At 30.8% G+C, this 60,948-nt stretch overlaps 1 protein-coding gene across 1 annotated transcript; it reads right to left on the reverse strand.

Annotated features, from left to right (window-relative positions):
* Nucleotides 1–15,935: 15,935 nt before the first annotated feature.
* On the reverse strand, nucleotides 15,936–48,629 carry LOC111704689 (glutamate receptor ionotropic, kainate 1). The gene is made up of 12 exons (XM_023477002.1): nucleotides 48,549–48,629; nucleotides 47,789–47,840; nucleotides 46,728–46,783; nucleotides 45,729–45,789; nucleotides 41,410–41,457; nucleotides 41,237–41,279; nucleotides 21,851–21,902; nucleotides 21,474–21,510; nucleotides 19,321–19,381; nucleotides 18,504–18,571; nucleotides 17,295–17,373; nucleotides 15,936–15,994 (listed from the first exon to the last, which is right to left on the reverse strand). Exons 1-12 carry the CDS (start codon nucleotides 48,590–48,592, stop codon nucleotides 15,942–15,944), a joined length of 654 nt encoding a protein of 217 aa, XP_023332770.1. The 5' UTR covers nucleotides 48,593–48,629; the 3' UTR covers nucleotides 15,936–15,941.
* Between the last annotated feature and the right edge of the window lie 12,319 nt (nucleotides 48,630–60,948).

Here is a 60,948-nt window from a genome sequence, read left to right on the forward strand (position 1 = left end):
AATATGTAACTTATTTATATGAAATCCCGAACTACCACAGCAAATTTCCATGGAAATACAAATCATATGCTAACTTTAAATAGTATATACACAACTTGTAAATTTTTTAGTTTTGGAGGGTGTACCACATGTAATGAAAGAATGCTATCCTATCAAAGGATGCATGGTTTTCTTATTTTGGCATTCTTTGTTTCTTGAAAATTAAAAAGAAAATATCTAGATCTGAATCTGGGGTTTTATAATCAAGTCCGATCTTGCTAAGAAACTGATTCTTGAATTCACTTGGTACTACTGGGAAAAATCTGCGAATGGCAAACTCTAAAATTAACAAAAAATTTACAAAAAAACTTGATATAAAACTTTTTTTTAGTTGATCATTGCTAACAATTTTTAAGATTCTATAATCAAAGATCATTGTTGTCCAAAATTTATAGTTAGCTTAGCAGTAATTACTGCAGTCAAGCTTCTCAAAAGTTAAGATTAGAATTCACTTTACCTATTGGTCTTAGCTACAACTTTTCTTTATAGTATCATGGGCTTTAAAAGTTTGGGTTTGCTAAAGATTATTATTCTTTAAGCTTTGAACTAAATTGCTTGAAATATTTTTTTTAAATTGGTCAATTTCCATTAAAATGAAAAGTGATTAGATTTCAATAGTTTTTCTTGGAACTTCTTTAAACCGATTTGGTTCATAGAAAATTACATATAAATTGCTAATAACTTTATTTCTGACAAGTCTGAAAGAAAAAGACGCATACTGGTTATAAAGACTTTTAAATTTTGTTAATTATTCCTGATTGAGATGCATAATTATTTGCATTGAGTCTGATTCACATAGCAATATCTTTGACATACAGTATTCATGAAACAAAATATAATTGTTTCAATGTATTATTTTGCTAGCTTTTCTTAAACGCAAAATCTCAAACTAATTTTCTCATTTTTTGTGTGTGCTATTTTGAGGTGATTTCCTAACTCTTAAGAAAAAAATTGAGATTTGTTTGAGTTTTCAAATTGTGCAAATTAGCGAATTCTTACTTGCATTTTCAAATTTTGTTTTAAGCTTTTATTTTCATAGCTGAATATTTTATGTGATGTGGAATTGTGATTTGCTTGTAAATAGAAATTTAGCTTTTTGTTTTATTTTCAAATTTTAATCATTGATTAATTAAAATAACAGATAGGACAGTAGATGTCGTCTTTTCAAGATTTCTGTGGGTTTCATTCACAATAACCCTGAGGCAGAAGCCCAGAGGAGTTACTTGTAGTCTGCGTAGAACAGGCTCACTCTCTTTCTATTGACCCTCTTTTTAAAGAGTGAGATGTTTTTTACTCAAAGGATGACAGTGATATAACTATTTGTATTGCTTATAATTTAATACCCTCCATTTTAGGAGCCTATGTGACGCTATTCCCATGTACAGTGGCACATGACTGTACACCAGAGTTTCAAGTTTTAGAAGTTAGACAAAAAATGACCCCCCCCCCCCCCGACAATCTCCAATTAACAATATCTTGTTCAAAAATTAAAAAAATTGCAAAATAAATTTAGACAAGTTCTGTTCCAAATGCCTGGTGGGATTAGGGCTGAGAACGTTTACACTTGTTGAAGCTTTTATTAACGGTTAGTTGAAATAGCAGAATTTACCAGCTTTTCAGGTAGTCTTATGTTCTTTGCAAGAATTAAACGTTCAGTTTGTTTTTCTCCATTCTTACTAAAAGTTGTAAGTTAGCTAATGATCTCAATTTTATTAAGCACGTTAACAATAGACATTTTTTGTTATTGAATTTAAAATTAACAGGTGTTGCCTGTTGTTAATGGAATCGTTCGTAATTTTCAAAATCAACAGGTGTTGCCTGTTGTTAACGGAACCGTTCGTAATTTTCAAAATTAACAGGTGTTGCCTGTTGATAACGGAATCGATCGTAATTTTCAAAAACTTGACTTTCGTTAATATAACGTCGCCCAGCCCTGGCTAGGATCCAATTATTGGTGGAAAACCCCGGTGTCAATTAATCAGTCAGTCACGGTATAAATCAGCAGGTTATGCAACCACTATGTTTATATAAGTAAACATAACGGTAGTCCTGAAAGCAATGGAACCTATCTTTCAATATGGATTTTGATCCTTATTACTTTTCTACATAGCGTTTGTCAGTGACAAAAGCAGTAAATTGTTTAATGATGGAGATATCCTTGTTTTCTAATATCATAGTTGATTGTTTTACACTGCGGAATAGAGGTAGAGAACGGAGAGGGAAATTAAAAGAATTTAAATATTTTAAAAAAAGAAAAACAATGATGTCTTTTTGTTCCGTTGAATGAGACATGAAACGCTTTTTGATTAAGCTTAAAAGTACCGTAAGCGTAATTTCAATTGACCCTCTCTGCAAAGATTGGCAATGTTCGATTTACAACGGTGCCCTTAAAAGCTTTGTCTGACCAATTAGTAATTAGATTTCCACAGTTTTGTTTATTTAAACTGTAATAAACACTTTTTGAGTTAGAAAACGACTGAATCACCACATTTTTGATCAGATTAAAGTTTCATGATTCGTTGTGAATTGGGCATTGCTATCTTTTCATGGAGAGTCGCTTAAAATTACGAAAACAGTCCCTTTAATCTTAAAGGGCTACCAACCTCAAATCTAACTTGATTATACATTAATATGGTATATATTGTTCTAGCTTTCCACACTATGTTTCTTAAAAAAGTGCTGCAAAATAATTCAAAATATTAGCATTTGTATGTACTAGAGATGTCAACGATAGTGTAACGTAACGTACAATGTACGTTTTTGAACGTTACGTTACAATAATGTGTAACGTTTGGATATATTCTATATAACGTGAACGTTAACGTTATAAGAGCTCATACCTAACGTTAACATTAGAGGAATATATCCCCAACGTTAGCGTTTTGTGGAAATGTAACGTTATTTTTCTAATATCTACAACTTTTTTGACCATAACGTAAAGAAATGTTTTGTTTCCAAGGGGAGCTTGAAAGTCTAACGTTTGAAAAATGAATTGTGATTTGATTGAATATCGTAACGAAAGGATTTCTATTTCAAAGTTCAACTTATAAAAAGTGTAACGTTGTATAACTGAAAAATGCATTACTGTTTATGAAAACGTTTTGAAACGTTTTCCCTTATNCTATGTACTGTAGTATGTATACTATGTACTGTAGTATGTATACTATGTACTGTAGTATGTATACTATGTACTGTAGTATGTATACTATGTACTGTAGTATGTATACTATGTACTGTAGTATGTATACTATGTACTGTAGTATGTATACTATGTACTGTAGTATGTATACTATGTACTGTAGTATGTATACTATGTACTGTAGTATGTATACTATGTACTGTAGTATGTATACTATGTACTGTAGTATGTATACTATGTACTGTAGTATGTATACTATGTACTGTAGTATGTATACTATGTACTGTAGTATGTATACTATGTACTGTAGTATGTATACTATGTACTGTAGTATGTATACTATGTACTGTAGTATGTATACTATGTACTGTAGTATGTATACTATGTACTGTAGTATGTATACTATGTACTGTAGTATGTATACTATGTACTGTAGTATGTATACTATGTACTGTAGTATGTATACTATGTACTGTAGTATGTATACTATGTACTGTAGTATGTATACTATGTACTGTAGTATGTATACTATGTACTGTAGTATGTATACTATGTACTGTAGTATGTATACTATGTACTGTAGTATGTATACTATGTACTGTAGTATGTATACTATGTACTGTAGTATGTATACTATGTACTGTAGTATGTATACTATGTACTGTAGTATGTATACTATGTACTGTAGTATGTATACTATGTACTGTAGTATGTATACTATGTACTGTAGTATGTATACTATGTACTGTAGTATGTATACTATGTACTGTAGTATGTATACTATGTACTGTAGTATGTATACTATGTACTGTAGTATGTATACTATGTACCGAAATTAAGGAGAACAAATTCAGTGTATGTTCCGCTTGTTGATTTCGTTGAATTTTACAATTATGAATTATAAATAAACCATGCAAATTTATCACCAGTATCTATCCGACAATCAAGCATTAACATTCAAAATCTTCATCAATAATTTTAGTGAAAGAGTTAAATTAAAGTTTTGTTGGGGTAATGTTTAAAAATGATTAATTACAAGAGGATGATTATAACAGTGATAATGATGATAATTCGTCTAATCCATGGAAGCTTGGATTTAGGTAATCCTTTTTTTTCTCTTCATATACAGGGTGTCCCAAAAAACATTAAGTTAGTTGCAAATTGAAGTTTTGTACAGTGATAATCAGAAATCTCTGGAATAGGAAGTCAACTTTAAGACTCAAGAGTTATAACTTCAAATAGTCAAGTGAACTCGAGGCACTTAAAAATTGTGCAATGTAAACAGACCCATTTAACTTAATAAGTGATTTAATAAGTTACTAGTAAAACTAGATATATGCTTTGTAACGCACTCTCACATTGTTTTAATGTCGTCTTACTATTCTACAAGTTTCTGGTTACCACTGTATATTGATAGACTCTAATAAAACTGCAATCCGTGAATTTGTCTATTTTGTTTATCAATTCCAGAACTATTACAGACTCATCATTTTTACCGTTTCAGGGGTGTATATTATCTCGAAAAGTTTTTCTCCCCCCCGGCCCTTTAAAATGATTTTTATCCCCTAGAAGTTATTAATGCTTCTTCGCGTATTTTTCCTTGAATGGTGGAAAATATATGGTTTTAAGGGGAAGGAAGAATGAAAAAAGCTGGTTCTTTATCCAATTTTCATTTTTTCCCCCAAATCATCATAAACCATTCCTTGCTAAACCGTTTTTGTGAAGAAAACAACTTTTTCACGTTTTAACATTAGTTATGATAGTTATGACATTGATAGCTAACCGAGACGATCTCGAATTCTTTACTTAGTTCCCATGGTTACTGAGACACCCTGTAACACATCAAATATCTATATATGATAAGAACTAATTCCTAAAAAGAAATTGAGTTTTTGCCACAAACTCAAATTTGCAATCAAAAGGTGTAAACCATGGAAATTTCAAACTTGGACAATTTCATCAACATAATAGTTTTAAATATCTATAAGTCTACAACATGCGAGGGGAATGCAAAGAAAATTAGGATTTGTGGCAAAAACTCAACCTTTACATTAAATTTTCTTTAATTCGAAAATAATGATTTAAAATGTAGAAAGTGCTTGTGGATTCAGAACCAGACCTAGATGTCCAGATCTTACCAGGTAAATTGGTTTGGTTTGGTTTGGTTTGGTTTGGTTCGGTTTGGAACGGTTTAGTTCGGTTTAGTTCGGTATGTTTGGTTCTGTTTGGTTCTGTTTGGTTCTGTTTGGTTTGGTTTGGTTAGATTTGGTTCGGTTTGGTTTGGTTTGGTTTGGTTCGGTTTGGTTCGGTTTGGTTCGGTTTGGTTCAATCTGGTTCAGTTTTGTTCGGTTTGGTTCGGTTTGGTTTGGTTTGGTTTGGTTCGGTTCGGTTTGGAACGGTTTAGTTCGGTATGTTTGGTTCTTTTTGGTTTGGTTTGGTTTTTTAATGATTCTAAAGCAAGAAATGTGCAAGTTACTTATGAAGAGAAACTTCAAATGTAAATGATCAGTTTCAAAAAACAAACGAAGGATATTCCATTCCTACTTGATAAAACAAAACTATCAAGAGTACTGTTGTACATGAGACATGTCATTCTTTAAATAAAGGGTCACTTGAAGTTACTTTTGCAGTCTTTTCAAAGATGTTTTCGGGAGGCAGAAAATTCAATGTGAAATATTCATTAAAAAATTGGGGTTTTAGAGAATTTTGCGCATTTTTTCGAAACATTTCAAATTTTGGAATAATGCAGAATAAATGTGTAGTAAATACATTTAATTGTGGAACAAAATAATACTTGCAATAATCCAAACAATAAGAAATTCAGCAGTTTTGCGGTTGATATAGACACATCTAAAAAATAACCTGGTCTTTTATTGCTAAAACTAATTTCTTTATAACATCATCAACTATGATTGCTAAAATATCATCTTCCTATTCCACAGTTTTATGGTTTCCGCTGTATATATACCGTTCTTACCCTTTAAAGATCACTAGCTGAAGGGCCCGGCGTTGCCCGGGTGAAAAAAAATTTGAAAAAAGAAAATAAAAAAAACGGGAGTTTTAATTTTTTAAAGCCAATACACCCCCCCAGTCACCCATGAGTGTCTAAAAAAAATTTCAGCCCAATCGGACCAGCCGTTTGGCCGGCTATAGCCAACATATATACATTTATACGAATGTCTTGTTTTATTATATAGATACGCTGCTGAAAAGAGTTATTCCAATCCACTTGGAAAACTGTAATCCAAAGGAAAATTATCCAGCTGTATTAAGATTATTAGATAATTTATACTATTGTAATGATTTCAATAAAAATAATTTCTATTGATTCTAAAAAAACAATTTATGATGATTTCTGAAAAAGATATTTTTCACGCTCAGATTCTTTCAACATTCCAAAGATAAGAGTTATTGGCGAAACTAATTATTCTCATCGGATAGATAGATAGCTTCCGTAACTAAATATTCTCATCGGATAGATAGATAGCTTCCGTAACTAAATATTCTCATCGGATAGATAGATAGCTTCCGTAACTAAATATTCAACTTGTATTTACAATTTACATTTTCACGCTGTAAGAAAACCGCGGAACATTTTTGGTATATCTAGCTGTATGCTCTGTGCTATTCTAGAAAGTAATCCTAGATATTCTAGATATATAGTTGGTGGTATATCTAGCTGTATTCTAGATATATAGTTGGTGGTATATCTAGCTGTATTCTATATATATAGTTGGTGGTATATCTAGCTGTATTCTAGATATAGTTGGTGGTATATCTAGCTGTATTCTAGATATATAGTTGGTGGTATATCTAGTTGTGCTGAATTAGCTCCTTGGAATGCTCTTCTAGAATATAAACTTAATAAAAGGTAAAAAATTCAAACCATATCTGAGCAACAATTAGGATTTTTTTTTTAGGAGTCTTGAATTCTGTTTAGCTCCTTCTTTTTCTATTTTTAGGAAACCTCTGGAAAACATTTCACTGACCCAGTGGGGGGCTCCTTTTATAAACTGTCTCATCAATTTTTAAGACAGGGTCCACTTTGAAGTGTCGCAACGCCACTCTAACTCATTTATGCTTTTCTGTAGCCCTTTACATGTACATTTAAGCTTTGGTTTAAAAGAAGTAATTGGCAAATTCTCATCAATTTTTGCGTGAGAGCGTGATTTTTTGAAATTAATTTGACGAGAGCCAATGAAATTCGTCTACAATCCCTTTAATGATTCTGTTTTTTCTTCAGGCGAGAATCTGAAATAACCGTAACTTGTGGTGGAACTTTAGGAAAATAAAATTTATTTTAAAAAACTGAGTTTAACTGAAAAGTGTTTTTTTTTCTTCTAAAATGTCATTATTTCTTGCCAATTTATCACTTTCAAGTTTGTTACGACAACTTTGATGTATGAATACCAGGGCCCAAAACTTAAGACAGAGTATCGTTATAAAAACCAGTTTTAGAACCCTGGTTTCACGAAAGGGGTTAGGCAGTTTTGTGGATATAGAATTTTGTAATGAAATTTTATTATATTTAGTTTCTTTATATTCTCCAATTTTTTCGAATCTTTTAAATGAAAATCTACACAAATGTTATAAGACCCCAAAAAGGAAACTCGGAAGTTTCGTTCAACGATACTCTTTTATATTTCGGGCTCTGTGGCCTAAAACTCAAATTTACAGTTAAACGGGATGTCTATAACCAAAGAGAATAGAAAATATATTAGAGGGGAATTTAGAGAATCTCTCAGTATGATTTTTTTTCAGTCCCTTTCAGCCTGAAAGGGAGTTCAAAGTGTACAAATCATGTAAATGTTCACAAATTATATGCGTAGAGTACATTAATAGAGTATGTTCCCTTGACTATCCATTTAAATTTCGAATTTTTTAAAGCTGTTAAATAAACTTTATAATGAATTAGGTGAACAAAAAACATCATTTGGTTTATAGTTATAACGGAAAATCATCGTTTGTAAAGTGAAAGGCATAGAGTCTATGTGAAATGATCATTGGTGAATTATGAAACCAGCCTATTTCATAATTTGGTTTTCTTTTAACATTAATTTTAGATTTATATAAAATGATGTTCCACGGCTCAAAAGGTTATATAGCATAAATATGTGAAGTACACCTGCATTATGGAAACAGTACAACAAAATGGCCGTTTTACACTTTTTTCTAGTAAATTCCCCTCTAATATATATTTTATTCTCTTTGTATATAACTCTGTACAGTGCACACTGCAAAACTGCATGCGTTTCATGTTCATTGGACTTGGAGTCAGAACTTGAGTCATTTTCCCGTTTCACAGTTTTACTTAATTCAAGACAAATATTACTCTTCGCAAAAAGTTAAGTTTAAACATTTTTTCTTATTCTTTATTTGCAATTTTTTAATTTCAATGCTTTGCAAGTAATTTTTTCATTGTGAATTATAAATATATGAAATATGTTCAACTGGTAAAAACGGATGGCAAGTATTATTATTATTTTTTTATCATTTTGTCATTAGTTACCAGAAAACACATCCTAACTGCAGCGCACTGTGTTTGGACGAACAGGTAACAGTTGGCTGAGGAACTATATTTTTTAAAAAGTTTGTTCCAAAAAATCGTCCGTTCAGTAAAAAAAACGATAGTTTTTTCAAGTATGTTCAAACGATTTCAAACTCTTTGTTTTTTTTCGTTCATTTTTAAAATACGATTGTTTTTTTCATTTCTCTTGATGATGCAAGTTATTTGCCCCCCATTCGTTTTTTTCTCGCAAGAACAATACCCATCCATACAAAAATTTCTTTGTTTAGGGATTCAACTCGAACCTGCAGAGAACCTTATATTTCACTTACTGCACAGGGTTGTAAACAGAAAAGATGTCCAAGGTGTTTTTATTATTATTATTATTATCATTATTATTATCATTATTATTATTATTATTATTATAGACCTGAATGTTTATCTAGGAGTTACCAACAGGTAGTGTTAATACATGTTTTTAATAGTTTTTTAAAACTTTTAATTTATTTTCAAGATTTCAAAACTGGTTTAAATTTTATTATGAAATACTATTCTTAAAACGATCGTAATAACACGTTTACACATTTGTTTTTGGCTTTTTAGAATAAATCATTAAAAATAATTGTTATATTGACACGGTGCCAAATTTTGACCCTGAAAAAAATACAGGGAAAAGCTATCCAAAAACAAATAAACATAATGCACATCACATCACGACCAAGATGTCCTCATTTTATCTCATCCAGGCTTATATCAAGCCGTTCGTTATCAGCGAAGATTGTTAAGAAACATATTTTCTATAACAATAAAAAATGTATTTCAAACTAGATTAATTGTTACATAACATTTTATGGTCAATGTATATATATAAGTTGTCGAAAAATTAAAATCTGCTACGGTATTTATGTACATATATATAGTCTTGTGAGCCGAACAAAAGGAATAATACTCGAAAGAGGGAAATAAGGCGAATTGGCTAGGGAAACGCTCTATTCTACCGGCCATACATAGATGAGAACTTCTTCTTGAAAAAACGTATATTTCAGTAACGAGGTTTCCTACAACAAAATACAAATTGTTATTGACGTACATGTGTATAAATAATGATTGTAAATAAAGATTAAACAGTTAAGGGTAACTAACAACATAAATGGGCGTTGATGTGAATCGAGCAATTGGTTTAGAAACATGTAACCTTGAGAATTAAATAAAGGCTTAATAGGTATCGGAAATTCTAGGTTTTGCAGATTTAGTGGATCATATTTTATTACTTTTGTGAATCGATAAATAAAGGTTTAAAAGGTTATTGTTGTGAATTAAGTATACAGAACTTACAATCTAGAAAACTGTGGCACGGCGAAAAGTTGTTTGAACTGAAGTCTAAAGCAATTTGATTCTTCTGAAATAAATATTTATCTGGTTAAAGTAATTTCACTGTTTATTTGTAAATGATTCACTGATAATTATGTTTAAATTGGTTCTTTTAATGCACTTTAAGTTTTATTAGCTCCATGAGGTTTTTGTTTATATTTACGCAGAGGCCTTGGAAATGTTTGGTTTGGTAAGTGGACGGAGGGTCCAACGGAGGTACAGTTTGTCAGAGACGACCTTACAACAGGGTAATTTTAGGGGTATGGTTCACAAGTCTTTCTCTAGTTTGAGGACTAACAAATTCTAGAGACTGTTTGAGTTAGCCCATTGATAACATATTTTTTGGGCTGATCCTTTCGTGAAGCAATGAGAGCAAGATAGTTGTGAAGAATTTTTAGCGATTCCTGGAGTGCAGGGAACTACGGCAATAAAAATATTTATTAAATTCTGGTAGCCGTTCATTCTTTAGCTAAGAACTAAACGGTCCGTTCGTTAACGGTATTTTCCGTTCTTTTTCAAAGTTTCTGTTTAATCCCAGTTTTACTATGGTGTTAATGGAAGATATTTTACTATGGTGTTAATGGAAGATATTTTACAATGGTGTTAATGGAAGATATTTTAGATATTGTTAAGGGTGCCACCCACTAACGAACCATTAACAATTATTTCATTCAAAATTAGCTGGAACAATTCAAAAACATGTTCATGGGCTCTTCCATTAATTATTAAAAACTTTCCATTTGTTTACAGAACAATACTCAACCCTACTCCGAACTAAGAAAGTAAACAGGATTGCGAATGGACTGCTAAATTGAAGAATTCAAGTTTTCAAAGCTGAAAAAGTTCTACCTTTTAATTTTTTTTAATTGTGAGAAGTCCTCTTGTTGGACACCAATCCAGTTTCTGGTCGGTAGACAGAATACTTAACTTCAGTGATCTAACGAGAACTGACCAACACTTACCAACTAACCTTCACACAATAAGAAATCATTAATAAAATTTATTTAAATTCAACTTTTTGGAAACCCTGTCAATAAAGAACATTGCAAATAATGCAAAAAAAGAAAAAAAATTGTGTTTTTCATGTAAATCGACAAAAATTTAAGATTCATTTCAAACCCCTTTTAGTTAAAAACTTTATTCTGATATGTTCTACTAATACAGTGATAACCAGAAAACTTCGAAATAGGAAGACGACTTTAAGACTCCAGTTGTGACCAGTCCAATGAGCATGGAGCACAGCAATTGTGCAATGTAAACAGATCCATATCATTTAAGTAGTTTTCTGGTTATGACTATAAATTTTATAGTTGGTATTTCAACATTTTTTTTAGATTTGAAAATTCAGATCCCCCTCACGAAGTAAAATCAATTGTAATCAATCCTGGCTGGGACAGGTAATCGATTAATCTTTCAATCAATTAATTCATCAAGGCTGTTTAAGGCATGTCATCAATTAATCATTTAATCAATTGATCAATTAATCAATTAATCCTGGCTGGAATATGTTATCAATGAATCAATTAATCCTGGCTGGAATATGTTATCAATTAATTAATCCTGGCTGGAATATGTTATCATTTAATCAAGTTATTCTGGCTGGAATATGTTATCAATTAATCAAGTTATCCTGGCTTGAATATTGTATCAATTAATCAAGTTATCCTGGCTGGAATATGTTATCAATTAATCCTGGCTAGAATATGTTATCAATTAATCCTGACTGGATTATTTTATCAAATAATAAATAAACTTATGGACAGGGTAAAATATAAAATGAACTCAGAATAAATTATAAAATGTCGTCTTTATTTGATCCCTAATATTCACAGACCACATTAAACTAATCTCTGGGGTAAAAATATTAAAAGTAAAAATTATACCATTCAATAAAAAGTCAAACTTTTTTGAGTTTGTCTGCATGTCCTAAACAATGTACATCATGCATACATACATCATACAACATTATCATAGGAATAAATTATGTACAACAAAAAATAAGAATTATTTTTTTAAAAACTAATAATGTGTATTTCAATACTAAATAGACAGATCAAAGCTAAAACAATATAAGGTACAAATTGTATAATTTAGAGATAAATATTAGAATACTTAACAATGGTTTATTTTAAAGGAAAACACGGCTTGAAATTAAATGTTAAAAAATGGTAAAAATTAAAACATTTTTTGGTATCTATATTCATAAAAGAATATTCTTTAAAGGAATGATTTATAAAAAAGGTTTATTTATACAAAGAGACCCTTATATAATTCTGTAGAATAGGTAGTTGATCCTAAATATTCTAATGAACATGAAACATATCAATTGTACTGTGTACACAGACATATTTCACTTGATAAATTGAAAAAAAAATTTGCTTTTTCAACCAATAAGATCGTTTGACAATCGTGTTCCTATTCCACAGTTGTATGGAACTCATTGTATAAGGAATTAAACTTGGGAAAATTGTTAAAATTATTTTTCAATAATAAAGCATAATGTAAATATAAAGTGCATTGTTAGTAATACTAACTAATTCGGTTTTTAAATAATAACTCTATAGCTGAATGGTTAGAAGTGTTGGTAAAACTGTAAACCGTTTTTCAAGCATTGTACAAAAATTATGGAAAATATTGAAAAAGATGATAAATTTGAATACAGTAAACTACATTTTACTTTTTCCTTTTGTATATTATATTATATTATGTTAAAATTTACATAAAATCAAAAAAAAATGTTTTAAAAAAACTTTATTTTAACGATTAAAGGGTAAGACCGTATGAAAAACGAGAAAATGTTTTTATTTTGGTAAAAAAAACGTGTGTGGGGGGGCCACTTTGATAAAATACTTTCCAAAAACCCTCATATAAATTATAGCTACCATAACCAATGAATAATACAGGAAAACTTTGGATTTCGTTTTAAAGATGAAAAATTCAAAGATGTGAATTTTCTAAAAAATTAAATTTTGATTTATTCTTTTTTAATTTAAGAGGGACTATACTGAAAAATAAATAATAAGACATTTGAAAAAAAACAGAAATTACTTAAAAACAAGTCTACGTACTACGTAGTCCTTTTTTAAACTGGAAGTCCCAGAATTTTGAACATTGGTTTAAATTCTATGTCGTCGGATATTGTGCTCATAAGCTGCATAAGCGTTCCTATACAAATAAAATCATAAAAATACAAAATAAAACATTTATTATAAAAAAATAAATCAATAAAAAACAATACACTTCAAGGGACTGTGAGCGTATTTTCAAGTGACCCTTCATGCAAAGATGGCAATGCCTGATTCACAACGGTACCCTTGAAACCTTTCTGTGATCGATAATGTGACAGATATCGTCGTTTTTCCAGATTTATTTCTGATAATTCCCATTTCTTCTCCTGCAGTGGAGAACCACGGTTAAAAACTGTTCTCAAAATTATAAACATTCATATCTAATTCATACTTGATCAGACAAAACTTTAAAGGGTACAGTTATAAATCGGACATTGCCAACGTTTGCTTGAAATTTCACTTACAGTCCCTTTAAGGGAACTTTCTAATATAGAATTTAGTTTACTAATTAATTAATTTGCTTAATGACATTTCTTGAATTTTTTAACATTAAATACTTAAGTATTTTGAAATAATAAAACATGCGAAAAGAATTTCTGTAAAAAAAGACGATTTAAAACTTGTAAAACAGGGTTACCCACAAGGGTGGAGACTTAAACGACAACTGTATCTAAATTATAAATTATACTGCTTGTTTCCTTATTTTAATAATCCACTGCAACTATTAACTTATTTTTTTTGTTTGCAAAATTATTAAATAAGTCATTTAAGGTAGAAGTTAACTTTAAACTTGGGATCGTCATATTTGAAGAGTTCAAAGTCGTATTTACAGTCTCATCCTTTGTGGGTAACCCTGTTTATGTTTATGTATTTTGTTTTTATATACAGTGATAACCAGATAACACTGGAAGAGAAAGACGACATAATAACAATACTTAAGTGTATTTGATGGTGTTACAAAGCAAATAGTTTTATTAGACACTTATAAAATGTGAAATGGGTCTTTTTACACTGCACAAATTGTGTATTTTGTCGTAACTTGATTCTTAAGTCGTCTTACTATTCCAGAGTTTTCTGGTATTCACTGTATGTATTATGTAACTATGCCGGGAACTGAATAAATTTACAATAGAATTGTAAACGTAATTTTTAATGACCTTTGATTTAAAAAATATTTTCTTTATCCAATTGTTAATAATGTTTGTTTTTATTAGTACAGCAAATCTTGTTGAAAAGCACTGGGAATCGTCTATGGCACTTCTTAATTGAAGGGTCACTTGAAATTAGGCTGACAACCCCTTTTTCATTATTATCAATAATTATTATCAATTATTATTATCAATTATTATTATCAATTATTTATTATCAATTATTATTATCAATTATTTTTATCAATTATTATTATCAATTATTATTAGCAATTATTTTTATCAATTATTATTATCAATTATTATTATAAATTGTAATTATCAATTTGTATGTGCACAAAGTATTCCTAAAAGTTGTGTAAAAAATGTATTTCATAACATCCCCCGCAGGTATTCTAAATCAGATTAAAGAGTGGCTTTATTTCTTTCCAGATTAAATAATTATGAGAAAATATATATATTTTGTAAACTTGAAATACAGAACTAGTTGAGATGACTTGTAAATTTTTGTCGGAACAAGTGGGCCTGAATTGACCAAGAAATTTTTTTTTCGATATTCAGTGAATGTATTTTAAGATACACATTTTAAATACTGTGTGCATAGTGTGTTACCAAAATCTTGTTCTGTAAACTTTATTTAGATCATAAAGCTTAGTTAGGATAGGAAAGTATAAATTTTCGGGAGTTCGGATAGAGAATTATTGATAAACGATTAGGAAAATCTGAATAAGCATGATTAGACAAAAATAGAATTTTTTCTAATACAATAATCTAACACTACAGCGTTTATATTAATATAATGAAGAAGACTTTTCTATTCTATTCAAATTTTCAATTGACAAGTAAACATCAAAAGAATCTTTCAATTGACAAGTAAACATTAAAAGAATCTGTTTATTGACAAGTAAACATTAAAAGAATCTGTTAATTGACAAGTAAACATCTAAAGAGTCTGTTAATTGACAAGTAAACATCTAAAGAATCTGTTAATTGACAAGTAAACATTAAAAGAATCTGTCCATTGACAAGTAAACATCAAAAGAATCTGTTAATTGACAAGTAAGCATTAAAAGAATCTGTTAATTGACAAGTAAACATTAAAAGAATCTGTTAATTGACAAGTAAACATTAAAAGAATCTGTTAATTGACAAGTAAACATCAAAAGAATCTGTTAATTGACAAGTAAACATTATAAGAATCTGTTAATTGACAAGTAAACATTATAAGAATCTGTTAATTGACAAGTAAACATTAAAAGAATCTGTTAATTGACAAGTAAACATTATAAGAATCTGTTAATTGACAAGTAAACAATAAAAGAATCTGTTAATTGACAAGTAAACATTAAAATAATCTGTTAATTGACAGGTAAACATCAAGAGAATTTGTTAATTGATAAGTAAGCATTACACGAATCTGTTAATTGACAAGTAAATATGTTGTTTATCTATAGATTAATTTAATTTGTATTAGAGATAAATTGCAGAAATCCAAAATCTTAAGAGATCAAGCAGATTCTGGGTAAACTCATAATTGCGCGTATCTACGCTGTAAATTTAAACCAAGTAAAAGTTGCAACATTTAAATCTAAATTTAAATTATTGAATCTATATTTCCAAGAATCTACAATTGTATTGCCATCTTTGAAACTTTCCCTGTTAATAAATTCTTACCCTTCATTTGCTACAATTTCTTTTAGTACACCTCTGTAGTCTTCATCTTCTACAATCAGATAAATAAAGGTTATAATCTATATAATAAAAACAAGACATTTGTATATATATATGTTGCCTATAGCCGGCCCAACAGCTGGACCGAATGGACTGAAACTTTTTGTGGACACTCAGGGGTGACCGGGGGGTGTTAAAGGCTGAAAAAATTCGAAATTTTTAAAAAATATTTTTATTCAAAGTTTTCTTCATATTTTTTTTTTCACAGGTACGCTGGGCCCTTCAGCTAGTATATATTATAAATCAAAATTCGTAGCTTTTGAACCGAAAACACCATTTAGTCCAATTTTTTTACTTTTATTAAGAAAACTTATTTACTTAAATTCTGAGCTTTCTTTTAAGCATAAGTTTATTGCGTAAAATGTAAGTAGATAAAAAAAAATAAAACCTTTCTTAAAAAAAGTGCAAGCTAAATTGATGCATCTTTGAGTAACCAGGGTCAAAAAACATTTATATTAACTATTTCTATTTAAGTTTTGATTTCTGACAACCTTTTTTCAAATTGCAAGTTTACAGGTAGCCAAATATAGGCTTTAAATTGACAACTTCTATGTTTGAAAGCTTGGTAGGAATTGAAATCGAACGTTGTTATCATTGTATTAATATATACGACAACGTTGTTATCATTGTATTAATATATACGACAACGTTGTTATCATTGTATTAATATATACAATAACGTTGTTATCATTGTATTAATATATACGATAACGTTATTATCATTGTATTAATATATACGATAACGTTATTATCATTGTATTAATATATACGATAACGTTATTATCATTGTAATAATATATACGACAACGTTGTTATCATTGTATTAATATATACGATAACGTTGTTATCATTGTATTAATATATACGACAACGAATAAATGTTATTTCAACAAATACATGAATTTAGAGATAAGCAAGATCGTTTTTGGCATTTTTTCGTCAATTGTGAAGTTATTTTTTTAGTTAAGTGAAATCGTTAGTTCAAATGAAAAAAAATCGTAAACTGAAAACAAAATATTTTTCAAAGTTTGTTCAAAAAAAATTTTGTTCAGTTTAAAACTAAACTATTCTATCTGAAAATTTGTTCATTCAGTAAAAAAATATTGTTCATGAACAATCAAGATAGTTCAAACAATTTTAAATCGTTTGTTTAAAAAAAATACTGTTTTCCATTTCTCTGAACAACTCAAGTCTCAAGTCCATCTTTTTTTCTGAACAACAACATCGTTCACGAGAAATGTTGTTTGTTCTCAAAAGCGATGCCAATCTTTATAGCAATATGAAAGGTTTACCTTCTGGTTTTAATTGTTTAAGGTTTATAATGAACCCGGAGGAAGCTGCAGCTGTGTGCTGTAGTATTGGTTGAAGCAACTTAAAAATAGTTTTTATTTTAATTTTCATTTATGATTTTACTTTATTTTTAATTTACACTACTCAATTTATGGAAAATATGGTATATGAAAAAAATTTTTATTTAAAAAAATATTCAATGATAATAAAATTGTGATAATTCCAATATTTTGTTAAATCTACATCAATATATTTATGGTTTATTATGCTGGGGTTCATAAAAATTTGGGATTTTTGTTTAAGAAGAAATAAATCTTTGATTTAACATTTAATATTTGTTGTGGGGTGAGGTTGTGGTGGTAAAAAAAAAGCATCTCTCAATCTGATGAAAGAGATAGACCCCTCTGCAAAATTAACTGCTGGATACCAGCCCCAGAAGCACAATGATTAATTATATTCAAATATTTAGTAACAAAAATAATTAGTTGTAAACTTGTACATATGCTATTGCTGTATCCTATATCATACGAAAAATAAAAAGAGAAGTACAGCTCCCGAAAACATTTATTGAAAATTCAGTTTATGAAATAATTTGTTTCAAATACAGTAAGATTCAGAAAACTTTGGAATAGAAAGACGACTGTTTGACTCCAATTATGATTTCCAATAGATACACAGCAATTTAGCAGTGTAAACTGTAAACAGTCCTATCTTATAGTAAACAAAGAATTGTTAATATAATCGTAAAAATATTTGCCTCTAAAATTCAAACCCTTATGTCCTTATATTTTAATACTTATCCATTGATATTTAAAACTTAACATTTTTCTCTTGATAATAAAACAAAAGTTTAAAAAATAAAACCTTTGCACATCAGTCTGTAAAAAATAAGCGACTAGAAAGGAATTGAGTCCTTGCCACAAATTCTGATTTTCTAATCCCTTTATCTTTTGAACCCACTGTCGTAAACCTTTGATATTTCAAACTTATATTATTTGATCTAACAGAAGTCATAGTTTGAAAGTCAAATGTCTACAACATTGGACTGAAAAGATATAGGAATTATAAAATCAGAGTTTGTGACAAAGACTCAATTCCTTTAATAAATAAATTGATTTTTGCCTCAAACACTCAAAGACTCAATTCCTTTAGAGAATCGATATTGAGTTAGCATAATTTGTCGTACTGAGCCAATAATGTTTACAGCTTACCTTTAGGTTCAGGTTAGTATCATATAATAGAGTCACTTTGGTCCAGCCATATCTGATCATGAGATCAACTAAAATATTAAGATCTGATCATGAGATCAACTAAAATATAAAGATCTGATCATGAGATCAACTAAAATATAAAGATCTGATCATGAGATCAACTGAAATATAAAGATCTGATCATGAGATCAACTAAAATATAAAGATATGATCATGAGATCAACTGAAATATACAGATCTGATCATGTGATCAACTAAAATATAAAGATCTGATCATGAGATCAACTAAAATATAAAGATTTGATCATAAGATCAACTGAAATATAAAGATATGATCATGAAATCAACTAAAATATAAAGATCTGATCATGTGAGTAACTGAAATATAAAGATCTGATCATGAGATCAACTAAAATATAAAGATATGATCATGAGATCAACTGAAATATAAAGATCTGATCATGAGATCAACTAAAATATAAGATCTGATCATGAGATCAACTAAAATATAAAGATCTGATCATGAAATCAACTACTGAAATATAAAGATCTGATCTTGAGATCAACTAAAATATGAAGATCTGATCATGAAATCAACTAAAATATAAAGATCTGATCATGAGATCAACTGAAATATAAAGATCGGATCAAGTGAGTAACTGAAATATAAAGATCTGATCTTGAGATCAACTAAAATATAAAGATCTGATCATGAAATCAACTAAAATATAAAGATCTGATCATAAGATCAACTAAAAATAATAATATGTGCACACCATAGAACAAGGAAAGTTTTAAAACATTATTTTTATTTTACCTAGAATTTTTCCAATACTGCGAAAATCAGGGAATAGTGAAACTGAACCATAAGTCGTCTTCTAATCAACAAAGTTAACTCATATATGTGCAGGATTACCCACAACGGATGAGGACGACTGTACGAAATTTTTATTGTCCGTTTCCTTACATTCATGATTCCCTATAACCAAATAGATTATCAAGTACAATAGGTGGCAACAGAGAAATGGACCAATTATACACGACGTCACAAGTGTCAAATATAACAAGGAAAACGGAATTTTCTCACATTAGTTTTCCAAGATTAAAAAAAGTGTAAAAACAGAAATAAAGAACACATTATATTGCACTTATATTTCACAATAAGATAAGCACTTTATTCTAAAATTATCATTAATAATTTTGTCGGACACAAAAACTGATTTGACACTTGTGACGACAGAATACAACTGTACTGAGAGTGTACAAATTCTACGTTGCCATCTATTGTTCTAGAATCAAATTGCCTGTAACTATAATTTTTTTCCCGATGCGAACTCAATAAATAAGCGATTTAAAGACCACATTCAAGATAGAAGATCTAATAAAAAGTTAAAAATATTTGAAAAGTTTCCAGTCGTCTTTACAGTCTTATTCTGTCTGGGTAACCCTGTATTTGAACTTTAAATTTTCAGAATACTTTTTTACATTTAAAAATTTGTGCAGAAATTTAGTGTAATATGATATCTCTTGAAAAATTAAAATCTGATACTATAATTTTTCTAAAAATTGAAACCTTTTAGCCACCTGCCGAGATACCCAGGATATTCTAAGTTATAATAAAAGATCAATATTAAGTTGAGTTTCCAAGTACAGTAATATTTGAAACAACCTGGAATATTATTAATTGATGGATGCCTTCAAAATTCTCTATGGCCTTTAAGCTTGCAGCATTCAATATAGGTATCCTGATTTTAGCAATATTTGTAATGCAAAAATAATCACAATAAAATCCTTCTCCTTCTCTTTCTAAAATGTAATCTGCCATTTTTTTTGCTCTCAAAAATACCAGAGATAATAAGACTTTTGCTAAAATTTCAATTTACATTTTACATTTTCAACAAATTATAAAATTGTTTTATTCTGAACGAAATCATTTATATCTCTGGCAATTATGAAAGCACAAAAATGGCAAACCACATTTTGGAAATGGCAGGAACGGGAATATACTGCAAGTATTGTTTTAAAATAAAATTGTATTGATAATTGGTTAGATTTGTAATTTAAAGTTGTTATTAAAAATAAATATCTTTGTTATTCTAAAAGTTGAAAGAAAATCAAATCTTTATTCTTTATCATTTATTTATCATTTATTCGCTTATTCTTTTCTATTTATTCATCATTTATTCTATATCAAATCCAAGATATCAAATCTTTATTCTAGAAACCTCTCAGAAGAGAAAATTAGATTTGACGTAGAAATTGTTATAATCTATCTAGTGCATCATCAAACATCACTGAAAATATTATATTCGATTCACAGGTGGCACCCTTAACCCTTATTCAGGCTGACGTCTGGTTTACCCAAAATAGTCTGGGGAGGGGGTCTCCCCTCTGTTAACCCTATTCAGGCTAGTTTACCCAAAATAGTCTGGGGGGTACACCCCTCCCCTCTATTAACCAATTTACATAAAGTTAACCATGTACAGGCTGACGGAAGAGGGGGGGGGGGGGGGGGTTGTCCTTTGGACCCACCCCCTCTATTTCCTTATTGTGATAAAAATCTATAACATTTGATAAATTTGTGAAAGCCCTTGGGCTCTACTTTAATAATCTGCAAAAAATTGTAAATTTGCAAAATATCAAATATTTATTGCAAAATCAAGTTATTAAGCAAAAAATGTGCAAAACAAATAGTGCGCGAAATATGATAAATTATACATTTTCGAAAAGCTTTTACCACGGTAAATTCAAATTTTCAAAAATCAATTTTCAGGTTGAAAAAAATGTAAACCGGACATGTCATTGTCACCCTACAAGTGGAGGTATACAGTTAATTCTTTAAACCATTAAACAGTGGGGGGAAGCAGGCTATACTGTGAGATTCAGATCCCCTAGCCTTTATGGGTTAAAAAAGTTAAAAATATTTTCGAATAATATAATAAATAATCTTTTTTTATAGTAAACTGTTGCCTTGTGAGGGTTTTGGCTGGTCCCAGGCAAACCAAGACTAATCATTTAGAGATATTTTAATATCTATTTATTTTATTGTAATGGGTATTAATTATTATAATGCATAAAAGTGTTTGTCTGGAGTTCTACTTTTGATCGAAAACAAACTGGAACGAGTAAAAATTCCAGCAAACACAAACATATATATATTTTATTAAATTTTGCTCAACTTAATAGCAGGTCGATAAAGTTGCTTTATCGCACTGTTGTAGGTTTTTAAAGTCACTTTATCGACCTACAATTCGGGAAATATTAGCTCTGATACAAATCTTTTTTTCAAAAAATAAAGTTAAAAAATGTTTGTTTTTCTTTAATTAAAAATAATCTCTAAACAGTTCCTTGTTTCGAAATACGGGATTTCACTACAATCACAAATACTTTTCACGTGCTCTAGAAAAAAAGTTTCTATATGAATGAATTAACATATTGCTATGCATATCAAATTACTTATTAGCTCACAAGTCACACAAACCCAATTATAACACGATTCACGAGACAAATACTTTATTTTTACGACAATAGATAGCAAACAATTATTATGTAGATTGCAGGAATGCGTAACGAGAATCTCTAACAGAAAACCACTATTATCCTCCTCCTCCTCCTCGTACTGTAGATCATCATCGACTGACTCTTGTTTTTGTGCAGGTTGACCTGCTCACCCAGGTCAGGAATCCCTAATTCTCCCAAAATACCAGGTTAACTGTCCGTTGGAATTCCGGTTTCATTCTGGCCCCCAAACTCGGCGTAGGTTAATAAAAGATTCAACTAACTAGAATATATCCCAACAGAAAATAGGGATAAATATTCTCTGTTCACAAAATAATCGTTTTGCTCAACTGCTACACTACAACAAGAAATCTGCCACAACAAGAAATCTGCTACAACAAGAAATCGTATTGTTACAACAACAAATTATTTCCTTGATAACTATCCGGTGTTTTTGTTTAATGCGGTCTAAGCCTGCTTCCAAATCATTGTGGGAAAAATAAAACCTGCTTTATTTTGTTTAAATAATAATTACCTATCTTAAAGGGACTCTAAAGGAAAAATGAAAGGGGGGATAGGATTAAACCTAAGAATCTTTGGCGTTGAATGATATATATATGACTTCTAACTTATGTTCCTGTCTCGAGAAATTGATATACAACTGTGTCAAATTTATGCAAAAATTCATATAAATGCAATAATGTATAAAAGTTGTAGTGTGGAAGACGATGCCTGGCCGCGTTAAACTAGTTCCACAAGATTCAACAGAATGAGATAGAACGGATACGGGGCATTAGTACTGATATGATCTCTACAGTCTACACGTGCGATATCGATATTGACTCTAGTTCTGAACCCTCTAGTAATAAGTTATAAGAAATATATATACTGGAAGTTATTGATGCGTTTTATTAGAGTCTGACTCACGTCCTCTATAGTAGTATTAAACAGATCAAATTCAACAAACACGAAACCAATCTAAAAACGATTTCATCTCAAGTTTGCCTTTTGAATAGATATATTATTATATATAGTCCGTATAGTCCGTATTACATCACCAGAACTTCAGCCAATGACAGTATCATTGTCGGAAATCATGTGACCAGTATACTGCACTGCCATTGGCTGAAGTTCTGATGACATAATACGGGCTATACGGACTATATGTAATAATATTATCAATTATATCTATTAAAAATGCAAAATAAAAATTAAACAATTATAATATAAGCAAAACTGAGATTCTCAGGTTTCTATAAGAAATAGTCTTTTCAGATTGATTTTCGTATTTGCTGAATATGAACTTTTATACAAAATTGTGTAAACATAAATTTGCGTATAAATTTGACATAGTTTTATAGTTATATTATGACATAGTTCAAAACATTCTCAGGTTTCAGCCTATACCCTCTTTCATTTTCCCTTTACAGTCCCTTTAAGAGACCAACTTTTCCAAATATTAAAACGTTTAAGCCGAAACTTATGTAAAAAAGGCTTGTTTTAAGTCCAGTGTATAAAGTTTAATGTTTCTTTGTCAATTGTGAATTTCAAACATATTTTTGAATTGATATTAATTAGTAAATACACTGTGGTAATTCTTGTAAACAGATCAGCTATTACCCTCAAAAGGAATTGAGTCTTTGCCAAAAATTCAAATTTTCTAATCCCTATATCTTTTTTACCTGATGGAAACAACTTTATATTTCAAACCTATATTATTTCATCTAACAGAATTCATAGTTTTAAATATATAAGGTCCAAAACATTGGGCTGCAAAGATAAATATATTTTCAAATTAGAGTTCGTGGCAAATACTCTATTCCTTTTAGTCCATCTAATTATGTAAAAAAAGCTTTGTTAAATTTTAAATCAGAATTAATCATGTTTGGATAATTTCTATATGAAAAACTTTTAAATTCAAAACTTGTAACCATTTATCCCCCCATTTATCTCTGATTTGTTTTATTTCAAAAGAATTCTAAAATTTAAAGAAAAAAGAGCTTTAATGGAAATTCCTTTCAACGTTAGAAAATTCTAGATAATTGATATTCTTGGAAAATATTTAGAAATTTCTATGAGAAAAAAACAACCTACGCAGCACGTTTTGTGTCTCTTAAGAAAAGTATTATTGTTGATTTTTTTTCAGAATAAAAACTTTTTAAATTGGACAAATTAAAACCACAGTCCTGTTTTAAGGGACTGTAAGTGTAATTTCAAGTGACCCTTCCTTAAAAGATGGGCTGAGTCACACCGGTACCCTCAAAAACTGTGTGTAATGGAGTATCCATTAGAGCTTAATGTTTTTGTTTTGAAAACTGTTTATTTAGATTTGTGGTTTCTCTCCAGAAGTGATATGCGCAGCGCATTTCTTGATTACAAAAAAAAACTGGAAAAAATTAAACACTTTTCGAGACCGAAAGCTTTCACATTTTTGAACAGATTGATGTTTTAAGCAAAGATGGTTGATCTAGAAAGATGCTGCATTAGAAATTTATCTGACTGTTGTATACGCACTGTACATCTGTATTTGACGTCATTGGTTATTTTGGTTACTTGAGCGTCTAATTAATATTAAAGGACCGTTCACTTATTTGGGTAATGAAATGGTAAACTGAATAGCTAATTAGCTATTGATTGGTATTGGTCTTACTTTTCAAAGATATCTATGGCGGGGAGAAAAAAGCCGATTATCGCACCGAAGTTCAGTTCAAAGGTCCGTATAATGCCTTTGCCTAGACACTATTTGATCTTTTTGTCAATGCCATGGATTAAAAAAAAATTCAAATATAAAATTAAACTGTTCTATCTAATAGTAAATTGTAAATTTCTTAATTTAAAAAAAAATTAACTTTCTATTCCTTGTTTAGCACATTGAATATTTTGTATTGCTTCTGAAAAAAATGTGAATTGAACAATGCAAGAAAGTTTAAAGTTTTAAATATTATTTAATTGGTTTAAGGGTAGTTAAAATAGTTTAGACAATTGATTGAGTGGCGTAGGTTAGGAAGTGTTGATCAAAGGGAGGACAGTATAAACCCTAAAAATTACAAAATTTATTCAGATGGTTTAAAAACTTAGTGTATATTTGACAAGTGCACCCTCCCCAAATACCCCAAACACCCCCAACCCCCCCAACCCCCAACCATATGTTGTTGATTCTGAATATGCCCCTGGGCCTGATCTATATTTTGGAGGGCCGCAGGGAGTGGTTTTTATGAGACTTTTCAAATATCAAAAGTTTACATATTTTTTTAAACAATGTTTAAAACATATTGGCATTGAAATATGATAATTTTAAATTTTCATGGGCTGTTGTTTTTGAAAAACGTTGAATATAGTGTTTATGGCAAGGTACTGTACCTTTAGGGTGGAATTTTGTAAATGTAAATCAGCTTTTTTCTGGCCAAAAAGTAAGACTAATACCAATTAACACCTAAAAGGCAGTTTAGTTCTCCATTAAACTACCCAAATAAATTAACAGTTCCTTTTAAACTGCAGACAATTATGAATTCTTTGTGCCAAAAGCGAACAAAAATTGAAAATATTAACTTGTATTTCAAAAGTTATTCAATCATTTGTTGGATATAAGAATTTTTTGTTGAATTTGCGAATAAGTTACGCATCTCTTTAGTATGAATATAATTGCTAACAATTGTGAATGAAAATTTTCAGATTTTGTCAATATTTTTTTCCAAAGTGCTATGAAGTGAGATTTTAGGCCCTGAAAGAGGCAGAACAGCAGATAAATCCAATATAAAACGGTAACATTTAAGGTAAATGTTGTCTTTTATTTTATCATAGGCAATGAAATACTATCGCATAAATTAATGCATTTCTAACCCATTCATTTATAATTTGATTAGTGGGGATTTGTTTAAAAAAGTATCAATCGTTAAACCATGTACCATGGATAACTGATTATTAAATTTTTAGCCATTACAAGAAAGTCCATTACTAAAATTGATCATACAATAAAACATAATGAACATATATATCAGAATCTATATATAAATTTGGCTTGTCTGTTTGTTTGTTTGTTTGTTTGTTTGTATCCAATAAACGTCAAAACGGCTGAACCGATCGGGCCCAAATTTTTTGTGGGACATCTAGGGACTCCAGGGAAGGTTTATGAATCATCAAAATTTCAAATATTTGTCTCCATCAAAATTCGATCGTCATTAAATTTTTAAAAATTTTGAAAATCCGCGAAATTTTTTGTGAAAATCCGCGAATTATTTTTGTTTTGTTTTACGATTCACAAAGAGAACATGTTCACAATTAATTTAGGAGATGGGCGCGAAGCGCCCTCTAAGGCTAGAAAGAAGGGCGCGAAGCGCCTTGAATTTCTAGTAGATTATGTTTTATTATCCATATTAACCTGAAAACCTAAAAATATTAAAGTCTCTATATATTATATCAAAATAATGGCTGATACTACATTAAGCATAATGATTTAAAATATCCCTTATTATCTTTGAACTAGCTGTTACCCCTATCTCTGCTGGGGTACTTGAAAACCAGGATATGCTGGGGGGGGGGAGGGGTAAATTTGACCCCCCTCCCTCTAAATCCCATGTTTGATGTCCAAATATGACAAATGATACATCATTGGAAAGCTCTTGTGCTCTACTTTTAGAATCTGCAAAGAAATTTGCCAATTTGCAAAAATTTAATTTTTATTGCAAAATCTAATCATATAGAAAAAAAGTTTGCAAAAAGAAATTTGTCCAAGAAATGAAAAATTATAAATTTTTGAAATGCCCTTGACAAAAAAAACTAAAAAATGTGCAAATTTCCTTAGACAGGTTGTTAGCATTTCCATTTTAACAAAGAATCAAACACCTGTGTATTGGCAACTATAAAGTTTATGGAGGATATACAAGAGGAAGAATCAATGCTTGTGTTCCTAAAATCAGATGCTTGCCTTGATAAAAGTGAAACAGTGTTCCTTATTGGAGATGGAATAAACACTGCTCAATCTTACCCATTTGAGTTCCCTCTGCCAACCGAACTAGGTACTTTCGGACAAAGAGGTGTTGAATTGCTGAATGGAATTATCTAAATATATAACTCTTACACTAATGCATGTTTCTCAAATGTTGGGGGTAACTGGAAATTACTGACAAAATGTGTTAATCCAGGAAGATATTATGCAAGTATGACAACTGTTTGAGATTATATGATGATTATGGGTGGCGCTAAGGGAGGTTATTTCAATACTATTGAACGTTTTGACGGTGATACTTGGACTCCCCTGTCTAATAATCTAACTTACGGAAGAAAATTACATTGTAGTGTAGCAATATGCTCTACTGAAGTTTTGGTGATTGGAGGTTATTTTACATCATCTTATATATCAGCAATGGAAAAGAATGACATAAATGGAAATCACATTGAGACTCTTCCAAGTATGGAGTTAGCTAGGTCAAGTTCTGGGTGTGGTGTTTACAATAATGAAGTCTATGTTACTGGTGGATTTAACAGTACTGGGTTGTCAAGTGTAGAGGTGTACAATATACTAGCTAAACAGTGGAGAAAAGCAAATAATATAAAAATATTTGGCGGATATGATGCAGTGGCAAAAATATCAATGGAAGTATTTTATGGAATCAACTGGATAGAAGATAATACTAATCTCAGTAAACCTTTTATGGAGGTGGATCAGTTTTAGTTCATCAAACTAAACATGGATCAATTTATTTGATAATTTGAGATAGAAATTGATATAAACCCATAGTTTCAGATTTTGTAATGTTTTTATATGATTTTGTCTGTATAAGCACCACAATCTTATTAAGTATAAAATATATATTAGTGGATTAATTGATACTGACAGATTTTTGATGTATGCCGACATCCCTTCCCATACCCTTCCAGGTGGAGGCACTGTTCCCCCCCCCCCACCTCCTTGTGACAGCAGAGAAACCAGGTCTAGTAATTCTCGATTAAACATGGATATTTTTGAGCTTACTGTCCCGTTGGAGACAAATATAAAAAATGCCAATGCTCAAAAGATGAAAAAGTATAAACATTTTATCTCAGATATAACAACCCTTTTGAAATCGGCTCAAGAGGATATATCTCACCATCAAATAAAGCAAATCTAAAGAAACTCAGTGTTAGTTTTAAAGCAATGTGCGAAAATCTATCAAGCCTTGCAGTACTGTCATCATACCACATTTTTAGAAAACAAAAAACACTAGACTGGGACCAAGAAACTCCATTTCTGAAAACCATATCTGAATAACTAAACTCTACTCATGCTAAAAGTCTTGTATTGCACCTGTTTTTTGGCAAACCCTGTCAATTATAAAATACAATATCCAGAAAAAAGAGTATTAGTTTGTAAACTTTTATATTGGTTAATGTAATTTTGCTGTAGAAAAATATAAATGATGAATATAATATTGATATTTTTACATGTTTCAGGAAAGAGTTTAAAACATTTAAGACCATTCACAATAGTTTGCAACTTGTTATTTCTGCTTTTTTAATTGGTACCATGATTCATCCCTAGAATATTAGTTATTTACTTTTATATGTTTTAGTAGTATACCATTGTGGAATAGATTAGTTTTTTAGCCATCCCATTCTGAAGGTAGGTAGGTACATATGTGACGCAGAATGTAAACAAATTTTCAAACATCTTTTTATATTCATTAAAAAGGGTTGCTATGCCCTGATAAAAAAAAAATTACGATATTTTGTTTATTCTGTGTTTTATAATGCAGATGAATAGCTAGTTCTAAATATCTTCATTAGATTGATCATAAATTTATTAGGAGGTACACAGTTGTATCCAAAGAGAAAAAGAGATACATCATAACTCAGCAGAGGGGATCTTAAATAAATCTTTCTGGAAATCACAATCTACCAGCTTTCAGGAACAAGGCAAATCAAAGGCTGAAAATAGATTTTTTGAATAAAAAGATGACAGATTAAGGTGCATGCACTCTCTCTGTCTTGTCATTCAACCCCTAAATCTTGAAAGGACAACATCTAGTCTTATCTCTGTATTGTTATTAATCTATGATTATAATGTTATAATAAACGCTTAATTTGATTTAAGTAAAGGAAACTATCATGTTGGTTAATCTTATCGATAGGCAATAGATTTACTTAATTATTAGGAATATAAAAGATAATTTTTAGAACATTATTATTATAATGATTATTGAAAATATCATTGTTACTTTTTCTTTTTTATCATCATTATTCTTCTTATTATTATTATTATCATAAACATTTATCATTATTATTTTTACTATTTATATTTATATTTTTAAAAGTAAAAATGGGTTTTAGAGGTAAAGATTACAGAAAAATGAATTGGTTATATTCTTACAAGGGTTGGAGTTTGCCGGTGATTCATCAGGTTTGTTTTAAAATGGGCTATAGAGGTAATTTTGAATTAACCTCCGGTTTAAGAGTGACATGTTTAATTTACGACGTTTATCCTCTATAACGTTGACGAAGATATTGAACAACATTCAAAATTTTTGGCTAAAAAGAACACTGATGATAAGTTAAAGTGCCACTTGAAATATCCTTATCACTCAGTTCATTTTTTTCTAGAATTTTATATCTCAAGTGTTTCAGCATTAAATCCTAAGGCTGGCAAAAAGTCTGTAAGAAACTTTTTGGAAAATGAACAGAAAATTTTGTTTATCCTTATTTCTTTTTTTTGTGAGGGGGGCATTGTTGTTTTTCATCCTACCCATGTTAAACTGACAATGCCGAAGTACAACTTGTATGTATAGACAGGTTTTGAAGGACTTTTTTGAATATTACCAATCTCAATTTCAGCTATTAGTTTTTACTTTATACAAACAATTCATGTCTAGCTAGCAATTAGTGAAATGTTCCAAGTAAGCTTTGTCTGTGGATGGAGAGATTTTTTTTTGTCTTTTTGACGCTTCCCAGATTTACAAATTACGGCAGTGCCTTTGACGTTTGAATAAAAGATAAACAAATATGTTAAAGCTCAATGTTTTGATAATTAGAATGATTTTGATAAAATTGATGAATATTAAAAACACATTTTATATCAAGCACATAAAAAATGATGTTAGTTTTATGTTAGTTAGTCATATCTATGCTGTGGATAAATATTTTAAAAAGAAAGTTTAATAATAATATGTTGTTGAAATACTTCCATTAGAGTCCATTATACAAGAGGACAGGGGCTAAATAATTATGAATAAATTTTTTTTTCTTAAAAGTTAAATTATAGGAACAAGTAAAAGCAGAAAATTTTTTGTCTAAACAACTCAACTTGTTGAATTTCACATCAAACTGAAGTAAATTCAATGTAAGATTGAAATATTATATGTTTTCATTCATAGTGGCTTTTTTCCTGCCACAGTTATCTTTGAAAAGTAAGACTAATACCAATGTTTAGTTCACCATTAAACTACCCAAATAAGTTAACAGTCCCGTTTAAACCACAGTTATTTAACACAATTTTGAATGCTTTGTGCTAAAAATGAACAAAAATTGATTATCTTAACTTGTATTTCAAAAGTTATTTAATCATTTGTTGGATGCATGATTTTTTTGTTGAATTTGCGAATAAGTTACACATCTCTTTTGTATGAATAAAATAGCTAACAATTGTGAATGAAAATTTTCAGATTTTGTCAATATTTTTTCCAAAGCGCTATGAAGTGAGATTTTAGGCCCTGAAAGAGTCAGGACAGCAGATAAATCTAATATAAAATTATCAATCATCATAGGCAATGAAATACTATCGCATAAATTAATGCATTTCTAACCCATTAATTCATAATTTGATAGTGGGGATTTGTTTAAAAAATTATCAATCATTAAACCATGTATAATGAATAACTGATTATTAAATTTTTAGCCAGACAGACCATTACTAAAATTGATCATACAATAAAACATAATGAACATATATATCAGAATAGATTATGTTTTTATTATCCATACTAAGTTTAATATCCATATTATGTTTAAGTGTAGGTTATGACTATGAGTATTAAGTTATAATTTAAAGTCACAGTTACTTGGTAGCAGTTTTACAATGCCTGTCTTACAGATAGCACTACTTTTGTTACTTACAATAGCTTTAACCCCAGCAGAAAGGTATTTTAAAACATTGATTTAGAAAATTTTAAACTTCTACACTTTATAATTACTGTAGGGGTAAAAGATATAGCTTATAACAGTGGATCCAAAAAAATGTGCTGAAGAAAGATGACTGTAAAACTCAATTTATGATTTTAAATAGTCGAATGAAAGATGATGATGTTTTGCAATGTAGAGATATTTAACAGATAAATCTCACTTAATTAGTTAATTTTCAAGCAAACACTGGAAAACAATATCTTTACCAGCTCATAACAGATCCATCTTACTTAATTAGTTGATTTTCAAGCAAATACTGGAAAACAATCTCTTTTCCACCTTATAACAGATCCATCTCACTTAATTAGTTGATTTTCAAGGAAATACTGGAAAACATCTCTTTACCAACTCATAACAGATCCATCTCACTTAATTAGTTGATTTTCAAGCAAATACTGGAAAACAATCTCTTTACCAGCTCATAACAGATCCATCTCACTTAAATAGTTGGGTTTCAAGCAAATACTGGAAAATAATCTCTGTATTAGCTCATAAAAGATCCATCTCACTTAATTAGTTGATTTTCAGCAAATACTGGAAAACAATCTCTTTATCAGTACATAACAGATCCATCTCACTTAAATAGTTGGGTTTCAAGCAAATACTGGAAAACAATCTCTTTATTAGCTCATAACAGATCTATCTCACTTAATTAGTTGATTTTCAAGCAAATACTGGAAAACAATCTCTTTACCAGCTCATAACAGATCCATCTCACTTAATTAGTTGGTTTTCAAGCAAATACTGGAAAACAATCTCTTTAACAATCACATAACAGATCCATCTCACTTAAATAGTTGGGTTTCAAGCAAATACTGGAAAACAATTTCTTCAGCCATAACAGATCCATCTCACTTAATTAGTTGATTCTCAAGCAAATACTGGAAAACAATCTCTTTTCCACCTTATAACAGATCCATCTCACTTAATTAGTTGATTTTTAACAAAATACTGGAAAACAATCTCTTTACCAGCTCATAACAGATCCATCTCACTTAATTAGTTGGGTTTCAAGCAAATACTGGAAAACAATCTCTTTACCAGCTCATAACAGATCCATCTCACTTAATTAGTTGATTTTCAAGCAAATACTGGAAAACAATCTCTTTACCAGCTCATAACAGATCCATCTCACTTAAATAGTTGGGATTTTCAAGCAAATACTGGAAAACAATCTCTTTACCATCTCATAACAGATCCATCTCACTTAAATGGTTGGGTTTCAAGCAAATACTGGAAAACAATCTCTGTATTAGCTCATAAAAGATCCATCTCACTTAATTAGTTGATTTTCAGCAAATACTGGAAAACAATCTCTTTACCAGCTCATAACAGATCCATCTTACTTAATTAGTTGATTTTCAAGCAAATACTGGAAAACAATCTTTTTACCAGCTCATAACAGATCCATCTCACTTGATTAGTTGATTTTCAAGCAAACACTTGAAAACCATCTCTTACTAGCTCATAACAGATCCATCTCACTTAATTAGTTGATTTATAAGCAAATACTGGAAAACAATCTCTTTACCAGCTCATAACAGATCCATCTCACTTGATTAGTTGATTTTCAAGCAAACACTGGAAAACCATCTCTTACTAGCTCATAACAGATCCATCTCACTTAAATAGTTTCAAGCAAATAGCCCAAATTTTTATTTTGAATAATCTTTTTGTTTGTTTATCTCCTTGTGATTTTTACATTTTTTTTTTTCGATTCTGATGGTTATTATATGGTTAGAACTGACGAGGGTCAACCCAGACCGAAATATACTTTATATAAATGTGGAACTAACATCTACTTTTTTACTCTACAGAGGTTTGGTCCATCACCATCACTGAATTTTAAATCTACCTGAACCCTGATGGATCCTATAAATTCCTTATAAAGTAAATACTAGAGGTTTGGTCACAACTGCAACATACATAAATTCTTTTTCTTTGAACTCCATCTGATCTAGAATAACCAGAATGGTATCCTCTACACATCACTCCACAAATAACCATCAAATTTTCTCTAATGATGAATCAGGACTCTGCTATAATCGACTGATGTCTCTCACAGGAAAGTTTCACTCCGTAAATTCAAATAGAGTATTTCTACCAGAATGTTTAAGAACTGATTTAATTCCTAGAAGTTTTGAAATCTCTAATTTACCTCAAAACCATTTCTCAAGATTTTTTGCTAAGTGGTCTCACACAAAGAAACAAACTTCAGAAAGGAAAAAACTAACCTTTCTCGTAATCATAAACCACCAGAATAGTTTAAAATGTTTTGTCATGCAGTTAAATCAGAAATCCTAGACCCAGAGAATAGAAATAAAATCAGACCTAACCTACCTCTTGGAGAATTAAAAGCTCTTAAAGAGTTGATCAGTCTTCAGAGAAACGAGGTGATCACTATAAAACCTTGTGATAAGGGTGCAGGAATCATAATTCTGAAGTTTGAGAGTTATATGGAATCCTGTCTGAACAAACTTTCTAACCAACAACTGCAAGAGAATGGAACACTAAATCTGTACTATGTACAAGTTGAAGAAACAAAGAAACAGATAAAGTCTGTTTTAGATACTGCAGCTGATAAGAATTTCATCACAACTGAAGAACTTAAAGCTATGCTGGCTGATGACAAGATTCCAGCAAAGTTTTATCAACTGTTCAAAGTACATAAAACTCACATTCCAGGAGATAGTCCACGAAGTAGGCCTATTATCAGTGGCTCAGGAAGTTACACAGAGAATATAAATTTATTTGTGGACAGTTTTCTGAAATCCCTTTCCAACTGACACCCATCCTATCTTCAGGATACTCCAAATTTTTTGCGATGTATTGAAGAAATTAACAAAGATAATTTACCAGCCAACTCTATTTTATTCTCTGCAGATGTTACAGGATTGTACACAAATATACCTCAGGATGATGATCTAGAATTCTGTAGAGAAGCTCTTGAAAACAGAACTGATAAATCTGTACCTACGTCATTTTTGATTGAGCTGAACAGATCCATCTCACTTAAATAGTTGGGTTTCAAGCAAATACTGGAAAACAATTTCTTCAGCCATAACAGATCCATCTCACTTAATTAGTTGATTCTTAAGCAAATACTGGAAAACAATCTCTTTTCCACCTTATAACAGATCCATCTCACTTAATTAGTTGACTTTTAACAAAATACTGGAAAACAACCTCTTTATCAGCTCATAACACACATTTATAAAATGGTGTTTTCCTTTTCCACATTTTTATTGGTCCCATTCAATATTAAAAAAGCCAAGATTCAGTGATAAAGCTTTAAAAATAAGATAAGTAGAGAGGGTGGCTTGGATAAAACAATAGCCAATATAGCAAATAAGAAAAATTTGAAATTTTTGTACCACATTGACAAACTAGCTGTAAACTGTGAATTAATCCATGCTTTAAAAGCAACAGAAATAGTTTGACATATACTAATAAATCTAGATGGTAGATTTATTTGTAGTTTAGTCTGGAAAAGTTATACTCTTACGGTCCAAAAGTTTTTATTGGGTTTTTAATGCACATTAGAATTTTTTTTTTAAAACCCTATTCATAAAGCTTGATTGTGTTAAGGACTGAGGGTATAAAGTATGAACAGAATTGGAAGGTCTCAACCTCATTTTGGGAAAAATCAATAGTTGCTGAGAGCAAAGAATACAACAGCATGGTTTGTTCTCTCAAATGCCATAATAGCAATAAACTCTGCAATTCTTTTCATTTCGACAAAGAATCCAACACCTGTGTATTGGCAAATATAAAGTTTATGGAGGATATACAAGAGGAAGAATCAATGCTTGTGTTCCTAAAATCAGATGCTTGCCTTGATAAAAGTGAAACAGTGTTCCTTATTGGAGATGGAATAAACACTGCTCAATCTTACCCATTTGAGTTCCCTCTGCCAACCGAACTAGGTACTTTTGGACAAGGAGGTGTTGCATTGCTGAATGGAATTATCTAAATATATAACTCTTACACTAATGCATGTTTCTCAAATGTTGGGGGTAACTGGAAATTACTGACAAAATGTGTAAATCAACAAAAATATCATGCAAGTATGACAACTGTTGGAAATTATATTATGTCTATGGGTGGCTCATGGGGAGGTAAATATTTCAATATTATTGAACGTTTTGATGGTAATACTTGGACTACTCTGGCCAATAATCTGACTTACGGAAGAGATGCCCATTGTAGTGTAGCAATAAGCTCTACTGAAGTTTTGGTGATTGGAGGTTATTATACACCTTATAATTATACACCTTATATATATCAGCAATGGAAAAGTATGACATAAATGGAAATCACATCGAGACCCTTCCAAGCATGGAGTTAGCTAGGGCAGTTTTTGGGTGTGTTGTTTACAATAATGAAGTCTATGTTACCGGTGGATTGGGAAGTGTTTGGTTGCTTAAAAGTGTAGAAGTGTACAATATACAAGCTAAACAGTGGAGAAAAGCTAATAATATGAAAAGGGTGCGATGGGGTCATGATATGCATGTGTTTAATGGTAAACTCAGGGTATTTGGTGGCGGAAATGCTGCGGCATCTCAAATATCAATGGAGGAATTTGATGGAATCAACTGGATAGAAGATACTAATAATCTCAGTAAACCTTTCTATCGAGGTGGATCAGTTTTAGTTCCATCAAACTAAACATGGATCAACTTATTTGAAAATTTGATTTGTTTATTATATGATTTAGTCTGTATAAGCCTTATCTCTGTTGCATTCTGTTTGGTTGCAATTTTATTGACGATAATTAGACCAGAAAATGTCTAAATATGTGTTTTTTAATAAAATTGATATTAATCCATGTTTCAGGGAAGAGTTTAAAACATTTAGGACCATGCACAATATTTTGCAACTTGTTATTTCTGCTTTTTTAATTGGTACCATGATTCATCCCTAGAATATTAGTTATTTACTTTTATATGTTTTAGTAGTATACCATTGTGGAAAAGATTAGTTTTTTAGCCATCCCAGTCTAAAGGTAGGTACATATGTTTTACAGAATGTAAACAAATTTTCAAACATCTTTTTATATTCATTAAAAAGGGTTGTTTTGCCCTAATAAAAAAACAAAACATATTTTGTTTAGTCTGTTATCTATAATGCAGATGAATAGCTAGTTCTAAAAATCTTCATTAGATTGATCATAAATTTATTAGGAGGTCTATAGTTTTTAATTTTGTAATGCTAATTTTATGATATTGTCTGTTTAAGTCCTATCCCGATTGTATTACTGTTTGCTTGCAAGTTTATTGACGATGATTAAACCAGAAAATGTTTAAATATGTGTTTTTTAATAAAATTGATATTTTACATGTTTGAGGAAAATGCTCTAAAACAGCATAAATATGCATACAAATTATTAAAAAAATCTGTTGTTTATTCATTAAAAAAGGTTTAGTATGCCCTGATAAAAACTTTTAAATTCTAACATATTAATAGCCGGTCCTATAAACCAGCATTTCATATGCAAACAATTAAGGCAGGATGGAATCATGTGGGCTGTGTACAAAGAAAGAAAGGAAAGAAATAAAATTTAATTCTTACACAAAACAGAAACCCTTCAATAAATACTAGGAAGTGGTTTGAAAAAATGATTCTCCATCATACAATATTTTCAATTTCAATGTACAGATATTAAGGGTTTCTAGTCTGATTTAACATTGATTTAAATATTAATCCTTTTGAAATTTCACTAGTAGATAAGTTTGACATCAAGGTTGGTCAACTCTCTCTCTCTTTGTCAATAAACCTAACCAGTGCTCTGCTGCATGCTTAACAGGACATGAACACTGCAGGCTAACACATATAAAATGGATTTATTGACTAATTTAGTAAATTTTTTTTGTGAAAGAGCAAATGCAGCACAAAAACAGTCTGTCAAAATTCTCACCAGTATGAGTATAAAGCATTTAAAATTTACTGGACCTAAGGCCGGATTAAAAGAAGTTGAGCCACGTCAAAAATTTGAGATGCGGCTCAAACATATGGTTGGTGGCACTTGAAATTGTATATTATAGTGTTTCGAAATTTGAGCCAGGGCTCGATTGGAAGCGGGTTTTGTGGTTCAGCGAAGTGGTTTAAATTCCTTCAATTGGGCCTCTAGTTTCTTAAATTCCGACTTTCAGCTGTGTGATATAAAAAATGCTTCCCTCAGAACTTTGAAAACCCGTGAGTATGGTCGACTAAAGTATTAGAGAAGACAACATTTGTTACAATTTTTATTAGACCAATAAAAGTGCATATACAATTCACCAACAAAGGGTCAAACGACACTGGGTCAAACGACAAAGGGTCTAACGACAAAGGGTCAAAAGACAAAGGGTCAAAAGTGCGACAAAGGGTCAAACGACAAAAGGTCAAAATGATAAAAATATTTTTTGATTTGAATCATTGGAAACTTGCAATTTTAATCACAAAAATCTGCCAAACTTTTTTGAAAATTTACAACTTTAGTCTGATTCTGGCTTCCATAATGGTCGGGTTGGCAACATTTATTGCTGCAAGACAAGGTGGTAGGATCATTGTAGATGAACAGGGATATCATTACAAGAAGACAAGTGTAAACAAGAAACGGGTGTAAGTTATTTGAGGTGTTGGGATAAGATTGCTGAAAAATTCGATGCTAGAGCCATTCTTATCGATAAATTTGACTATTAAGTCCGTTAATGTCCTACAAACATATGACCAAGTCTCATTTAATATATTTATGACAAACTTGACAGCATTGTCTGACAAGTAAACATTTGAAGTAAGAGCAGTACAATATGTAGTTTTTATATGTATATTTATAACCTTTTTTTCATAGTTTTGTAGACAAAAACATTTATTGCATTGAATCATAAATATAGAAACCATTAATAATGATTTTTTCAGTAAACAAATTTTTACAGTGTTAGTAAAAAAAGAATGGATAAAAACTAAACAGGTGTCTAACTGTCTAACAGATGTCAAAATTTGAAATAAATTTGCCCCTTAGTCGCATTTTTTGACCCTCTGTCGTTTTACCCTTTGTCGCGCTTTTGACCCTTTGTCGTTTGACCCAGTGTTGTTTGACCCTGTGTCGTTTGACCCTGTGTCGTTTGATCCTGTGTCGTTTGACCCAGTGTCGGTGAATCTAGTTTTAACATTGCCATCTTTGCATGGAGGATCACTTGTAATTACGCTAATAGTTCCTTTCAGACCTTTTTTCAACATTTTGATGAATAGAATAGACAGTAAATACCAGCATGATCAAATTCTCAGCTCAGTTTTAATATTTTGTGCAGAAGTTAATACTTTTATAAAAAAAAAACAATAAAGTTGGAACTTTAATTTGAATCAAAATCTATGAAAAAGCTCTTTGGTATAGTAAAGATCTTAAATTGGACGGCAGGACTTTTGTTGTTGTTGTTTTTTAATGTCTTTAAGCCTTATTCAAGTGAATAAGGCTTGGCCTCTCAAAACAAGTTTCTTGGGAGAAGTGTCTTAGAGGTTCAAAAGTGAAAGTTCTAAAAATCTAACTTAAACAGGCAATTCTATTTTAGTGAAAACTCTGAAAACAATTTTTTTTACAGTATTTACAATACTGTGTCTAAATGAATGGTTTTGGGAAAGTGTGTAGTGTAATTGTATGATAATCAAAATCTATTTCCATATTTAGATTAGATTAGGTCTTTACCATTTTATGATAAGTACAATTACTAAGAGCAAAGAATTATAATAAATGTTATTTATTAATTTAAAGTTATCATATATTCTATTTTCTAGACAAAATTTACTTTAAGTCTATAATAACCTATCTTTTGTTACAATTATATTTTTTTCAATTTCTGTACAGAAAAAAAAACTTTCTCCATAATAAAACAACTTTGCAAAAAAAAAGATAATGATATGATAAAAAAGATAATGGTTGAAAGAAATAATGCAAAAATAATTTGTTTGCCAAAAATCATAAAAATTAGCGCTAAAAAATGTTTACATATTTGAACTTTAGTTGCAAAGGAATAAGCTACAGTGAAACCCTTAATAATGAATACATCGGTTTCGTAAATTTTAGTATTTGTGAAAATAAATAAATAGCCATGAATATGCGGGAACAGTTTTAAAGAGTTCCATATAGTCATTTAATTAAAAAACTAAATATCTGCAGCATTTCATTAATAGAAAGTGAAGAATACAACATTTGATGAATTCTTTCGAAGTATTCGTTATTAAAGGGAGTGACCGGCTATATAAGGTAGTTGAACTGAAGACGCAGTGTTGTGGAAAACTTCTTTAGGATTCATTTGAGACATATTTCACTTTTTAAATGTCTGTAAATCCTGAGTTTGAGCGCAAATTCGACGTTCAAAACTCCTGATTTGGGTGTGGATACGCTTTCAGAATTAGTTTTTTTTAAATTATTAACCCTATTCCCGCTGGGGGGGGGGTCAATTTTGATCCCCCCTTTAGTTTTTTTTGCATAACTCAAAAAGTATTGGTCTGAGGCTGTTGAAATTTTCTGACTTTTCTTACATACCCAAAGCCCTCCCTTTAGGCCTAAAACCGGGCTTTAATACTAACTGCCTGAGTCCTCAGGCACACTGCCTGAATGACTGCTTTTGCCTGTAGCAAACTAAATCTTTGTTTTGACCCACTTTCACTTGTCAGATTTTGATAAAATTTAGCTTTTTGGAAAGCCTATGACATGAGAAAACGGATTGCACAAGTTTTGCGAAAAAAAAATTGCAAATTTTTTGCAAACAACCTGTCAAAGGAAATTTGCACATTTTTAGTTTTTCTTGATTAAAAATCAGGTTATTTAAAATTTTGCAAAAATTTTTGCATATTTAAAATGGCATGGTCAAGGGCTTTTCAAAAATGTATAATTTGTCATTTTTTGGACAAATTTTTTTTTGCAAACATTTTTACTATAAAACTGGATTTTGCGATAAAAAATTCAATTTTCGCAAATTTGCAAATTTTTTTTGCAGATTCTAAAAGTAGAGCACTAGAGCTTTCTAATGATCTTTCATTTGTCATATTTGGACATAAAACATGGGATTTAGAGGGGGGGGGGTCAAATTGACCCCCCCCCCAGCGTATCCTGGTTTTCAAGTACCCCAGTGGGGATAGGGTTAATTAACGACAACATAAAATGTAAAAATATTCTACAATAAACTACAGATGCCATGTTTAGGAACATTTTGAGACAATAAAAATTAATCTTATCATCGAAAATAAGTAATCTTATTCAATTATTAGTTTCTATTATCTCATTATTCTAGTTTCTTGTTATTCACAAAGATGTTTGCAGATTTTCTATAATTATTATTGAAAAGACAACATTTAAAGAATTTGAAGAAATCTGCGAATAAATTCAAAGAAAATTAGAAATTCAATATAATAATGAAAACGAAATAATCGATTTTAGCATTGATTTATTGACAAGTTTCTTTTGTGAAATATGTTCCTAGTCATCTAATTAGATTACTGTATAATTTTTACTTAATTTTTCGTTGTCGTTATTTAATAATTTAAAAAAACAAATTCTGAAAGCGTATCTACCCCCAAATCAGGAGTTTTGAACGTCGAATTTTTGCTCAAACTCAGGATTTACAGATCTTTAAAAAGTGAAATATGTTTCAAATGAATCCTAAAGAAGTTTTCGACAACACTGCATACTCAGTTCAACTACCTTACATAGCCGGTCACCCCCTTTAAGGGTTTAACTGTAGCTGGCTCAAAAGGTTAAACTTTTTTTTATACAGCCTTTATTGAGATATGAAATAAAATCAGATGTTTTTTTTTCAAGATATTTCCAACAGCAAACAAAACAGTTGTATGTTTATAAAATTAAGATTTTTAAGTGTACATTTTAGCTTATAATAAGGGGTTTGTATTAGTTAGAAAAGTCAAATATTGCAAATTTGCTAATTTGCAAATATCCAAGTATGTATTCTGAAAACTTGTATTTAAGAATGCACATTGCACATTACAAATTCATTCAAAGCTTTAACATGAAAATATTATTTTTGTCTGACTTGCATAAGAAAGTGTTTAAAATTTCTATATTTTTTTATTTTTTTTTTAACAGGTACCTGAATTTATTTTACTCTGCGGCCCAAAGACAGCCACAACACCCTAGGCAAAAAATAGTTATAAATGTTTTTAAATTTTTTCGTTCATATTTTACCTTGGAGAGTACTTGACATGTTGCACGTTCATATTTTACCTTGGAGAGTACTTGACATGTTGCACGTTCATATTTTACCTTGGAGAGTACTTGACATGTTGCACGTTCAGCAAGGAAAGAATTGTCCTAAAATTATACTTTTCCCAGATTTCTAAAAATAATATTCAATCTAAACATTCCATTTCTAAAATTGTGCAATACTGAAGTTTGCTTTTCACATTTATTCGCAAAGAGCTAAAAAAGATAAACATTCGTTAACGTTTGATCATAATATTTACATAGGGAATATCTATTTTTGGGATTTCAAAGGAAGCTTAAAATTTCAAAGTGTGATATATAAGATTTAAATATTTTTAGTTGATCAAGTAAATTCAGTTTTGTAATTGAAAACTTTTGAAATCTAAATATTTATTCTTTGATTGAAATTTAAAGATTACAAAAAGTTTTACAATTATCGCAAAGAAATTTTTTGAAATTCACTAGCGGTATAACAAAGCCTATTCTTAGTAAGCCAGTGTACACGTTCACATCCTGGCATCATAGTTTCTGGTTTATTTCCGTGGTTTTTTTGGGACATATTGAACATACAGTATACTGACAAAATCCGAACATAGTATTAATAATATTGAATGGTAGATTTAGGCCAGGCGTGGCCCAGGTTCAAGCTCGGATGGAATGGGTTCAGTTTTAAATTTCAAAGTCTTTTCTGACTTAGGTTCACTGTTTTGTTCAGGATCAGAATCAGGTTTAGGATCAGGTTCATTTTTACCGTCTAACTAATGTATATGGGAGGCGGGAGTAAAAGAAGTTTAAGGTTCTTTCAAGAGAGGAGAATTTCAATACTTTGTTTCATTGCAACGGCGCAAAATATCATTGAAACAGCGCAAACTGTATCATTGCAACAGCGCTAGTATCATTGCAATGGCGTTAAATATAACAAGGAAAAAGAAATGTTCTCACATTAGTAAAGTGTAAAAACGGAAAAAAGAGAAAACAAAATTGCACTTATTTTACCGTAAAATAAGCACTTTATTCCAAAATTATCACTATTATTGATAATTTTGTCGGATACATAAAACTCAGTTGACACTTGTTACGTAATAATCATAGAGAATAGAATATATAGAGAGGAATTAACTAGAAAAAAGTGTAAAACGGCCATTTTGTTGTACTGTTTCCATACTGCAGGTGTACTTCACATATTTATGCTATATAACCTGTTGGGCCCTGGAATATCATTTTATAGAAAATCTAAAATTATTGTTAAAAGAAAACCAAATTATGAAATAGGCTGGTTTCATAATTGACCAATTTCACATAGACTCTTTGCCTTCCACTTTACAAACGATGATTTTCCGTTATAACTATAAATCATATGATGTTATTTATTCACCTAATTCATTATAAAGTTTATTTAACAGTTTAAAAAATTCGAAATTGAAATGAATAGTCTAGGGAACATACTGTATTAATGTACTCTATTGCATATAATTTGTGAACATTTACATGATTTGTACACTTTGAACTCCCTTTCAGGCTGAAAGGGACTGAAAAAATTCATACCGAGAGATTCTTTTAATTCCTCTCTATATATTCTATTCTCTATGGTAATAATACAGCTGAGTGTACAAATTCTAGGTTGTCATCTAGAATCTATTTGGGTTTACATACATGTTACCAATAATGGTTGCCAGCTACAGACACTTACCTGTCTATCAAATAAAGGTTATATTAATCTTCAGATTAACCAAAAGAGGAGATCAGACCAAGTACTAATATCAATATCCACAATACATAGAGTTTTCACTTCTTTTGCTTTTTATCTATCTACCCTTGCCTATTCTATAAACCTAGATTTAAAGTTTCATAATAATAAATAGTAAATATTTTATGTTTTTGTAAACCCTCGGCCATGTGGTCTGCCAGGTGCGTGGAAGGATATTCGATATCCAATTAAAAAGAGAGTAAAATGGCAGAAAATGACGTAGGTGAATTGACCCGTATTTATGTTATTTTTGTGTAAATAATCACGTTAAAATAAAATAATGTCACGTAAGATTGAAATCTTATATGTTTTCAATCATAAGTACTTTTCTCAAAGAGCTATCATGAAAAGAATACAGATGCTTAGGTACTTTTCCAACGGCTTTTTCCCAAGTGGCAACTTCACAACAGTGCAATTTAGCAAGCGGCAACTTTCCACATATATTCTAGCTGCAGTGCTCGGCCACCAAACAAGTTTATAGCTGCAGTACTCAACCCCCTAGCCCATCCTAAACGCAGCGCTCAGCACCCATTGCTGCAGCTTCCGTCTCCATAGAACGCCCAAACTAATCTTTTGAAATTTTTTCTTGTAAAAATATGCATTAATACTCTTATTAACATGGTGAAAACGGGAAAATGAACAGAATTTACAAAGAAAAATTATCCAATCTGTAAATGATCTTTTAAGAACGAAAGGGGGAGCACATAAACCTCTTATTTATGTCAAATTAGACTTGACCGCTTAAGAATTTTGTTTGAGAGAAGTCTCTATAAGTTGTTTAAATGTTATGATTTAGTTTAGAATTTCGACCGAAAACCCGCTATTTCATTGAAAACTCTTAAAATAGGATTTTCCAACCCGCTACTCTGACTAAATCAATGTTTTGGCGTGCTGCTGGCGCCCCTAAATTTTTTCTATTTGGCTGTTTGAATTTATCCGTATATTTAGATTATCCCGAAACCGATGTGCTTTCTTGTCCTTTTGCTTTAAGAAATATGTTTTTCTTTCGAAATAGCTCTCTGTATCGAAGACATTATCTAGATAAATTAGGGATTTACAGGATCCATTCAAGGCTAAATATATGAACGGGAAAAGTAATTATAAATTGAAATCATTATAAGATCAATGCAGGCTACAATTCATACAATGTTTGTAAATGAAAAGATTATCAGAATATATTCATTTTGTCAATTTTCACCATTAAACACAAGACAAAAGCAGTTTTAGAGATTTATGATGACAAAACTGCAGTCACCCTTCCGTGACCCCCTAAAATACTCCACCGTGGGGGGGGGGGGGGAGGGGTATAAATTTTATTTTGAGTTTATGGAGTTTATGAATTCTAAAAGATTGCAAGTTTAGAAGTTATTTTATTCCTTCAGTGGAAGTTATTTCTCACAATTCCTGCATTTTTTCATGTTTCAGAATCTTTTAAATAGAAAAAATGCGGAGTTTGCAAAAAAATTTATCTATGAACAAAACCTTTTAAATTCTATTTATTGGTTCATTAGACATTTAGAATGTTACGTTTGACGATGTATGAACATAAAAACAAAAAAACAACTCTAGTATATTGCCAGGATAAAATTTTATCTACAATAAAGTAAAGATTCCGTTTTATAAATTCAGGTTTAAAACAGTGAAAAAATTATAAAGTTCTTGGAGTTTTTTTTGGGCTGATAAATGAAGATTTTTTAGTTAAAATATTTTTTTTAATTATTCTTTCATAATGAACGAATAAGGTTAAATTTTAACAGCTGTATCTTCTTTTTTAAACATGTCTTCAATCTGTGTAACCTTTGTGTATTTGTGGTGGTCTATTGCCACAATAGACCACAATTGTCTTGTGTTTGTTTACAATAATTTAAAAGTGTTGAGCTCCGTTTCTGGAAGCTTTTTAACTTTTCTGACTTTTCATGGCCGGCTGATAATTCTGTATATTGGTTTTGCAGTTGAGTGACCACTTATTGAATATTGTTTTTTGTTTTTTTTAGCCGAAAATAGAAATGTTCAAAAGTTGCTTTGTATTTGCAATTTGGCCAAAAAATGTATAAAAATGTTTTTGGTGAAACAATCTAAATGGTTAAAAAAAACAGATAAAAACGTCTTTGACTGTAGGAAAATAGATAAAAATGTCAATGACTGAATTCAAGATAAAAATATCTAGATTCTAGAAAAAAAATTATATAAGATTGATAAAAAATCAAGATTCTGGATAAAAATATCTACATTCTAGATAAAAAAAATCTAGATTCTAGATAATAGTATCAATATTCTAGATAAAAATATCTAGATTCTAGATAATAGTTACTAGATTCTAGATAAAAATATCTAGATTTTAGATAAAATATCTAGATTCTAGATGAAGTATCTAGATTCTAGATCAAAATATCTAGATTCTAGATAAAAGTATCTAGATTCTAGATAAAATATCTAGATTCTAGATGAAATATCTAGATTCCAGATCAAAATATCTAGATTCTAGATAAACATATCTAGATTCTAGATAAAGAAATATAGATTTTAGATAAAAATATCTAAATTCTAAGTAAGCACCTAGATCAAAATATCTAGATTCTAGATAAAATATCTAGATTCTAGATCTAAGTATTAAAAATAGAGTAAAAGATACCCTTGGAATCCGTTGAATTAAAGGAACTAAGGCTAACCCAGGCGGCAGAAAACCTGGAATTCTAAAAAAAAATGTTAGCCCTTTAAGAAATAAGATGGAGGCTTTCGATTCGACGTCCCCATTTGAGTGTTTATGCTTTGGCACTTTAATTTTTTTGAACGTCCTCTTAATCTAACCATAATAAATATAATAATAAATAATAAATATAATAATAAATAATAAATATAATAATAAATAATAAATATAATAATAAATAATAAATATAATAATAAACAATCTATATATAAATTTGGCTTGTCTGTCTGTTTGTTTGTATCCGATAAACGTCAAAACGGCTGAACCGATCGGGCCCAAATTTTTTGTGGGACATCAATTGACCCCAGGGAAGGTTTATGAATGATCAAAATTTCAAATATTTGTCTCCATCAAAATTTGATCTTCATTAAATTTTTGAAAATTTTGAAAATCCACGAATTTTTTTGTGAAAATCCGCGAATTATTTTTGTTTTGTTTTACGATGTACACAAAGAGAACATGTTAACAATTAATTTAGAAGATGGGCGCAAAGCGCACTATAAGGCTAGTAAATATAATATTAATACATAAATAATAAATTATCCAGTCAAAAGATAATTTTTCTCAGTATTTCTCTTTTACACTCAAGAATGTTTGAAATTATTGTTTTTACACTAATTACAATCTTTCTAGCTCTTTATTCTCAATTTTTGTACAGTCGTCGTCGCATATATGAAGACGACATGATTTTTTGTTATTTCTACCTAGCTTTCAAACAGCATGGATATGTACATAAACAAGGAAACAAAGATAACTTGTCAATTAACTGCTTCTCTTTCTTTACTTGTAAACTTGTAATTTTGATAAAAAGCTTGTTAGAAATCAAACTTAAATAGAAAAGCCGTCTTCATTGTATTGATAAGAACGCCGATCACTGTACTTACAATAATTTTGATTTTAGTTCCTTTCTGGAAAACATTTTACCTGTTAACCTTCTTGATTGCATTAACAAACATTAGATCCAACGTTAAGTCAGTGTCCTGGAAAAATGCAGCATTAAATCAGTTTCCTAGACATTCTAGCGTTAAATCAGTATACTGGAAAATTCAACGACCAATGAGTTTCCTGCAAAATCCAGCATTTAATCAGAATCCTTGAAAATCCAACATTAAATAAGTATCTTGGAAAATCCAACATTAAATCAGTATCCTAGAAAATCCAGTATTAAATCAGTGTCCTGGAAAATCCAGCATCAAATCAGTATCCTGGAATATCCATCATTAAATCAGTATCCTGGAAAATCCATCATTAAATCAGTATCTTGGAATACCCAGCATTAAATCAGTATCCTGGACAATCCAACATTAAATCAGTATCCTGGAATATCCAGCGTTAAATCAGTATCCTGGAATATCCATCATTAAATCAGTATCCTTGAAAATCCGGTGTTAAATCATTATCCTTAAAACACCCAGCGTTAAATCAATATCCTGGAAACATCCATCGTTAAATCAGTATACTGGAAAATCCAGCGTTCAAAAATTATCCTGGAGAATCCAACATTAAATCAGTATCCTTCAAAATTCCAGATTTAAATCAGTATCCTTGAAAATTCTAGCGTTAAATCAGTATACTTGAAAAAATCCAGCGTTAAATTAGTATCCTGGAAAAGATATTCTTTTTCAGATACCAATCCAACTAAACATGACGATTTCTTGATAACGCGATTGAAAAACTTAGTTACTTGAATTTAAACGACAGTCGCTTCAAATAGACATTTCAACTTGTATGTATATATTGTAGATATGTCCGATCATAACTCAGGAACTTTTTTAAAGATTTGCCTAAATTGTTGATTGGAAAACTCGGTAGAACCACGGGAATGTAGGTCAACTTTTATAAGGAAATAAGAAATATGAAAACCCAAGATAAAAAATAATTTTATGGTCGTCTCTGAATTGGCTTGTTTTTTAAGAAACCCTGTATAATTTAGGAGCAAAAGTTTACGAACAGATGTGATTAATTACATTATATTGAGCGTTCACCTGATCAAAGATAGCCGCTACCGTAAATGCTTCAGGAAGACGACATTCCGTCCTGAAAAATAAACGAAGAACCTGGAAAACTGTTAACCCTATTCCGAATTAAAACTTAAGCTTTAAAATACAAGAAGTATTGCAAAAAAGTGATGCATTAAAAATAATTTAAAGGGACTGTACATGTAGTTTTAAGTGACCCTCCATGCAAAGATAACAACGTTCGATTTACAACTGTACCCTTGAAACCTTATATGATCAATAATATTGTAGTTTCTGTGGGCTTAAAAGTGTTAGTTTCTAATGATTCCTTGTGTTTTCCTGTAGTAGAAATGCACAAGTCACTTGCCATTGTTTTTTTTTAAATTATAAACATTAATATCTAATATATTATACTTGATCAGACAAAGATTTTAAGACTCGCATTGCCATCTGTAATTCAGATTCTGTATGGAGGGTCACTTGGAATTACGCTTACAGTCCCTTTAAGGTATAATCTAATTCGGCAACAACCTCTTTATTATATTATAAAATACACTGCTTCAGAAGATATTTATTTTTATTTTTGAATGATATAAGACGACATTTGATTGAATCATATATTTTTTAACCTTGGGGAAAGAACTTCTTTCAGATTTGGGAGAGGGGGGAGAAAAGGGGGGGGGGTGGAATGTGAAAAAAACTCATTGATCTCAAAAACAAAAAGTTGTTGATTAATTTCGAAAAAAAGTAAGGTTATTTTTGCCATATCTATATTCTTCAGAAATACCTGACAACCATCAGAACTAGAAGAGAAAATCCTGAGCTCAACATTTTACATAGTCTTGAAATATATCCATTTTAGACCATCAGGTCATGTAGGAGGAGGTGGAGGACATGTAGGAGGAGGTGAAGGACATGTAGGAGGAGGTGGAGGACATGTAGGAGGAGGTGGAGGACATGTAGGAGGAGGTGGAGGACATGTAGGAGGAGGTGGAGGACATGTAGGAGGAGGTGAAGGACATGTAGGAGGAGGTGGAGGACATTTAGGAGGAAGTGTAGTTCATAATAAGAAAATAAAATTGAGGTTACAGGAAAGAAAAAGCTCAAAAAACTTTTAATCAAAAATAATTGAATGTAATTGAGTTTTTGCCATGCACTAAAATAGTCTGTTTCCTATATCTTTACAACCTGGTGGTGTGAACCTGATATTTTAAACTAAGATTATTAGACTTGACAGAATTCATATATTTGCCTAAAAAGTTACATTTTGCCTAAAACTTGCGGTTATGCGCAATTTGCGTAAAAAAAATTGCGCAAAACTAAAATTTTGTTTAATGCGCAACTTTTGCAAAAAATATTTCCGGGTTTGCGCAAATTGCCCAAAAAAAGCGCAAAACCGCGCGCGCAAAACTCGTTGAGTTTCATTTGCGCAAAAGATTTTGCCATTTCGTGGAAACCCTTTAGTTGATTTTAACAAGACAATTTATTAAAGTAAACTTCGATCTGTTTCAAAGAATATTCCTTGAAAAATTGATATAAAAATGTGTAAAAATTTTTTTTTGTTAAAACTTTAATTTTTATTTTTAAAATATTTCGACCTTCTTTATGTCATTTTTTTAACACCTCCCTAGCACCCTAACCATTAAAAAATGAAAAATGATACCACTGAGGGGAATCTTCGGTGCTATGAAAAATATCAAATTTTAAATATTGTTTATCAATTTGTTCAACAATATGGAAATTTCTAATATTTTTATTATTATCGGTAAAATTTGCATGGTATTTGTAAATATGCAGTTAATAAACATTTTTAACCAAGGATTTAATGCTTTATCATTACATCATATTTCTGTAACAATTAATTTGTTTTACACACGGCTTCCATTTATAATTGCAATATTTTGATATTTTGTACACAATAGGTCTGATAATTTAAATATATCATGTATTACGAGATTCTAATTTTGCATATTGGAAACCATAATATTGGAAACCATAATATTTTGAAAACTACAAATATTGTTGACATTTAACAATATTAAATGTTTAGTTTTGCAGTTTTATTATCGATTTTGTTGTCAATAAATAATATTTTTCAATCTACTCTGCCCCAAATACCCATTATACAGTGGTAGTCGATTATATCAATACAGTAAAGCCGACTTTAGATTTCAATTTTTTTTTTTATCAGCATGGATAGTAGATACACATAAACAAAGAAGTCAAGAGAAGCTGTAAATTAAAAAAATATTCTCCTTGATTACTTGTAAACTTTTTAAAAATCAAAACTTTAATATACAAGTCGTCTTCATCGTATTGATATAATGTGTACAACAAGATCAATGTTAGGGATTTTCTTAGAAATATTCTATCTTAAGATTTAGAATCTAAGTATTTTTTGCAGTTTTTATTCGAAAATGTGCTAAATGTAAACTTTGAGCTTATAGCAAACGGTTCGCCGTGAGTAAATTATGATTTGAGTTTGCAGAATAGTAAAATGTGATTCTACAGAGTACAGATAAGTAAAATATAAGTCTTGATATTAGGAAAATGTGAATTTAAATATATTTGTAAAATGTGAGTAGTGTTAAGACTGAGATTAGTAAAATATGAGTCTTGAGATCAGAAAAATGTGAGTATTTAAATTAGTATAATGTGATTCTCTAGATTAGTAAAAATGTGAGTATCAAGATTATTAAAATATAAGTTTTAAAATGTAAGATTCGAGATAGTAAAGAATATGCATTGTCGAGATTAGTTAAATTAGAGTCTTGAGATAAGTAAAATATATGCTTTGGAATTAGTAAAATATAAGTCTTGAAATTAGTAAAATATATGCTCGGAATTAGTAAAATGTAAATCTTGAGATTAGTAAAATGTGAGTCTTGAGATAAGGAGAATGTGAGTCTTGAGATAAGGAGAATGTGAACTATGAGATAAGGAGAATGTGAACTATGAGATAAGGAAAATGTGAACTATGAGATAAGGAGAATGTGAACTATGAGATAAGGAAAATGTGAACTATGAGATAAGGAGAATGTGAACTATGAGATAAGGAAAATGTGAACTATGAGATTATAAAAATGTGAGTTTTAAGATCAGTGAAATGTGAACTATGAGATTATAAAAATGTGAGTTTAAGATCAGTAAAATGTGAACTATGAGATTATAAAATTGCGAGTTTAAGATCAGTAAAATGTGAACTATGAGATTGAAACCTATATGAATTAACCCTATCTCTGCTGGGGTACTTAAAAAACCAGGATATGCTGGGGGGTCAATATGACCCCCCCCCCTATAAATCCCATGTTTGATGTCCAAATATGACAAATGATACATCATTGGAAAGCTCTTGTGCTCTAATTTTAGAATCTGCAAAAAAATTTGCAAATTTGCAAAATTGGATTTTTTATCGCAAAATCCAGTTATATAGTAAAAATGTTTGCAGAAAGAAATTTGTCCAAAAAAAGAAAAAGTATAAATTTTTGAAAAGCCCTTGACCATGCCATTTCCTGATTTTTAATCAAGAAAAACTAAAAATGTGCAAATTTCCTTTGACAGGTTGTTTTAAAAAAATTTGCAATTTTCTTTCGCAAAACTTGTGCAATTCTTTTTCTTATGTAAAAGGCTTTCCAAAAAGCTAAATTTTATCAAAATCTAACAAGTGGAAGTGGTTCAAAACAAAGATTAAGTTTGTTACAGGAAAAAGCAGTCATTCAGGCAGTGTGCCTTAGGACTCAGGCAGTTAGTATTAAAGCCCGGTTTTAGGCCTAAACTTTGGCTTTGGGTATCTAGGAAAAGTCAGAAAATTTCTACAGCCTCAGACCAATTCTTTTTGAGTTGTGTAATCAAAACTAGAGGGGGGGTCAAATTGACCCCCCCCCTCCCAGCAGGAGTAGGGTTAAGATTTGTAAAATGTAAACCAAGATTAGTAGAAATTGTTTGAATTAGGCTTGAACTTTAGATCAAGTAGAAACTAAATTTATTCGAAATAAATTGTAAATAAGGTTGAAAAGCAACACTACTGTGAAAAACTTCTAAAACTGTAAAATACTGCATAAATACGACAAAAGGTCAAATGTTTGCGACATTTCTGGAACAACCTTGTAAACTTATTGCTCCTCAGGTTTTGATTTTATGTAATAATTATAAGAGAGCAAATTTACCCGGTCATAATATGTAAAATTTTTGTTCTTTTCCATAGTCCTTTAAAAAGAGGAATTATGGCCCTTTTTATGAGAGGAGTTAGAGTCTTTCATAAGAGGAGTTATAGTTCTTAAATAAGAGGAATTATGGATCTTCCATAAGAGGAGTTATAGTCCTTAAACAAGAGGAATTATGGCTCTTCAATAAGAGGAGTTATAGTCCTTAAACAAGAGGAATTATGGCCCTTTCATAAGAGGAGTTGTAGTCCTTAAATAAGAGGAATTATGGCCCTTCCATAAGAGGAGTTATAGTCCTTAAACAAGAGGAATTATGGCTCTTCCATAAGAGGAGTTATAGTCATTAAACAAGAGGAATTATGACCCTTTCATAAGAGGAGTTGTAGTCCTTAAATAAGAGGAATTATGGCCCTTCCTTAAGAGGAGTTATGATTGAAAACATAAAAGATTTTAATCTTATGTGCAATTTACTTTAGTTTGACGTGAAAAGGAAAAAGTAAGATAAATCCCTGTTCTACTCTGTATACAATACATAAATTAATCTTCATTAAGGAAATAATTTGATTATCTAATTTTATTTAATATATTATATTTTAATTAGCCCAGAAAAATTATCTTTTCTTGAATACATTTTGTCTATAATTTTACAGTATACGAAAAAAAATACAAGACGTGTGAACATTTCAGTGAGAAAATATTTGTAAGATAAAAACATTTCATAGATATAGGACATATTTAGATAGTAAATTTCATAGATTAATTGACATATAAAAATTTGTTTTCTTAAATTGTAAAAATAATAGTGTAGACATAGAAAAAAATATCAAAAAGTAAGTTTTTAAAAATTCTTTTATTTAGGAACCATTTTCCTTCCTATGGACTGAAGTATCCGTCAAAAATATGTCCTCGTCATATTTTCGAAAAATCCTGTCTATAATGCCTTGTCCATGAAACTAAGCCTTTTAAATAGGAAACAAATTTTTGAAGTTTTTTTTTCGTAGATTTAGAAAATTTTGCAAAAATTGAAATTGATTAGAGGCAGGTTTGTTAAAATTTTGAATATCTATAACCTTCGATGGGGTCTTTGTCTCATGCGATGTCCCAAACAAAATTTGAGGCCGAGCAAACTAACAGACAAGCAAAGTATATTTCCATGTAGTGTCATGTCTATAAAATGTCATGACTCTATATTGTTCTATTTATCTATAAAACATCCTGTTTGGCCCAATTGTATAGGATGTTGCGATGAAAAATTGTTACAAAAACTTATTTATTGTCCTTTTTCATTTTAAACACTAAATATTTTTTATGAAAATTTTTAAAGTATTAATATTATGACAATTTTCTTTATTTTATTATGAATATTTGTAATTTGTAATTAGATATACTCAAAATTTTAAAATCTCTGAATTTATTTACTAATTTTCGTTTAATGTCCATTAGATGATTTTTTAAACTGGTAGACATGTCTCGGCGGCTGGTGTTAACTTGATACTGTGAAGTGTGGTTCAAGATCTAAACTGGAGAAAGGAACAATTTAATTCAATAAAAAACCAGGACTGGGAAACGTTTTAAAAAAATCCAATTTTTTATGAAAATAATTTTTGTTAATTTTAGCTTTAATAATTTATTTTAATAAAGTTTTACAATATTTTAAAATATTTATATGATATCAGATGGAAATATTCTTAGTGTGGTAGACAACTGATCATTTGTGTTATTAATATTTTTGCAATGTTTACTACTAGGCTAAGGCTGAACGAGTTCTTTTGGTAACTATTAGTGCAGGGTTAATGTATAATACAGTCCATTTAAAGGTCTGAAAATTATCAACTGGCCCAGTACTACATACAGTTTAAATACTTCAAAAGAAATTTCTCTAATTTACCAAGGGAGGTATAATCATATTTTCTTTTTGGTTCAAAAGAGCTATCTGAAAATTTGAAAGATATTTGTATAAATCAAAATAAAAAAATTTGTCTTGATCTAAATGTTTTAATGTTAAAATATTTTGAAATATTTAGGCCAATATTTAAAGAAATATTTCAAGCAGTATATACCTACTGAAGCAGCTGAGCAATACGATGATTTTGCGAACTTAGAATATTTATCCTAATTCTCCATTTGTGTAGATTCTGTTTTGAAATCTATTTTTAACCTGATGTTAAAGTAAAGAGGCCCGGGGATGCTGGAGTTCCCAGGACATTCACCTAGGATTTTGACCAGTGGGGTGGGCTGGTTAACCTGTACAGAAACTACAGACAGTTGACGACGAACCTTCAAATCAAGGAGTAAAAGAGAAAATTGGATTGTTAGTCGGAACACAACCTCAGCTTTATTTCTCGGATAACTAGTATCAAGACTCCTTTGTTATTTTTAATCATTAATAAATTATTTGTACCGTACGTCGCTAAATATTTGGTTAGGATGAACTAGGTTTTGACCCTTCCTGCGTAAGAGAATATACCTCTCGTATATTACACTACTACGTCATATGTTGACTTCTATATAACGGTCACAACATTATGTGACTCTGATAAGATGTAAGAGAATATACCTCTCGTATATTACACTACTACGTCATATGTTGACTTCTATATAAAGATCACAACATAATGTGACTCTGATAAGATGTAAGAGAATATACCTCTTGTATATTNCCCCCCCCACTCTGGCTTGTTAAACATACTGTTCATGTATTGAAAGTAGTATTAGTGGTGGTAATATATATATTGTTTTATTGCTAAAATAAGAATGGATAATAGCTCCTTGGTGAAGCCTAGAACTGGAAAATATTACTGGACAGGGAATTCTTTATTTTCACACAATTTCAATACTTTTACACTTTTAACCTTATCTACGATGTGCTAAGAGCAGGGGAAGGCAAACCACACCCTTATCTTATCTGCACCAAAAATGACGTCACAACTCACCAGTATTTCTTCCGACCACACCTTTTTTGCCCAAATAAGTAATGAACAAAATATTTATGTAATTGTATTACTCTGCTTTTAATTCTTATTTAAGGCAAATTAATAGCAATGAAATTGAAATATAGACAGCAATTGATATATCAAACTCTTAAATATGTTGAGAATACGGCATTATAAAAAACTCTTGCTTTGTAGTCATAAATCTAAAATTCACTGCATGTTACAGGATAAATTTGTTCTTCTAATGCGTAAAATCAAAACTAATGGATCTACAAGGTTACAAAGCTGACTAGTTTGCAGTAATTTAAACTATTTAAGTTTGTATAAACAGTTTTAAGATAGTAAAAATGTGCCTTATTTTTACGTTTAACTTTCCAGATGAATTTCTGTACTAGTCCAAATAGGAGAAATAGCTGATTCAGACATTTCTTTTTTTCGCAGGCTTTCTAATATTCTTTACTTGCAGTACCAGTACACACGGATTAGCATTGAACATATTCTATACATGCAGTACACATTACACACGGGTTAGCATTGAACATATTCTATAGATGCGGTACACAGTACACATGGATTATCATTGAACATATTCTATACATGCAGTACAAAGTACAAACGCGTTATCATTGAACATATTCTATAGATGCAGTACACAGTACACACGGGTTAGCATTGAACATATTCTATACATGCAGTACACAGTACAAACGGGTTAGCATTGAACATATTCTATACATGCAGTACACATTACACACGGGTTAGCATTTAACATATTCTATACATGCAGTACACATTACATACACACGGGTTAGCATTGAACATATTCTATAGATGCAGTATAGAGTACACATGGATTAGCATTGAACATATTCTATACATGCAGTACAAAGTACAAACGGGTTAGCATTGAACATATTCTATACGTGCAGTACACAGTACACACTGGTTAGCATTGAACATATTCTATACATGCAGTACACACTACACACGTGTTAGCATTGAAAATATTATAAACATGCAGTACACACTACACACGGATTAGCATTGAACATATTCTATACATGCAGTACACAGTACACACGGATTAGCATTGAAAATATTCTGTACATGCAGTACACAGTAAACACGGGGTTAGCATTGAACATATTCTATACATGCAGTACATAGTACACACGGGTTAGCATTAAACATATTCTATACATACACACGGGTTAGCATTGAAAATATTCTAAACATGCAGTACACAGTAAACAGGGGTTAGCATTGAACATATTCTATACATGCAGTACGCAGTACATACGGGTTAGCATTGAACATATTTTATACATGAAGTACACACTACACACGGATTAGCATTGAACATATTCTCAACATGCAGTACACACTACACACGGATTAGCATTGAAAACACTACACACGGGTTAGCATTGAACATATTCTATACATGCAGTACACACGACACAGTACACACAGATTAGCATTGAACATATTCTCAATATGCAGTTTACACTACACATGGATTAGCATTGAAAATATTCTAAACATGCAGTAAACACTAGACAGACACGGATTAGCATTGAACATATTCTATACATGCAGTACACTGTACACACGGATTAGCATTGAACATATTCTATACATGCAGTACATACTACAAACGGATTAGCATTGAACATATTCTATACATGCAGTACACTGTACACACGGGTTAGCATTGAGAATATTCTATACAAGCAGTAAAACAACAGAAGGATTAGCATTGAAAATATTCTAAACATGCAGTACACCCTACACACGGACTAGCATTGAACATATTCTCAATATGCAGTACACACTACACACGGATTAGCATTGCAAATATTCTAAACATGCAGTACACACAACACACGGATTAGCATTGAACATATTCTCAATATGCAGTACACACTACACACGGATTAGTATTGAAAATTTTCTGAACATGCAGTACACACTACACACGGATTAGCATTGAAAATATTCTAAACATACAGTACACACTACACACGGGTTAGCATTGAACATATTCTCAAAATGCAGTACACACTACACACGGATTAGCATTGAACATATTCTCAAAATGCAGTACACACTACACACGGATTAGCATTGAACATATTCTATCATTAAACATATTCTATACATGCAGTACACAGTACACACGGGTTAGCATTGAACATATTCTATACATGCAGTACACACTACACACGGATTAGCATTGAACATATTCTCAACATGCAGTACACACTACACACGGGTTAGCATTGAACATATTCTATACATGCAGTACACACTACACACGGGGATTAGCATTGAAAATATTCTAAACATGCAGTACACACTAGACACGGATTAGCATTGAACATATTCTATACATGCAGTACACAGTACACACGGGTTAGCATTGAAAATATTCTATACATGCAGTACACACTACACACGGATTAGCATTGAACATATTCTATACATGAGTACACACTACACACGGATTAGCATTGAACATATTCTAAACATCTAAACATGCAGTACACACTACACACGGATTAGCATTGAACATATTCTATACATGAAGTACACACTACACACGGGTTAGCATTAAACATATTCTCAACATGCAGTACACACTACACACGGATAAGCATTGAAAATATTCTAAACATGCAGTACACACTACACACGGATTAGCATTGAACATATTCTCAACATGCAGTACACACTACACACGGATTAGCATTGAATATATTCTAAACATGCAGTACACACTACACACATATTAGCATTGAACATATTCTATACATGCAGTACACAGTACACACGAGATAGCATTGAAAATATTCTATACATGCAGTACACACAACACAAGGATTAGCATTGAACATATTCTTAACATGCAGTACACAGTACACACGGATTAGCATTGAACATATTCTCAACATGAAGTACACTCTACACACGGATTAGCATTGAAAATTTTCTGAACATGCAGTACACACTACACACGGGTTAGCATTGAACATATTCTCAAAATGCAGTACACACTACACACGGATTATCATTAAAAATATTCTAAACATGCAGTACACACTACACACGGATTAGCATTGAACATATTCTCAAAATGCAGTACACACTACACACGGATTAACATTAAAAATATTCTAAACATGCAGTACACACTACACACGGATTAGCATTGAACATATTCTATACATGCAGTACACAGTACACACGGGTTAGCATTCAAAATATTCTATAAATGCAGTACACACTATACACGGGTTAGCAATGAAAATATTCTATACATGCAGTACAGAGTAAACAGGGGTTAGCATTGAAAATATTCTTTACATGCAGTACACAGTACACACGGGTTAGCATTGAAAACATTCTATACATGCAGTACACAGTACACACGGGTTAGCATAAAAATATTTTATACATTTAGTACACAGTAATTAGTATTCGGTTCTCTCCACACATACATAGCTTCTGTTAGTTTTCCAACGAGGGAGGGAAGGCAATCATCCCCTGCACAGCTTCCGAACTTCATTTTACCTATTTGCGGCAGTGTGCGTCCCCATAGGGCTTCAGAAACTCCCTCAAATAGTCTTCTGGGTATGATGTTCCATTTCTAATCGTAAATTTCTACTTTAAACGGGACTAATTCGATATTTTAAGCACACTACTCAATCTATAGTATCCTTAACATTTGCACAGTATTTTTTTTACAATCAAAGTTTGGGGAGAACGTAGTTTTGTTTTATAGATATATTTTATCAACAAATCTTGGAATGGCTGGCGCTTTTTTATGAATAACTTTTAGGAAGTACAAATATAAAAAAGTTTTCTTCATAAATTGTTGTTTATAAAAAAAATATCTGTTTGTTAATTTTTTTTTCTAGTTATTGAGATATTTTTTGAAAGCAGATTTGAAATACATATAGATTTTCTTTAACTTGAGCATTGCAGAAATTGCCTTTTCTCATTGCATGCATTATTTTGCAGGTAAATTAACTTCATATAAATAATTTCTTTATTTACAAGTTCAAGGGAATATGGAATCTCTTGAATTAATTTTAGAGAGTTGATAATATGTACTTTATCTCTGAGATATTTGAATTTGGCGCCTTGCAAATTTAACCAACCGCTAGGGGAACAGAAGGCGCTAGTATCGGCTCTGGCAGCCATTTTCAATAGCTAGTTGCCGGCAAAAAGAGCACAGATTTACTCAGGAAAAATGTTCGGCCCCCACCCTCCTCCCCTTTGCAAGGATCTCTTTCAGAAGAGGGGAAACTACCCTCTCTTCTCTTTGGGTCCTCCAGGTAGCTTCACCCAGGGCTTGTGAACACGGTTCACAATACCTGGGACAGTGGCCCGGGGGACCAGGTTGACCGGCTGGCAACAACAGGCTGGTCAGCAGGATTGAGATTATTGCTTAGCATACAGCTTAGAGCCGGTCAGCAGGGTTGACCAACCCACCCAAGCTTCCGTTTGCAGGGCTGGCAGGTCAACTAGGTCGACCACCTACTAGCTCAGCTAGACCAGTTCAGGTCAGCTAGGTAGAGGCAGGCTGGTCGACCGGAAGGAGTAGGATTACAGCTCCTTATGAGTACATGGGAGGACCGTACAGGTCTTAGTAGAGGAGAAATCTCCCTTATTCTTTGCCAAAATAAAGTACAGGTTGGGAGTTCAGGTGAAGAAGATGTGAACAGAGACCTGACAGAATGACTCAGAGATAAGGTAAGATAGTATCAAATTAAAAATCATCAAGTTCCGAACATTGAATGTGTTAGACAGAATGTTCTCAATATTGCTTCTGAATAAGTATGGGGATTAAGTGAATGCCCCAAATCAAAACGGAACACAAATACAATTTCAAAACAATATCTAAAAAGTTTAAGTCTTTCCAGCCTGAACTTTGATTGTAAAAAAATATCATGCAAATGTTAAGGATACTATAGATCGACTACCATACTTAAATAATCAAATTAGTCCCATTTTAAGTAGAAATTGACGATTATAAATGGAAGATCCTTCCCGGAAGACTGTTTGGGGGAGGTTCGGAAGCCCTCTGGGGACATGCACTGCCGCAAATATGAAAAATGAGGTTCGGAAGCTGTGCGAGGGAGGTTGCCTTCCCTCCCTCCTCCAACAGATGTCTGTTATTGCCAAAAATGTCGAAAATGTTAGTTCCGCCCCCCCCCCCTCGTATGATATGACACCCCTCAATCAGTTGTCTAATTTATTATTAAATACCAAAGTATAGTTTATAATCCCGTTCCCGTATGCGCGCACTCTTTCATTTGGCATGCCGCGCGTTCTTTTCAGCATTTTACAGACTAGCAATACAAAATGTTCAATGCGATAAAAGAATGTTATGTTAGAAATAGAAAGTTTAAGAAAAAAATTAAAATCATGACATTTACAATAAACTATTAAATAATATAGTTTAATTTATATTTAAAACTTTTTTTGAATCCAAGACATCGATACAACACATCAAATATTGCGCTCAAATTTTTAACGAAAAATCGGCTTTTTTCCGGCCACAGTTGTCTTTAAAAAGTAAGACCAATACTAACCAATAGCTAATAAGCTTGAACGCCCAAATCAGTGAACGCTCCCTTTAATATTGCTCATTAATGATAATTTACGTCAATAGTGTTAAAGCAATTATAAAGGAACTGAGTTTTTGCCACAAACTGAAATTTTCTATTCCTTATATCTCTGCAACCTGATGGTTCAAACCTATGCTATTTCAAACTTAGATTATTTGATCTGACAGATTTCAAAGCTTAAAATATCTAAGGTCTACGACATTGGATTGCAAAGATATAAGGATAAAAATTTAATAGTTTCTAAATGTTATTTAAACAATCTAATAAGGAATTGAGTCTTTGCAACAAACTTTGGTTTAAAAATCTCTATATCTTTGCAACCCAATGTCGTAGACCTTAGATATTTCAAACTATGAATTATGTAGGATCAAATAATCAAAGTTTGAAATATCAGGTTGCAAAGATAGAAATGATTAGACAATATGAGTTTGTGGCTTTATTCATTTACTAAAATT

Source organism: Eurytemora carolleeae, unplaced genomic scaffold, assembly GCF_000591075.1.
Source record: "Eurytemora carolleeae unplaced genomic scaffold, Eaff_2.0 scaffold604, whole genome shotgun sequence".
In the NCBI taxonomy this organism is placed as follows: domain Eukaryota; kingdom Metazoa; phylum Arthropoda; class Copepoda; order Calanoida; family Temoridae; genus Eurytemora; species Eurytemora carolleeae.

Excerpts from the sequence above, each read along its gene's own strand:
- LOC111704689 (XM_023477002.1), bottom strand. The coding sequence starts at position 48,592 with ATGTTGAGCTCAGGATTTTCTCTTCTAGTTCTGATGGTTGTCAG. Across the intron at positions 47,841-48,548 it reads CTAGTTCTGATGGTTGTCAG|GACGGAATGTCGTCTTCCTG; the intron begins GTATTTCTGAAG and ends TTTATTTTTCAG. Across the intron at positions 17,374-18,503 it reads ATACTAACCTGAACCTAAAG|TTGCTTCAACCAATACTACA; the intron begins GTAAGCTGTAAA and ends ACTATTTTTAAG.